The sequence below is a fragment of the Anopheles stephensi genome, chromosome 3 (assembly GCF_013141755.1).
Source record: "Anopheles stephensi strain Indian chromosome 3, UCI_ANSTEP_V1.0, whole genome shotgun sequence".
In the NCBI taxonomy this organism is placed as follows: Eukaryota; Metazoa; Arthropoda; class Insecta; order Diptera; family Culicidae; genus Anopheles; species Anopheles stephensi.
In genome coordinates this window covers 65,564,282-65,636,370 of record NC_050203.1, presented here as the reverse complement: position 1 = coordinate 65,636,370, position 72,089 = coordinate 65,564,282, and the positions used below count along the sequence as shown (strand labels likewise).

General features: G+C 41.8%; 2 protein-coding genes across 2 annotated transcripts; both read right to left on the bottom strand.

Moving 5' to 3' along the window:
* Positions 1-25,743: 25,743 nt before the first annotated feature.
* On the bottom strand, positions 25,744-28,925 carry LOC118510025. The gene is made up of 2 exons (XM_036051412.1): positions 28,567-28,925; positions 25,744-25,825 (listed from the first exon to the last, which is right to left on the bottom strand). The coding sequence occupies exons 1-2, from the start codon at positions 28,923-28,925 to the stop codon at positions 25,744-25,746; spliced, it is 441 nt and encodes a 146-aa protein (XP_035907305.1).
* Positions 28,926-44,977: 16,052 nt separating this feature from the next.
* LOC118510024 (neurotrimin-like) lies at positions 44,978-61,078 on the bottom strand (the record flags this gene model as incomplete). The annotated part of the gene is made up of 7 exons (XM_036051411.1): positions 44,978-45,361; positions 45,454-45,750; positions 45,826-45,954; positions 46,019-46,177; positions 48,353-48,560; positions 48,756-48,853; positions 61,060-61,078. Coding segments are annotated over 7 exons (1,110 nt in total), but the record flags the coding sequence as incomplete, so codon positions are not given.
* Between the last annotated feature and the right edge of the window lie 11,011 nt (positions 61,079-72,089).

The window sequence follows — 72,089 nt, the reverse complement described above, 5'->3', positions numbered from 1 at the left end:
ACAGAAATCATGATTTTTAATGGCATCGTTTGATGGTCACCTTTTTCTCTGTTCGGCATAATATCTGTTCCATGATAACAGTTCACGTAAAGCGCAACAGCAGTTCTTTAAAAAAATCAACCCCGCTGTGCGGTCGAAGGGCTCGTGACACGAAAATGATTCCATTAACCACATTATTATACAGGTGAGAAGCCCGTAACATGTTTAGTGCCGGTGAAAATGTGATCATGAAAATTACGGGCGGGTCGGGTTTTTGGATCCGGTGCGTTGTTGTGCGTTTTGTGAGACACCTGCGTGACGGTTGGCTACTGACCGTGGGTCGTTGGGCTTTAGTAATGTGAGATTTTTCCCATCTAAAACTGAAAAGCTGGATGCTGAGCAATTCAACGACGGAAAAGTGACTATGGGCAGAACGTTTGGATGCTTTTTATTAACATAGACAGGATACATTTAGCTGTGCTTTAAGGTTCTCATGTTAATTTCGGTTTGTGATGGTTGTATGGAATAAGAGGCTTAAAATCTTACAGATATCTCGATTCAAGGTGATGGACTTGAGCCAAACCGGGAGCTTACAATTGTATATATCGTTCCAACGAACTCTGTGAGTGGCAATTTGGGGAGTCACAAATAGAAAAGCACCTCCATCGAGATTTACTCAATAATCTACCGAGAAAAACAATCTTCTTCAGACGGAAGAGTAACAGAACGACTCGTTGGGCATGTTTATGATTTTCCTTTCTCCCTTCAGTTCGCTTCGGCTCCGCTGGAAAAGTGAAAAACTTTCGATTGAATTTTCGCTCCCCCAAAAAATGATTGTTCAGTTCCAACAGGGATGTATCGCCCGGACTTACTAACGGCGGGCTGTGCGGGAGGGCGTGCGCGTCAAATTTTATAATAAACTCGCATCGGATCATTCACGGGGATTATTAGTTTTCCGAGCGGAATTTAATATACCGGATGAAGAGTAATGCCGAATCGGTCAGCGCAAGCCAGCGGGATACGCTTAAGTTCATATTTTTGTTCGAGTAAAAAGTTTCCCAGCTGTGTCCGGAGAGCGAGAGAGAGAGAGAGAGATTTAGATCAGGAGAGAAAATGATTGAAGGATTTGTTTGATATGCTGCTTGCTTTCATATGTTGTTGAATGGCTGTGGTGTATAATTTCGTGAATGATGTTTTCGTTCCTATATTCCAACTATTATTTCATCTTTATAATCACTAGTTTTAATGATAGTCTAAAACAAAACGTACTTTTTGAGATAAATACTTAATTACTCCTCAAAGCAGCAAAAATTGTACAACGAAAATATATACGCATTACTACAACATTTCTGTAGGGAAATTGATTTTTTTTCTTGTGAAGGTTTTGGCGTCAACTAAAATCATCAATCATGCATATTACCGTACACACACACACTCAAGACCGCAACGTGATGATGTCCCAAATAAGACTCCTTTTCTTGAACCGGGTGAAGAGAATCCCCAAAGGAATGCTCATTCCGGCATAGTTGCACATATGTTCGGACAAACTATCTCTCCAGCCTCCCCCCTGCGGCACACTGGTTAATGTTCGTGCGAGGTACTCCAGTCGGTGAAAGAATCGTGCCCAGGAGCATCCTTTGATTTTGGCACTGCACGTGTCCCGGTGGGAAAAGTGCTGTTGTATGTTTTTGGTGACTAAAATCATTCGCTTGGTTTGGAGGTTAAGCGTAACCAGTGCCGGTGTTACTGCCGTACGTGACCCATGTTACCTCACGAAGCCTTACCAACGGTGCGGTGCGTTGGTACGTACGCAGTAGTGCTTATTGAAGCGTTCGTTGCTTTCGGGTTACGCTAGTGCGTCCTTAACGATGACAGTGATTAGAGACGCTTATACACGAAACGTCCGTTATGGTAATGGATGTTTAAATTCTTTACCACTGTTAGACGAAGACTGAACAGTCTACCTTTCTGATTTCTTAGTGTAAAACATGTAAAAGGTTAGCTCGAAATCGATAGTGGCACCACCGCAAGACGCACTATCGATTTGGGTAAGCAGTGAAATCAGCCGCGAAATACTAATCGATTTATAATTTACTTAGCAGATATGCAGATTTGAAGTTCACCGGTTCGGGGAGGGAGCTTATCTTCTGCGTTGGTTGATTAGACGTGAATGGTGATGATTAGATGCTCGTTTGCAGATATTTGGGAAAGGATTGAAGGGATGATCTGATGCTAAATCCTTTCGCGAAAAGCACAAATACTGTCGTGATTAGAAGAATCCCTAGGAGATAAGTAGGATGAAGCTTAGGTTATAGTTTGAAATTTAAATCAAATGAATGTAAAGGTGCTCATGAAAGATTCAGGAGATATGATCAAAGTTGAGGGAAAAATATATCGTATAAGCTCAATGCTTCAAATACTGCACTATGAAGATTCTAGGCGTAACATGGGTCAAAAAAATTAGAAACTTGAGTTCTCAGGCAGCTCTGGGATTTTTTTTAAACTAAACAATGTGTTATGAAATTATTAATCATAACAGATATTTTATACTGTTTTTTTGCTGTGTGCTATAAGAACGTATACCAGATATTCCTCAGTATACTTGAACGTCCTTCTTGTTTTGGTTTGGAGATGTCTTTCCTGCTAAACAATAATCCCGAAGAAGCGAAGCAAAATCAAACCACCAATTGAAGGTGAAAGTTGTTGGATCAAGCTGGATATACCAATCATAGATTTCGCTCTACAACGGCTTAGCCACGGTCGTTGAACATCCGAATCGTACGTTCGTTCGATTGAAAGCCGGACCGAAGCAAGCAAAGCATACCTGGCCCAAATGCTTGACCATCGTATACAACGCTTCCGGATGCGTCGTTTGTCGCAAGATGTCCTAGTTTTGGGAAAACGTGAAGCTCGTCACGTACAAATTGGTGTGCCGGAGCTAAGTAGCGGTACCGATTGATACCAGGGGGAGGGTGGGTGCCCGGCGTGCAAAACTTTGGCAATGTATGATTCCCATGCACTTCCACCGGAGAGTACAGACTTTCGGATGTCTTATCGGTTGTTGTTACCGTCCAAGCGTCTAGCTTAGCTTGGCCAAGCATGACAGATGATTTGGAGTTTTGAGAGTGGCTGCCGGTGTACGTTGACAAACCGATGACATGTCGTAGGTTTTTGCGCTCGAGCGGATTTGTGTTTCAATTGGAATTCGATGGAATTCGAGTGCCAGCCGAAAATGGTCACTCTTGGTCAGCGTTGGCTTTGCAATCAGGTTGTGAGCAAAAATTCGGTAACGAAGTTTTGTTTGAAGAAAAAATGTGAGACTCTAACCAGAAAAAAGGTGATGTTCTACGCCTAGTGTGCAAATGCACTGTTGGTGCAGCCTCAGGTAAGCAGCAGTTTCAAACAATTAAAGTTAATCGTTTCGGTTTTGTGCCAGTGAAAACATGGATGCTTGCAGCCAGTGCTTTTATGATTTCCATGGCACAGTTGAATCTTTACCGGGGTTGCAGAAAACACCGTGTGAACGAGATAGAACGATGATTAAAGTATCCCGTTCAACACCGTTAACAGGGTGCAAATAGTAATTGCTGGTCAGCGTGTCGCAGAGGGGCAATAAATTAAAGGTCGCTACCGGTTTCAGGCCATTAAGATCTTATCGTCGATGGCAGACGGCAACGTTTTGCGTTTAATGCATCTTAAAGCTTTTCCCTACACTGGTACACTGTATTTGCTGCCCCGTGTGTCGAGTAGAGAATGTTCTTCAAGGATAGCATTTTGCGTCCTTTTTCTGTGCACAGGTAACGGGGATAGGAAGGAAATGAATGTGCGCCGGCAAAAGAGCCGAATGAATGGCTTGTTGGGAAGAAAAATAAAGCGTTGAGATCAGTTTGAATGAACAATAGTTGAGTCTTGTTTTAAATTACAGAGTAGTTGATTTTCTCTTTTATTTTTGTAGAATATAAAAAGAATAAAGCGTTGATCGTTTAACGTTGTTTAAGTGCTCCAGTGCTATCAGTACTTTTTTACCAAGTGCACAATAAAAATGTTTTTCCAGGGAAACGAACTGATGTTTCATGCACTGTTTGTGGGGAAATAATGCTTATCAAGAGCTTGGTTGGAAATTTGTGGCCGGAGCACTCCATAGCTTACCATTTAGAGCTTTTTGAGCCAACCTAAAATCACATCATAATTCATGTACTTTCGTTTGCTTTCATGCTTTTGTTTTTATAATTACAAAGCAAAACAAAAAAAGACGAAGAAAATTGTGCTTTATCGAGAGCAAAAACGTTAAATTCACTGCATTCACGTACACTGTAGAACAAAGTCCGAGTCCGGCAAGGATAGCAGCCATACGAAGCGCAGGGTGCTTCTGTGATGCTACCAATTTCCATTCCCCGGCAAGTAGGCCCAACTTTTTCGTTTCCTCCTGCCTTTTTTGTTTGTAGTTGGTTCTACGGCTTCACCCAGCCGGATTCTGTCTTGAAGTAGAAGTGAAACACTGTTATTATAGTTCTGGGTAGCACGAAACTTAACCACAAAAACACATCGCCCACAAAAATGTCGTTGAAATCCTCCGACAGTACACGGATCTTGGGCGGACCTTGATAACTCTCGACCGAGCGTGCCGGCTTGTGTTATCCTCCTGCGGATGAGGTGTTATTCTAAGGGTGCAGAAAGCGAACACGTGCTTTGTTATCCGAAATTGTGACACGTTTACACGTCCTTGTGCTTTGGGTTTCGGTTCCGGTTTGGTGCGGGTAAGGAAGAGGATAGTTTAAATGTCTTCCATTAAGAGTAGAAGTGTTTGGACCTGCCTGTCAGTCTAATGGAAATGGTGGAATAAGTGGCAGAGAATGGGAGCGATAAAAAAAGTAACGTTCCACATGCTGACAAACGGTTCGCTGACAAAACAATGTGCATGATGCATTAGTCTTAAATGTAAATGTACGCTTTACATTGTATAAAATAGGGAGGATTTTAAGGGTGTGCTTTGATTGATAAAAATAAGAATATAAGAAATTAATGATGGATTGAGGTTTTAAGGGGTCCGAAAAGATCTTCACTCGACTAAACATTGAAAACGAGAGAGAGCCTAGTCTAATTCCTCATTTTCTGGGGTGATCTTTTTATAGCAAGTCTCAAACAGTATTTACCGACCGTTGTAACAAACCTTAAAAACGGCCAATCCCTTCGATGGAGCTCATATTTGCATTCGGGCAAAAGAGGCGAGTGGGAAAAGTAAGGACTGAGTAAACACTCGCCTTTGATGTTTGGAGCGTTAAACAACAGACAGTATCCCTTGGTGTCGGTTAATTCATGTACTTTGTGTTTGATTTTGCGCAATAAGTAAAAGTTTATGAACTTAGATTAAAATTTTAAATTTATGTTAAAATCATTGAAGTTATCTGGTAAACGTTGCGCACATCCTTTAAGATTAAAAGTCTTTGGAATCTGATATTACAATTAAGCAGAAGCAATAAAGAAACAGGAAAGAATAGTCATCAAGAGCCATCGACATACATCTTGCTGCGTCAAAGTTCTCAGTAAAACATACTATTGAAGTAAAACTGTTCTCCCTTTTCCCTCGTTGCCAAAAGCGTCTGCCAAGAGTAAAAAACATCAATTTTTAAAAACAACAAAAACTTCAGCAGTATATCATTATCCGGCGATGAGGTTTTCTACCGCTTCACATGAAACGGTCCAATTGTTCCAAATTTTAGACAATCTAACCATACGCCGGTGAGCACCAAAAAGCACATTACGTTTTTGAAAGTTATGCTCCGCTCTATCCACCGCTCCAACGGACGATTACACTGGATGAAGTTTTCCACCGGCTCCGATAATAGTGTAGCAGCAGTACCGGGTTCTCGCTTCCGCCCGCCCTTTCCCTGCACACCGGCCTTAATACGTGTGCTACAATCGAATCTGCTGCCGGCTGACAAATTGATGCTTTTACTCTATGGTTCATTTTTTAGCTCCTTCAGCCGAAGCAAGAGCTGCTTCACGGTCGAGCTAGAGTCAAGGTTTTCACCAGCGCTGTTAGAATTTGGTACGCCACGGGTTTTTCGGTTGTCAAAAGGGGGTGTGTTCGTGATTGGAAATACATTATCCTAGCGCTGGGCAACGAGAGTGTCGGTTTTTCGGAATGCCGAATGGGTAGGAGAAAACTTGGAACGTACATGTAAGTAGTGTGCGAGATAAAACACCGAGTCTTTTGAATGATGAAACTGATGCTGGAAGCCGTTACTAAGAAATCGACATTGCTGTAACACTGTGGAAGAAAGGTTCGTTTTATGGCGCTGTGTGGTATCGCTCGATATGAAACTTTCATGACTCTCTTACGGTATGCTTCTTAATTGCAACAGTGCTATTGGTCGGGGTGGCGCTAAATGGGGGGGGGGGGGGGGCATGGTACGGGAATTGTTTTCTGCAGCGAAATAATCGCGCAGCATCATGCGGTGGTGTGAAATACACCCCATTTGTAGGGATGCAAGCGTTTCGAGGCAACATTAGTGATTGCAATCGGCACCGTATCACCACCACAAACGGTTGCTGATTCGCCGCTAAACAAAGCGATAATGCAGCGTGCGATGACTTTGATCATGATACTAGCGTTTCCGGTGCGCTTGCCGTGCGACCGAGTCAGTCGACTGAGTGAGTGTTCGATGAAGAAACGACAGCACCTGATTGCTAGCAATCATGGCGTATTATCGTTCTGTTCTGTGGGAGCTGTGTTTCTGCGTTGTGATGGCTGCATGCGACGTTGACGTTTGATGCGATCCGATTGCTAGGCAGGACAATATTATGATCTCATTAACGGTTTGGATTTGTTAAAAATGTGCTCAACATTCAAATAAACAAAATCAAATAAACGGCACCGTAGAGAAGGTTCGGTTGAAATACTGCGTTTTTTAGTAGCTTTTCTACGGATTCTGTAGCAAATTCTGCAGAATCACCAGCGATGAACGCCACAAAAAAAGCGTTCGCTTATCCGGAAAAATGACAGCACTTGTTTTGGTGCCTGTACCAGGCGCTTGTTGGCGTTTACCTTCTACACACATTATCCAGCGCAACCCTTTCGAGCGTGTGACAAGCAGACAAGCGCAGACTTCGGCAAGATCGTCATCAGCATGCGGACGCGAAAACGCGTCCCACGTCCCGACAGCTGCCAAGCAGAAATCAAAGTAAAATCAATCAAAAAGTCTTCGAAGGCTGCCCGGGCAAACCCCGTCACGAGGGTTGCATTAGTTTTTGGCAAGCGTCGTGCTCGCGCGCGCATGTATGTGTGTGTGTGTTTGGAATTGGAACACGGACACGGACATTTTCCTTTCGGGGTTTTGACGAAGCTGCTGAAAAAGCGCATATGAAAGTTTTTGTCATCCAAAGGGAATGGATACAATGAAGCGCATGAGAGATATGGGTCCACTTGGGGAATCGACGATAATAACTATCGTTCTGAGATTTAGTTTTGCGTTGCTCTGAGTTATGATATGTTTCATATTTGTCGTTATGCTTTTGAGCTTTAGTTTAGCTTGGGCTTATTGCATTTTAAGGTTAGTAATTTTAAGAGCACTTCTAGCGGATAATGTCCACGGATTTCATTGGCAATCTAAACCCTTTTCGCGTCAATGTTGTAATGGATGATTAAATTTTCTCCAAAACAATAGGTTCAAGATCGCATGCAGTGCGATGACAAACCCCACAACAATACTTGACTTGTTCGTGCCCCTTTTTTGTGTAATGGTGTGCGCGCTTAGACGCTACACACCCTAATTAAATCCTGCAACCGAGACATTTTTGCGGCGTTTCGGAAAAAGCGGTACCGAAAAGTACGATGCCCCGCCGGCAAAATGGAAACTCTCTGGCGTGAGGAGATTTGCCACGATTAAGAAGCAATCTATTTAATTAGATTGTTGTTTGCACTCTCAGACGCGACGCGGCGGATAATTAACGCTTTTGATGGTGCAGTCGTTGTGTTTTCTGGTGTGCGGCGCGGTTCACGTTCACGGGTTTTCGGTTGATATAATTAGACAAGTGAAGGCGCTTGTTGTCGAAGAGATTTGAGCATAGATAGAGCACTGTTGACGCTTTGTGTGGTACGGTTCTACGTTTGATTTGCATTGTTCAATTTTTGTGTTGTCTGTATTGGGATTTTCCCTTTCTTAAAAGGACCCTCAACTTGATGTTTTGCACGTTTGGGTTCTTGTTATTGGTTATCATTCAGTTTATTTCGCTAAAAGTTTATTTCTTATGTTTTTTTTGTCAGTATATTTCGAATCATTTGAATGTGTATTTGGTTACAATATTTTGCTTGTTTTAAAGGGTATCTGGTTCATGAGATTCATTCTTAGCTTCGCGTGCGCAATCGCACCGTTTACCAAGTGAATCTGTCTAGCGTGGAGTTCATCGCCAGAACCAGAAAGGTCCTTGCCTAATTCATTTCTTTACTAGGCGTCACTCTGTTCATGCTTTCTGTATCAAAAATGAACATTGTTGTAGGTCATGATTCGTTATTGAAAACGAAAGTAAAGTATTAAAATGGCTTCGTGTGTAAAATAATAAAATTTAACCTTTTACTCTTAATTTCATCATAATTATTTTAAATCATTCTAAAGCAAGGCTATCGATTATCGCCTCCATTGAAAATTAATTGCTGCTTTGCATTTAACAACGAAGCAAGCGCAAGAGCCGAGAGAGGCAAAACATGTTCTGTTTTGTTATAAATAAAGCAGCGCTAGAATGGCCTGAAGCGCGAGTTAATTTGAATATTCCTAGCATTATAATTCTTCGCTGCACTCTTTGCGTACACACGCGGCTGTGTATGTGTAGTGGTTTGTGCCCTAACCGAGTCGAGTGGCTGAGTCGGTTCGAAAGGCAATGAGTTATATTGCCGCCACCTTCGGTTCGCTTTGGCCAGCCATTCGAGAAGCGCAAGATGGTGATAATGATGCAATTAAAGGGCGCACGGAAGGTCGAACGGGCCGAGCCCGCGAGGCCGCGAAAACCATCAACGGCGCGAAGCTTAATTAGGCCGATGATCAGATGATAAATGGAGTTTTGAGAATGTTAAGTGATATTTTATCTGTAATGAATGCCGAATCGTATTCGCCACCTTGTCCAGCAGGTGATGTAAATTTGAGTGAATAAATTTATGCTTAAAAATAATTGCTTGTGGTTTGTAATATTGATTTGGTTAGTAGGTTTAATGAAGTAAAGTCGAAGTTGGGGAACTCTTTATTGGTGTGATTGTAACGGGTTGTAAAATTTTGTCGAACAAGGCATCAAACCATGCAACTGCAATGTGTACAATGTTGTACCGCACGAACGAAAACGAAAATAATCCACTCGGCATTATACACTGACGCGCACGCGGGGGCTGATTAGTGCACACAAATAAAGTGCTTATTAGGTTGGACCCACGGTTCAGCCACGGGCGAGCAGCCACCTTCCAATTGCGAATGCGTATGCAACGGTACGCCTGCTTGTGCAAACAACAATAAGACGGTGTTGCATCGGCACCGATCCCGATCATCATTAGACCTGGACGCGCCAACGTTCTTGTGCACACGAAGCACGGCAAGTAAGTGTTAATGTACGTTTCAAGCAACGTTTGCGTGGTGCACTGCAAACATTCATTATTATTGAAAGCGTACGCAAACTGGACCGCGCCCGGTCCGGTCTCGACGGACGAAAAGGATCAACGCTGTGGTGTGCTCGCCTGATCAAAGCAATAATCTCGCAACTGATCAATCCAAAATCATCCCCCCGTTCCCAAAAACACAACAACGCCCCGTGGGCCACCTGGGTTGTGGTTTTGTGCTGCAGTATCGGATTCCCACTCCAAACAATGAGCCGGGGGCTTTGAACGGACTTTGAGTTACGCGCGTGTGTCTGAGTGTGTGGGCTAAAAGGCGACCAATGTTGTGCTAAAACCTTTTAGTGATGAGTTTTTTTTTTGTGTTGGGTTTGTCTCTCTCACTTGGACACAATTCTTGGTATCTGGTTGCGTATGGAAGAGAATGCCAAAATTGAATTTTTGCAATCGTTTGACGTCCGAGCAGTAGTACGAGTAGTGGCCACGAAGAGGCCACTCAACCACGGGCCGGGTTTAAAATTACACACATCAATTGGTTCTGAAACACATACTTAGGGGGCATGAAGATCAGTTGAATAGTGTTATAACACCTCGGCTAGCGTTTTTCTATATTGCCTAAAGTATTGAGGGTCTGAGAGGAAAGGGTGAGATAAAACGACACCACGATAAGAATAAACAATATATAATAATCATAAATCGTAGTGTGTGACGTCAGAGTTTTTTGTTTTCGGATCCTTGTAAGCATACTGTTTTGCCAAACACAACCAATGCTCATATGCAAAGTCGTCGTGAAACTCCAACAATAGGATCGAAAACTCGCAAGAAGTACATTTTCCGTTTCGTCCCATCGAATAGCCTCTCTCTCTTCCCCTCCCCCCTCTTCCCCACAAACAATGGGTAAAAGTCGACTGAGAGCATGGCATGCTTTGGAGCTTCTTGCTGCTCGGCTGTTAGGCAGGAATCAATTTGTCATTCTTGTGTCGCTCTTATGAATGAGAATAGTTGTTGTTGTTGCTACTACAGCACCGTACAGCGGCTTCGAAATCACACCACCATGCACGGTACGGCAATTTAGAACACCTCACAGAACGGATCCGAAAGGATGGCTAATTTTCCGGCCCATAGAAATGTTTGTGCTAAATTGGTTCGTTAGGGTGATGGTGTTCTTTGTGCTGGACTTGTTTAAAACATAATGTATGACGCCGGTGGGAAAGCATTCCATTGGTCTTGGGCGACAAAAGGAAACCCCGGTGTGTAATGATGAAATGGCAAGCGGTTTCCTGAGAAAGGTCAAATCCTGGGGACAATTATGCTGGTGGATAAGTTTCGTGATGGTATGGCGATTTAATGGGTACGGTACATCGTTGAAGAAGGTACCTCGCGGATAAAAATCCATACTTTTTAATCGACAAAACGATACCTCTTGAAACGGGGAGTTTCGGTATTGTGGGATGAGTAATGTCTGTGGTTAAAGTGCAGAACAGGCAGCTACAGTTGCTCGTTGCTACCAGTGCAGTCAATTGTACAAAAAAGCCTACATTGCATAGCTGTACACTCGCGTATATGTGAATTATGCTGTTCCTGGAATATTCCGGCTTCAGAAATAGTTTTGCTGCCACGCTGTTGCAGATGTCATTGCGCGTGCCACATTGTGCAGGGAGCTTGGCTGAATATGCTGCAACAGAGAAACAGGAACGTACGTAACTATATGTCGACAAGACTTGTGTTTTTTAGTTTTTGTAACTCTCTTCTATTCATATGACTCAGTGAATGGAAGAATTGCTGCTTCTCTGAACATTCATTCACTTCGCTTAACGTTAGATGTATGACGAAGTGAAGGCAGTGATGCCTTGTCCCAAAACGAAGTGTACGGCATGAAGGTTTGCAGGCTATATGTGCTATACATGTTGAAAATGACAGGACATGCTTTTGCGAATGGCATCACAAATGAAGCTACTTAGACGAAACACTGACGAGGTATGTGTTTTATTAATTATGGCAGTGTGAGCATGGTGTGTTCAAAGCTCAAAAATATGAAACAATATGTAGGAAAACTTATATAATCCGAGTTTTATTTCTACTTTTGGTATGAAATTAGAAAAATACTGCAGAATGATGAACATTTGGCAATCAACTTTGAGCAAAACAACTGAGCATCTTGTACGCTGAGCCATCACGTGAGACCATCCGTTATTTGCCTGTGGTATCCATTTAACGGGTATATCAGATAGGCAGGTGAGGTCTCGCAGCTCATGTCGATAATTGAAGACTTGCCAACGAAGATGAACTGTGCCACCCGGCAGTCAAGCTGTACCGAAAATCATAAAACCAATCGCTCGTGAAGTTTGCGATTACCTGTGCCAAGCCGCAGCCCAACGGTACGATGGCGGACGGACGAACGCCGAAAGGCTTTACGAAATGTCTGTGAGCTTTCGTGAAACGATCGGCACACCCGCCAGACCAGATGCTATCGTTTCGGTATATTAAAACCGGTGGACGTACGGCATCAACGACAGATGGCAAGCTTCCAGACGCTGTTGTGCTCAGGCAAGCTTTCATTACACTTTTCACTCCACTAAGCTCGCCATTAGCTGCTACTCACGATCGGAAAACACCGACGCCGGTCGAATTGGGGAGCGGCAATAAAAGTTATTCCACTCTCAAAAACCTTCCGCTGTGAGTCAAGACTCATGTTAATGTCAGGGCATCGGGGAATGTTTCGTTGCTCCGGTACATGCGCGCACCGAAAACGAATCCACAACTTTGCCTAAATGCACGGCTTGACGAAATGGGAAGAAAAAGAAAGCCGGTGATATTTTTCCTCCGAGTAGCAGCTGTCCGAGAGCGTCAGTGATGGACAGTAAATCAATTATGAAGTCAAGCGCGATCTATGGATATCTCCATTAAGATGAGCTATGATCTCATTTGGTTGCATTAGTATGGGTTGGCTAGCGATGGATGGATGGAGCTTTTATTGTATGTTTTATTTTTATGGCAAAATGCTAGGTAAAAAACAAGACCCAGCTCACCGGGTGGGTGGATGAGGATCGCAGCGTAAGAAAATCGTTTCCGCTTAATATCTCTTCATTTATTGCTACAAATTTCATTTGTTTTTACTGGACGAAGATGGAATGTACAAAGAGGAGCGGACAATATGAAACTTAAGGAAGACTTTGGTGTGTTATTTTTGAAATTCAATATTTCAGTACAATCGTACACTGGGCGTGCAGGTAGTACCTTAAAGCTGCTTCATAGTCGGCTTGTTTGAACGATATTCAAAAGGAATTGAGCGAGCCCCGAACCGGGTTAAAACCCACATCAGACGAATGCAGGATACGCAACCTACCCACCGGTGGCAATGATGGTCCTGTCGCGCGTAATCTGATGTCCTCACCGTTAGCACTCGACTGAGCAAATCCGATTTTATTTTCGCCCTTGTCCCGGGGACCGGTTTTGGGTGTATTTTACGCAATCATCTAGTAGCGTGTTTTTGTCACCGGGAAGCAACCCAGCAAAAACACACACCGTGCTGCTGTACGCGCCAAAGCGGGAGAAACAACATTCTCGCTGAAAATGGCGCCACACACTGCTTAACTAGCAATTTTTACGGTGCCATAATCTCTTCCATTTTAAGCATTTCGTTCAGCGTAGCTTCGTGGAAATGGTTAGCCTCGTAATTGCGCCGGCCATGTTGATGCGATGAGGGAAGTACGCTCTGCGGTGTCCAGCGTGCGTTTTGATTATGGTAGCTTAATTCGGGTGCGGAAAATAAATTTACAAAAGGTTTTTTTTTGGTTGGTTGGGTTGTAGTGCGCTGGCCACAGCATCCAATAAGCGAGCGAATGTAATCGCCAGATTTGATATTAAGAATTAATTGATAAAGGCATTATGATGCAGTGTTTGTGATATTGATTGAAATTTTTGAAGCAGGAAGATGGGAGCACAATGGTTTCGAAATTTTACTATTGAAAAATGAAATGGATTTTTTACAATTTTTTTAGCATATTCTTTAATATGCAAGTTATAGATTTTCATTTAAGCAATAAAAATTGAGGTTGAATATGCCAGGTGAATAAAATAAGCTCACCGGTATATCAATATATGCTTCGAGTGCGTATCGGTAACATAGGTCCCGTAAGCCAGCATCTCCGGGAAGAGCTTTCTAGAGAAAGCTCAACCCATGATCCCGTACACCTTCTTAACCCACTGCGGGTCGTCCAATGCGTCCCCGGGGGAAGTGCGATACAACGTTTGCCCTTTTTCATGGACTTACCCTCATCAATCCTTTACATAGCCGCAAACATACGAACCATAACGGAGACAAATTGCTGACTTCGCGTTGATAGAGGATTATCGTGTGACACTTTCCGTTACGCAGCACCGCAAATTCGAAAGCGGAAAACATTCGGTGTGGGTGTTAAGAGTATTTTTTCCGGGGTTTTTCCCCCCTTTTTCTCAACTTCTTTTAATGCTCCGTGAAAGAGTAAACAGGTTGAAGCTGTCAGTTTTCCTAGGGGAAGGGTTTATTTCTGCTAAGGTGAATTCGAATGATCTATTTGTGCCGGCCCCAAGCATGCAATGGTTTTAAATCATCCGTAATGTATTTTTTTGTTCGGAGCAGCTTAAAGGTTGAGATGTATTTTTGCAGCAGAATAAAATAGAATAAATGAAGCAGGGTATTTAATCGGTAAAGATGGTACTAAATAAGACAAGAAACCATTTTTTGGAGGTCGTTAAAATTACAGGTACCTTCGCTCAAAGACCCGCTTAAAATAAAGTACAGTAAGGCGAGGTCTCTTTCAGTAAACCAACCTATAAGATAGCTAGGATAACCATTTATCGAGTAGTTAGTATAAATAAATGACTTTCAAGGGGAAGATTTGGGTATCAAAAGGTCTGTTAAATTTGGATGCATCTATGCCCAAAAAATAAAGAAGGAATTCTAAACAATCCCAAAAGGTTCAAAAGCTTCAAGGAGTTACAAGTAATGAAACAGTTACAAGCTATGGACGAATCAGAATCTATGATAACAAAGTCTTCTCACAGACCAAGATAATACTAGCTTATTCGTCAGGATAAGCTGCATACTAGCTTATTTGTCAGCTTATTGCAGCATGGTCTTCGACTTATTCGCACTTATTCAAATCTCTTGCCTTTTTGGCGACACCAAAATTGTATCTCAAAGCTGCTGGAAGTACACATAACTTAAACAAAATCTGATTTTTTAAAAGTTTTATTAACGGAATCGATTTGAAATCACACATACAATTAATAACGAGATTAAGTTTGAAAGGTCTTTCTAATAAAAAACAGCTAACTACACGGGACTCACTTCTATTGGATTGGAAAGCTGTTCACTTTAAAGCGTTACCCACTCAGAGTTGTAATGTTTCGCGGAAAGATGATTAGCTTCCTAATCAAAACATAATTATGGCTTACCCGATGACGCACCGCATGCTCCCAGCGGAGGGAGCAAGAACCTTGCGCCAGCGCGAAACAGAAACATGACAACTGTGCTGTCTGCGAAGGAAAATTACAAACTCTAATTTAATTATTTCCAAAGTCGCCGGCACGAGATTTCGAGATTAAATTAGTGGCTGTGCTGCTGCTGCACCAGCTCGGAGCCGAACGCTACCGTGCCGCCGCGAAGGAAGTTGAGTGCCTTCATTTGTACCATACCCTTTTGCTCGGAAACAGCAGCACAATGCTTTTAGCATAATCGAGACATTCGAGACAATTGTTCTCGAAATAAAAGAAATTTGGAGATTTTTTTGTATTAGTATTTGAAACGATTATAATAATGAATGTCACTTTATGATGTAATTGAATCGAAGAGATAGTAAATGACTGTCTCTATTAAATGGATTCTTCCATTCTCGCTCACTGGATCTTATCGCAAGGTGTGCTTGAACAGCCTGAATCTATTGCCTTAATTCAAACTGTCATTGGCTCACAAACTTTGGCAAAGTTTCATGCATACCTGTTGCTCAAAGTTCGAGATGTAAATGAAGCATTTTTCTCCCCAGCATCGTCGTGGAAACTTTTCGCCCGATCTGGCCCGAAGCAGTGCAGATAAAAATTCCTCGCCATTTGCATGGGAAAGAAAATCTGGACTGGAAACCCAAAGAGGAAAACGCTGAAACAAACTGGTCGTAGCAAGTTGTTTGTCTGGGACATAATTTTCAATTATTTATTAACAGACAAAATGTAATTCGATCGGAGCGCAATCGATAGCCGACCCTCGGCTGGTTTATTGGGCAAACATTTCCACCGAATGGCAGCATCCCTTCATTACTGGTTCCGTTCGGCCGACGGAGCTCGTAAGCGTAGAGGCATGTTGTTTACACAGGCTGATTTCATCCACTTCGCGGAAACGGTCGCCAGAATCCGGTCGGTCGTCTGCCGTCGCCGGTTCGGGTTGGTTTCGTGGTGGTGGCTTGCTTTTGCGGTCGGCACCAAGCATCCGGCATCTTTTCCGGGTTACTTTTGAAGATTGGTCGACCGGCGGGTGGGTCCGACCTGTTCGAACTTCTTGACCCCAATTTTCTTTGTTCCTTTGCCCCGATGCTGTGGTATGCTGTGCCTCCAAGATAATGTCATTGGTATTGGAATGGCATTTTAGGGCATGGGCAAAACTGTGCACACCGTTTAGATCGTGGGAATGGTGTTCGATAAGATTTGCGAGATAAGATGGAATGGGGGGGCAGAGCGGCCTTAGTTATGGCAGTGTCTTTTCGGTAGCTACCAGCGCTGTCTGTGGGGCAATTGAAATCTGAAGATGCCTATTTTTCGTGGAATTTATTGATCCGGGTCAGAAAAAAAGGTTCTGGAAAAGGAAGGTAAGCGAAAGGTTTAGGGAAACCGTGTGGATAGGATATCGATGGGAACTGCGAAGTGTTAGATAAATGTTTGTAATGTTTCAAATTCAATAGCTATTTGAGGTATTCATAACTGGATGAAGGTATAACAAGCGGGGGGTTTTACATGTTTCCTACAAGAATTTGATCTCAACAAAAGCTTGAGCTCATCCTTTGCTTGCAGTAGTCGTTCGCTTGAGTTAATGCTCACTTTTCCATAGTACCGGTGTCCTATGAAGCTTCGAATCCAGCCAGTTACAACGTACGTTCGAACTAGTTATGCTACTGGATTCTGAGAAATGTATACGTCCTATCAAATAGTTTAATGTGGCTTTAGGGAGCAATTTATCACTGCAATCTGACAGACGAACGTTTATGGAAGCGAGCGATTTCTTTACCTCGATCGCTCCTGAGTTTTTCGTCCGAGAGGAGAGAAAGTCGGCAAGATTTATTTTTCTTCGATTAAATCCCCTTATTGTGAATTGCAAGATTTGTTTTTATTGTTGTAAAATTACCTGTTTGAAAAAGTTAAAAAGGTGTTTTGGGAATCTCTCTTGCGTTTTCAATTAGTTTTATACATTTCATAACTGATATAAAATATTGAGCAGAAGATAACATATTGAGCATATGTTCAAATGTGGTTCAACTTTGTGTAAATCGCTTTTGTAAGCCACTAACAAAAGTTTGGAGCACACTGAACTGTTACAGAAGCAGGTTTTGGGGTAGATGGAGTGAAAGTTTTCTCATTATGTTAGTAATTTCCCAGGTGAGCTTTAGGAAAATAATCACAAACTGTAACGCGCGCCTGGGAGCGTTAAAGAATTGGATTAATATTTTTTTCCTATCAATCATCTGACGAGACATTTCAAACATGTCAAACGGTTTAGTAAATTTTAAAAATAATCAAAATAAAATTCATCGGTTAAGATAAAAATATCACATTACGTTTCTGTTTGTCTCTTTAGTATGTATTTGCACAGTGTAGCAAAATAAAACAAGCGACGAAAACATCAAAACAAACATGATAATTTCATCCGTACAAACCGTCTTGACTTCGGCTGAACCATATTGAACGTTCTGTTTCGTTGATTTTCTTACCGTGTGGAAGGTAAACTTGCCGATAAACTCTTATTGCCGGCAGACACGAGCTAAGGATAGTCGTTGGACCAAGTAATCGATGCTGCTAGTGTGATGATACACCCGAACTATCCGCCCAATTCCTGTTCCTGCTCGGCTAGTTCCATCCGGAGCAGCTTCAAGCACTGCAAACAAATCGGTCCCCTAGACCACCGTACACGGAAGAGCACAAGCAATGCAAGATGTAGTCTATCAACCCACCCCGGTTTCCACACAGGTATTCAACTGCTTTCAACGCGTTCTCGGTATGCCGTTGGCTTCGGGTGGGATGCGCTCAGGGTACCGTGCACAATCGTATCATGCTTCAGCGGAATTGTATGCAGTGTCAAAACCATTCGCACTCCGACACACTGCAACGGTACCGAAAAGGATAAATCAATCAGTGCACATCAAACCCCTTTCCCGGGAAGCTGTGTAGGCCAAAGGTGAAGGCATGAAAGGAAAATCATTTTCTTTTCGGCTGCATTTCGTTTCCTGTCAATAGGTTTGCTTCGTTTGTTGGATTTTTTTTGTGGGTTCGTGTGTGCGAGATTCTCTTCAAAGCGAAATACATTTGCGGCACTGTGAGTTTTCACAGGTTTGCGTTCAAGCATGTCGTTCCGGCGATGGTGTGTTTGGTTTTCGGAAGAAAATCTTTGCATGTGTCGTTTTGTTGTTGATATTCGTTGGCCGAAAAAAATTATCTCATTGCTCAACGCAAATGACATATAGCATGGAAGGATGGAATATGCCCTCCGGTATGGATGTGTCTGCTGGAACATTAAACGGTCATAACATGTCGGCATGTGTTTTTTTTGGTGAAAATCTTATTTATATATTTTACTTTGCATTATTCGTTCATCTACGTATAGAAATGTTTGGGAGTTTTGTTCGTCAACGAGAAATCTTTTAATTTTTTTTCTGAATGAATCTTGTATTGGTTGAACTGTCCTTATGATGGTTTAGCATACTGAAAAAAAGTAAAAGTTTGTTCCAAAGAAAGAAAACATAGTTTACACAAGCATGATGTTTCAAATGCTTTGCAGTAGTCGGTTTGCTTCAGAAGTTCCGTCATTGTTTTATTCAAGAAAAAGTATTTCCATACACTCGTGATTGGGTACGCTTCATTTGCTGTAATATTGTTCAGCTCGGGGCACAATAACCCGGCTGGTTAGTTGTTGCTTAGAAACAGGTGGTTACTATGGCACTGGCAATAAGAGGAAAAGTTCACTGCAGTTGTAGTGGTTGTACTGGATTAGTACAGTGAGTGGAAATAACTGGTGAAGTTCATGTGGCACCATGTGCACTGTGCCAAGAGTTTTAATTAATTCACTCACACAACAAGGTTCCTGAAACGTAAATTATAGAAGGTGAATGTGAAATCTATGGCCCGACTATATCAACTGTAACTTATTTTTAATTCAGGGCCTTTTTTCAAGAGAGCTCAACTATTATCAAAACGAGAAGGTTGCATTTGAATAGTGTCCACGTAGTGCGTTGTTGCCTTTGAAGCAAATGTCTGTCAATCGTTTATCATTAGCTCAATAGTTAATTTGATAATAGTAAAATTGTTGTTTGTTTGTATGCACTCCCAAGAGAACTCAAGTTTTTATTTTAAATCAACCAAATAAGACCAGCCGTAATACTTTAAAGAAAAATCAATAAATTATTGAACAAATAATTACGTAAAAAAGGAAAGAAAGAAAACCTCATAGCATCAGCAATTTAAAAATAAAATTTCAAAGCCCTAAAATTGCACAGAAAAACTGGCTGTTGCTGTTACTTTAGCGTTTCATTATTGATTACGGTCTGCAAATTAACTTTCTGCAATAAATGGTCTGTTTGCTGCCATTTAATTACAACCATTTGTATCGTCATCCATCGACCGAGCACGGTTTGGAAATTAACCCTTGCGTTGGTCTTAACATGATGCACGGCGAATCAACGTTGTGAACATTGGCAGCTGTAAAAACAAGCCCGGTTGTTACGGGAAAACGGAATGTTCGCCGGTGGTAACTGATATCAAGATATTATCTATCCGTTTCAGTTTGTTATTGCTCTGAGCAGAGCGGAGTCGAATTTACATTGGATGAGTTACGATCAAGATTCATGGAACGATTTGCTGTGGCGGGTTCAATTAATTTTACCCCAAAATTTGGATAACAATTGACAGCAGCAGTGCTGCTAAAGGAATGCGAATGAAAAGATGAAAGAAAAAAAATTTAAAGAATCTCTAAAATTCACGTTAATTTAATGTTCCAACCACCAGTAGTAGCTTGGAAATGTTTGTGTAATGTTATCTTTTGTTTCCTTTCTGGAAGGTTTAATGAAGTTAAATAGAAATTCAATTGTTTTGAATGAAAGTCACTTAGAAGATACTCTTTCAAAGGAAATGTAATTATGTCTCTTCTGGTTTGATGCTTTGGTAACAGCCTTTCATTGATTATTGAATTAATATTTTTACGAAAAAATAAAGAACTGTTCTACACAGCCTGAAGTACAGCATAATTTTATCCGGCTAATGAATGAATGAATCGAATCGCTTTCCGTTGTTTTCTGCCTCCCGGGATGAAAGCATAATTGAAAGTTATGTCATCAACAAACAAACCCCCGGTCACAATTTGCTTCGATAACCGGCTGAACTTTATCTCTCGCACTGCCGGAGCTGGTCGGACCCGAGCGAAAACAACCGGGCGCCTCCATCGTAGGCTTTACCCACAAGGGAATCGCTCCGTCTAATGGTGATTCTATTTGAAAGAGCAGTCAAAGAAAGCGAAACTTTTGTGTATTTAATTGAAAATAGACCATTGACAGAGGCCAAGCTTGGTAGAAACAGCAGCAGCAGCAGCAACAGCGAAACAAAAGAGCGGCTTCGACAAGATGATTAATTAACACCTGGGAAGAATTGTACAACGCATAATCCTGTCCAGCTAAACATAGAACGGTGGGGAGGGATATTATAATTGGTGTTTGCATAAGGATGAGATTGGCTTAAAGCAGTGGAGAACGTTGATAATTGAAACTTTAATCGAGATAGTAGAATGTTCATCCGTATAAAATAGAGCCGCCTTCTGGCTCGGTTTGAAGCGATCCGGTTACATGTACCATCCACCACTTACGCAACGTCTTGTTCCGGCACGTTCAAGCAGCTATTTATTGGTTATCGTTCGATGAAGACCTATTGAATGGATTGCCCGATTGACAACCATCGCTAAAGTGCTTTCGCCATCGACGACGACGCCGACGCTGATGCGGCGGAAGTAAATTCCTTCCCAGCCTCGAGCACCATCTTCTCGCATCTGTGTGCGTGTCAGCGTGTCGAGTGCTGCACTTAATCTCGCGTCATCAAGTGTCGCAAGCTGTTGAACACCAGGCCAGCCAGAGTTGCACAGTGCCGCATCAATCACGAAACAATTTGTGCAAGGTGCGAAACGTGACCAAGCACGAGCACATTAAGCTTTGCGGGGGCTTAATGTTTGGATATCGGGCTTGAGCAAGATGGCCCACAAACGCTAGGACAATGTGTGCAAATGTGTTTATGGTGATGGTGATGAGAATGAAATATTTCGTACGCATTATGATGAGATTATGAGCGTGGTGGATTGAACAAAAAGATATTCATTCTTTCGTTCTGTGTCCGGAATCCTTACGCCAAAGCACAAACCTGCCATTGCACGAGGATGTCGCGTATCAAGCAGCGTGGAAATGTGAAAATTCTGACAAGCTGCAAGCATATGAAGACATTGCTGTCACCGCAGCGGAATACAATTTGCTAGTTGACATTGTACTTTTATCAAACAGAATGACCGAACAGTTGTACCTAAAACGTTCACTCATTTTACGATACATGTTACGTTCGTGTACGAGTCCCTCGGGACGTGGCAGCACTAGCGTTCGCCATACGCGCCAACATCCCTTTGTTGGCACACAATAGACGTGCTAAAATTATCCTCAAACGTCAAGGCACTTGCCTGCTGCACGTATGGTATGCATTCGTGTAATGGAGTTGTGCGCTTTGAAATGGTACGAATTCTTTCTCCCCTTTGATTTCAGTGGAAATGATGCCTTAAGGAAGTGTCATGTCCTCACGATCATGGCGATGGGCGTGGATGGATAGTTTTATACATGGTTACATGCACAATAGTTATCCAAGAAATGGTGTAGGGTTTGGAGGAATATTAATATCTTGTGTCTGAGAACCCCGAAAGGCCTGCATTTGATGGTTTTCTGCGTACGGAGAGCTGTTCAGGATGTGATTTGAACTTCGGTCCTATCGTGTGAAGATCGGCACCGCTATCGCTTATCTTACTAAATATCTAATGTTATGGGTGTGATTACATGCCAGAAGAAGTCGGATTGTAGCTAGTTTGTGAATGATTTTGTTAGTCAATATTGGCATAGATTCCTTCAAGTCTATTAATCCCGTCGATTGATGATTGATCATCAGCACTTGATGTGAATGTGAAGAGAAATCGTTTACTTTGATGTGATCGCAAATGAACAGGAAACCCTTTTGAACGTTTTCTGCTCGCCTGAAGCTGGTTTTACCATAGCTTACCATACATTGACACCACTATTTTGTAGCTCAGGTTGTACTGTCATCGTAACCACCAACATACTGACGTTTCATTTATCATACGTGAGCGCTCCTGAAGGAAAGCGTATATTTTGCCCCCATCGTACACGGAAGCAAATGATGACTTTGAAATTTTCACACGTTATCTCGCACAATTTTTGCACTCGGTGGGCACGTAGTGTGGTATAAACCTTGCAGTTTGTAGTTGCATTTTTTGTTTTCATTCTATGGAAACGGCTAGGTCGTATTGCCTGAAGTTGCAACATCCCCATTGCTTAAATATTCCACAAAATACAGCAACAGAGTATGGGAACACTTTTCGAGCGCAATTTATTATTAAATTTTAATATCATGTTCTTGTGAAGGATGCACAATTTTGCACAAAGCTTCGTCTCGCAGGAGTATTTCATGTGCATTATGTGAGGGTGCCTATTTAAAGTCCAGAATTGCATGGAACAAATTTGCATTTCAGTGCACAGCAAAGTTGTGCACTGTGCAATAAAAAAGGGGGCACAAATTTTGGGCTGGTACAAAATAAAATATAAATTCAATTTTAAAGTGGTGGAGAATGGTTGGTAAGAAAATTGGATGTACAAAGTTTAGGAAATTGAAGTTCTTAATGTTTTACTGACAAGTTTTTCGAATATCCTCAAAAACAAGAGCTTGAAACATTTTCTATTTACACAATCTACCTTCTGTAAAGAACGTACTCTTACCAATACGTTTGCATCAGTACTGATACAGAGTAGTATTTTCACTACAAAAGTCATCATCATGATCACAGCAGCGTCCGGACGATTCCCCTAACCTTCTCCCGAGTACGGAGCGATTGTCGTGTTGTGTTCGAAAAATTACATCTTTCACCTTCGTGTCAGAAGGAATTTGGTGTTTCACGGGGGAGCGAACATTTCCGGACCCTTTTTTCGAGGATTATGATCCTTGCGGCTCAGTACGGAGGACGGAGGGCATTTCCTTTGAAAGTTTATCCTTTTTCTCACATTGTACGCTCGGCAGTAACAGTAGAGGCAGTCAGCCGGCGCGAACTGAAACGAGCTGAAACCATTTCCCAGCGCCCGAAGCATGGGGCTTGCCGGACGGAAAATTGAGCAGCCACCAATCCGTTGCTGCATTTTATTCGACCCTTAAAAACGTAACCAACCGTCAGAGTTACCGGTTGACAAATTGATCCTTTCTATGCTAGTGTGGTAGTTTCCGTGAGGCACACCGAACGGAGCCGGTTCAGGAGAGTGAAAAATCCATAGCCGAACAAGTTCTGATTCCGATTTCGAGCAAGGGAAAGTCTTTTCCTCACCTTCAGCATTCGAAGCGTAAGGAACGTGCTTGTGATTGGAAATTTATCATAATCCCGTGCTGAGTATTTCGAATCGGGAGATAATCGAAATGTTGTGTTCGAAATAGTAATACCGAATGATTTGTGTGAAAGTAAGAGGATCGTAAAATTAGACTCGGTGATTCGGTAGTCTTATGCGTTCCTTTTTTTTCTAGTTAATGCCTATGAGTGATGAATGATGTTTTATTGGGGGAATGATAAAGCTCATAATCCTGAAGAGGTATTTAAATTTTAGCGTCAAATGCTTTAAGATAGTTTTATTGCATTAAAGCAAAATTGAATGTTCAAAGTTTTGTTTGGAAGTTTTTTTTTTGCCTATTGGTTGAGATTTTGTTGGTCCTATTTTCGCCATGCAGGCAGTAAACATGACTATTCATCGTGTAAAAAATTTGTGTCTGTAAACAGAGACGCTTTAGGGTACTGCTACTTCTTGGAAGAGCCATACGAGCACATTCTTCGTTCGCTGGACACTCACATTCCGATAACGATCGTATGGCTTTTTCAAAAACTTTTTAAGACCTACTGTGTGAAAATTCCTACATTGGAAAGCAGGGTTAAGTCTGTCGACAACAAGGATGAAACAATCATTGAATGAGAGATTTTGTCATTTTGTTTTGTAAATTTCTCTGCTTCGTCGATTCTACCCGTGGTTGCATAGTCAGTCCTCCGTACGGGGAGGCGGTCTGGGATGGGATTACATGTATTTATTAAATATTTTCTTATTGACATTTGCAGTATTACAGATAAACTACACATGGGTTTATTTAGAAGCATTTTATTGATTTTTAGTAATATATTTTTTAATGGGTTTACTGTTAGAACGTTTAGGTTTTTATGGAAACAAATTATTTTATCATTTTAATCGGGTTGAGGATTGAAATCTCTTCGTCTAATTTATGAAACACCAGGCGTCTCCATTTAGCATGGAATGGTGATTAAAAATTAATTACTTATTCCTTTTTTTTATTTGTCTCGAGCCTACGAGATTTGATTTGATGTCGTTTGAAGACAGGCTGGGTGTAGTCTGTAGACAACAAAAATGAAACAACAATTGAATATGATATTTTGCCATTTTGTTTTGTATAATTACATGTATTTATTAAAAACCTTCTTATTGAAATTGGCGAAGACTTGAAGAAACACATGTAATGTCTATTTTCTATTACCAAACACCCTTCCACGCCAGTAGAAGATAAGACTCGTGTTAAATACAAACTTTAACAGCCGAATCGGTACACTCGTAGATTGCAATCGCACGCTGTGGTAATAATATTGCCTTCTAAAGCACCCACCAGGAACAAGCGTCGTAGTGGGTACGGTTCGAAGATCGTACCGCAAGAAATTAGTTTAATATGGCTTGATTTATGACCGTCTAGCAGGGCCAAAGTGCCGCTTGGCAATGCTTCCAGTATAATTTATGACAAACCACCGGCAAACTAAAACTACGCACTTTGGTGTGTGTGTCTGTGTGTCGGAGTACACACGGTACTATGCGACGCGACGATCCATTGACGGTAAATTGCCTTTTTGTGCTGGTGCTCTTGACGTTGAGAACACCGTTTGGTTGGGTCGTAGGATTTGCAATAGTGATTTGAGAGGTATAAATCAAATGAATTTCGTACCGAGCGTCGAGCGTCGAAAGGTCATTCAGGAACGAGCAGTGAGTGCTTTTAGCTTAATTAATAATGTTTTTCGGAGTTTTGAAATCATGCCGTTTTGATTGTGTCTCTCTGTGATGATGCTTGGGAAAGATTGTGAATAACAATGGTATTCTCTATTGTGAGAGCTTTCCGCAGACAAAAGGGGTATCGTAACTGATGCTTTTTGGGTCTGATTTGGTGTCCTTAAACTATAAATAGTATGGCAAGGTTGGAGGGGTTGTAGAACAATTCATGAGCTAAGAAGTTTTCTTGACGATAGCATTACGGTACTAATGTTGTTCTGTTTTCGTTTCTATCCAAAAAGCTTATTGCTTTGTTGTGATATATAAAGTTTTACTTTTTATTTATAATTTTCTTGGTTGAGGACCCTGATAACTCGTTGAGCTTTTGTTTTTTTTTTCTAATAACTGTAGAAGTGTTAAGTCATTTACTGAAATTTCATTTAGATAAAGTGATATTCTTCGGATCATGACTCTCCCGGTTATGGTTACTCGAACCATAAATAAGTTCAAAATGGATAGTTATAAATTTGCTTAACCGTACGTCACACAAGCCATATACACACACGCACAAGTTTAATTGCTTTCGCACTCCTCATCGACAATGAGCTAAGTGAAACGTACGTTACGATCAAGACCTTCGCACAGAGCCTCAGCCATCAGTATCGTTAGCACTAGCGATTTCGTGCAGCTGAAAGCAGTTGACAGAAGAGGCGATGCATCCACCAGCTAACCGACCGACCAACCCTTGGCGATAATTCAACCCATGACCGTGAAGATTGACTGCACTCTCCGTACGAAACCGACGGGATCCTTCCCTCGTGCACGGGTCAGCCTGCACCGAAAGTCATAAAACCAATCATCCGTGAAGCATACGATTACCTCTAACGGTCCAGTCTCAGGCTGATGATGATCAGACAGTGAAATGAAAGGCATTCTGCAGAACGTCTGCTGCAAGCTGTATCAAACAGTTGCTGGAGTTTTCTGCACCAGCACCACCAGAGTAACTACAGATGGGGTTTTGCCAGCCAGCCAGCCAACCAACCAGCCATGCACACTGCCGGGTAGCAGGATTTCATTATACTTTTCACTCCACTAAGCTCCACCCATTAGGCGCACCTCTCCCGTGGGAGCTCACACCATTTGCGATGGTAATAAAAGTTATGCCTTTTTCCGAAATAACGCCACACAGGAGGAAGTTTTCCCTGCTGGCAAAAGGGGGTTCCGGCTCGGCTAAAGACACTCATTTGTCCATTGAAACGAGTGAGTTGGTAACATAAAATTCGAAAACTGGCATAAAGTCAGAAATAAAATGAAGACAATCGGCCGAAATGCCAGCTGGCGTAAGAGTTTTCCCACGCCCGCTCTCTCTCTCTCTCTCTCTCTCTGGCGCGGCGTACGAGAAGAAGAGTTTTGCAGCAAATTATGGAGTGAAGTATGCTTCAATTCATTTTTCGATATGGTTCCGTTGTGTGCCGCTCTTGAGATGGAATTGTTCCAGCATGGTTTTATTCGTATTAGTAACGGTGCTCTTCATAACTGGCGGGGGGTTTTCCGTTGATGGAACCAACGCCCATGGAGGTGGTAGTGTGGATATTTGGCGAGGCAAACGTGTTGCTGAAACATCTGACACAAGCGAATACAGTCGGTAGTGGTGCAAAATAGGTAACAAATTGAGGAATCTTTTTCTTCCTTGGCACTACAACCTCGAGAGGTCTCGGCTTGCCATTTCTGGCTTTCTGTGACTTGATTTTACCCGTAGCAAAGTAGTCTGCCTTGAGTACGGGGAGGTGGTCTAGGTGGGTTATGAACCCCGGTCCTTCCGTGTGAAGAAGCGCGCCGTTCAGATGGCCATCAGACTGCCCATTGAGCCCAAATTGGGGAATAGTACAAGAAAAACTAAAACAGCTCACAATTAAGAACACAAAAATAAAACAAAATTAATGTCCTTCTTCGCTAACGAGACCTTCAATTCCTGGAAATAAACCGGCTTGCTGTAACATTTTGCAAGTATCAAGTTTATCAGAAGAATGTGCTCTTGAGCACAAGAACAAACCAACGTCCGTTGCGCAAAGCTCCGTCGAATAAAATTCGCCGAAAACATGTCCCTCGTTGAATGCTGAAGGAACACAATGAATCGATGGTTAGGGAAATCATAATAGAATTAGACGCTTGAAATGCACGTGTCCACGAGTCGGAGCAATTCTAGGGAAACGAAGGAAATCGATCCTAATCGATGGGCGGCAGTAACGAATCAAGATCTTCGGTTCTCATTAGCGGTTTACGCTTTGTTTTGTGTCTGGCGACGGTTCTGGCGATGAAGCGGCGATAAATAACACCGTATCCGGTCACAGATGACGTGTGCCCAAGGTAATGTAATTAAAATGGTCTTCCAAGTATCGACTTTCTGTTTTTGGTGGAAAAATAACAACCTCCACCGAGGGGGATCAGATGAACGAGCAGTAAAAGTGATTTTACGACGCAGTTGTCGAGGTAAAACAATCGACGTGGTTATCATGGGGGTGCAGGTACAGGTGGCAACTAATGAGATTGGGACATAGTGTTTCATATTTGGGGTATGGCTGGAATAAGAAGTTACAGGCCAAATGAAACGGTAACTATGGTTTTGAAATTTGAGTAAGATGAACGTGATATTTTAATGCTGATGAAACCATGATATTATTGGAATCAGCGACAGTTGAAAGTTATATTTAAGGCAACTCCGAAACTCAAGCTTTGAGTTTTCTTAAGGAAATCGCATCTCATCAATATGATAATTTTTGCTAGGCACCTCTCCATAAAACCGGAAATAAATTGAAGAAATTCTTGATCCTATCAAACTCAATTCTTTCCCAGAATTTGTTCAATATTGCAATACTTGTTGAAGAATTCGCGGAGTTTCGGATCGATGTGTGTTGCAATATTTACCAAGCGTCGTGTTCAGATTCCAAATTCGAAGAGAGATATAATTGTGTTTTCTGCCCTATTTATAAACTTTCTGAGTGCCCCCCACGCGAGCGACACTCATCCTTACTCACTGTATACTTGAAATATTTCGTTTATCAAAAACTTGACGAAACTAGCTTTCGTCAAGTATGGTGTGACGTCTAAGCGTAAACAAAACATCTAAACGTAAACATACTCCCCCCCATGACAGAATGTCATAACAAAATAACTAACACGCGGTACTAACAGGACGGTTTCGCAACAGGTAAAACGCAAATTTTCGTAACAGGACGCGTGACTAATCCCTTTGCCGTTTTCAGCTTCACTACACGAGTAAGCTGATCCTCTCCAGGGTGTACATCAATGATGCGCGCCAGTGGCCAGCGGGTGATGGGGAGGGAATCGTCCACAAGGATGACCAGCCTGCCGGGAACGATTTCGCATCGAACCGCAACCTTATTGTCCTTCTGCATTTCCTGCAAATACTCGGTGGTCCAATGCTTCCAGAAACGTTGCACGAGTAATTGCCAGGTTTGTAGTTCATCCAAAGTGTAGGTCTTCAGGCGCGTGTAGTCGGGAACGGGGACGGCGTACATGGAAGTACCGATCAGGAAGTGCGCAGGAGTAAGCGCGGCCAAATCGTTCGGGTCATCCGTCATCGGCAGCAAGGGACGCGAGTTCATCGCCGCTTCTATCTGCTGAAGAACGGTGCTGTACCCTTCGTAAGACAGCCTCGAGCTGCCCAGATGCCGGTAGAGATGTCGTTTGGCTGTCTTCACCGCAGCCTCCCACAATCCACCGAAATGTGGAGCCTTAGGTGGAGTAAAGTGCCAGGTAATCCCCATGTCAGAGCAGTTGGTGGCGATGATGTTTTGCTGTTGCTCACTCTGAAATAACTCGAATAATTCTTTTAGCTCGTGTGACGCACCTTCGAAATTTTTCCCGTTGTCGGAGTGTATATCCGACGGTAGCCCGCGCCGGGCTGTGAAGCGGTGTAAAGCGGCCAAGAACCCTGCAGTGGTGAGATCGCTGACCAGCTCCAGGTGAACCGCCTTGGTTGCAAAACAAACGAAAACACACAAATAACATTTGGCAGCGGCAGCTCTCTTGTACGTCGGCTTAAGATAAAATGGGCCGGCGTAATCCACTCCAGTAATAGAAAACGGCCGGCTCGGAGTGATGCGTTGATACGGAAGTTGGCCGGTTTGTTGTTGCACTAGGGCGGGATCCTGTCGTATGCAACGAAAACAATTACGGACTACTCCTTTCACTAATCTCCGTCCGTCGAGCGGCCAATATTCTTCTCGAATCTGGGAAAGTAATAGTCTTCCCCCGCCATGCATCAGCTTTTCATGAAAGTGGTATGCGATGAGACGAGCAAACGGATGTTTCTTGGGAAGTAGGATAGGGTGTTTGAACTGGTAGGGAAGCTGTGCAAGCTTCAATCGGCCACCCACTCGCATTATTCCTTCCTCATCGAGGAATGGATTCAAGCGCCGTAGAGGTGAGCGCCGCCCTACAGTTTCTCCTTTTTTCAGCAGCCGGATCTCCGATGAAAACTCGTCTTGTTGCGCCAGCTTGCATAATGCGAGTTTAGCTGCTTCCAGGAACTTAGGTGTGATCGCGGATGTAGTAACTGGTGACGATTGTTGTGTGCGTGTCTTGTGTTTGGTATTGTGTATGAATCGTGTGCAATATGCGATTACATGTAACAATTTGGTGTATGACGACCACAAATCGAACCAAGGGTGAGTGGTCTGTACATTTGCGACTACAGCACTCACCTGACGAATTTCAATATCAGCTTCGGCCGCCAGCAATGGATTCGAAATCGGCCAATCAGAAGCAGGTAACCTCAACCACTCGGGACCGCAACTCCATATCGAACTTTTCAGCATGTCCACTGCTGACATCCCACGAGATACCAGGTCGGCGGGATTTGTTGAGCCGGGAATGTGTTTCCACTGACGAGGATGTGAATAGTTCTGGATCTCAGCAACACGATTAGCCACAAAGGTTTTCCAGGTGTTGGGTGGTGACGCAATCCAGTTTAGCATGACCGTGGAATCCGACCAGAAGAACGAATCGGTGACTTCGATTTGCATTGCTTGTCGAACACGATGATGCAGATGAGCTCCTAACACGGCTGCGCACAGTTCCAGTCTTGGCAGCGTGACGCGTTTCAGTGGGGCCACTCGAGATTTTGATGCGAGCAAACTAACTCGAACGTGCCCCTGCTGGTCTTCACAACGTGCGTAAATACAGGCACCATACGCTACCTCTGACGCGTCTGCAAATGTATGGAATTGTATTTTGGAGTTTGGTAAGAGCACATACCTATCACGTTTGAAGTCAGCCAAATCTTTCCAATCATCATTAACAGCCTTCCATTTGTTATAGATGTGAACGGGAACCGGATCGTCCCATCCGATCTTCTGCAGCCACAATTCCTGCATGAGCAGCTTCGCACGTATAATGACCGGAGCGATCAATCCAAGGGGATCGAATATTCGGGCAATATTCGATAATATTGATCTCATGGTGATGGTGGTTGTATCGACTGCAGCTGGTGATTCGAAACACAACACGTCGAGTTCGGGTTTCCATATGATGCCAAGAGCCTTTACCTTCTCGTTTGGCACAAACTGCAGCGAGGATTGTGTACCGATATGCTCCGCTGGTAAACCGGAGAGCACTTCCAAACAATTTGAAGTCCACTTTCGGAGTTCGAACCCGCCCTTGGAGAGCAGATCCGATAGTTGCTGCCGAAGGCTCCGAGCTTCATCCACGCTGTTTGCTCCACCAATGAAGTCGTCAACGTAGAAATTGTGCTTAAGCGCAGGTGTGGCAAGTGGATAAGCTGCACCTTCATCTTCCGCAAGCTGCAACAGAGTACGAGTGGCCAAGAACGATGATGGAGACAAACCGTATGTCACGGTATTCAGCTCGTACAATTCCATAGGCGATTCCGGTGAGAATCGAAAAAAGATGCGAACTAAACGTCGATCATCAGGGTGCAGGATGATTTGCCGATACATTTTTGCTATATCAGCAACAACAGCGATTTTAAATGTGCAAAAACGTAGAACGATGTCTATTAGTTCATCCTGAACTATGGGTCCAACCCGCAACGTTTCATTCAGCGAATAACCAGTCGACGTTTTTGCCGAACCATCGAAAACTACTCTAACCTTTGTAGTGGTGCTTGAAGCTTTGAAAACAGGATGATGCGGTAAATAATAAGCAGCTGTATCATCAGTAGTATCAGTGCTTATAGGAGACATGTGTCCCAGTTCTAAGTACTCCTTCATGAATGCTTGGTATGCTTCTCTAAGTGCTGGATCGCGTTCTAGTCTTCGCTCAAGAAGTTCAAACCGACGGATGGCTTGAGCTCTGGACAGGCCGAGTTTTTCTCCGAAGTCGGGCTGTTTTGGTAGACGGACAATATATCTACCTGTGTCGTCACGTTCAGTGGTTGCTTTATAAAATGATTCGCAATGCCGTTCATCGGGTGAGTATGCATCATTAACCGTTAAATTTTCTAGTTGCCAAAATCGTTGTAGGGATTCTTCCAATGATGCCATGCAGACGATTGAATAGGAAGTGGTAGGATGGGTTTTAGAATGCACATTCTGATCAGCTGTGGTACCGGTCACTACCCAACCGAAAGCACTATTAATCATGACGGGTTGATGAGGTGCGGGACGAAGCTGAGTGGCATTCTCAAAGAATGCATGGTAATGACGAGCGCCGAGAATGATATCAACGGGAGCAGATTTGTAGAACATCGGATCTGCTAAATTGATGCCAGGCGGTATCTTCCAGTTTTTGGTGCAAACATCGCGCGTTGGAAGATTCGCTATCAAATTGTCGACCATCAAAAACTCAGTATTGATCGTAAACGCTGTCACTCGAGAGGCAATCTGGGCGTGTACGGATTCCCGTACTGTCTTCGTAGATTGTCCTGCTCCAACAATGGTAACGTGTACGTTACTCTTCTTCAAATTCAGCCGTTTGGCGAGTCGATCGCTAATTAGATCCGGCTGCGATGCGCTGTCCAACAGCGCGCGCGCAGGATGAGCAATTCCGAAATTATCAATGATATTCACCAAAGCAGTTTGGAGCAATACCTGCTCGGGTGCTTGCTGTAGTGCTGCTGCAAATGTGCGTTGTGTGTTATCGGTGGCCGTGTGATCGTTAGCGGTGTTGTGTGTGGGATGTGGCGGAGCGTTGTAACTAGGGCTATTCGGTGTGAAGTGCAGTTTTGTGTGGTGTGCCAAATTACAATGCCGGCATTTGTAGTGCGACGGACAATCACGAGCCATATGATTCTCGCGTAAGCAATTTATGCATAAACGCGCGGTCATCGCGAAACGATAGCGATCCTTAGGCTCCATTCCTTCAAATCGTGGGCATTTTAGCAATGAATGCGAGGAATTGCATAAAATGCAATTTGGTGTTTCATGTGACGTGGTACCAAAACTAGTTTGACGCGGAAAGGTTATTCGCCGTGAGTGATTGAGTTCATGACCCTGTGACGTATGATGGTTGTTTACTAACAACGTCTCCAATACACGCATACGACGGTGCAGGAATGTAATCAAATTGTCGTAACTAGGATCTGTGTTGCTAGATGCGTGCTCTTCCCAATCGCGCAATGTTATAATTGGCAATTTAGTGCATAGTAGATGCTCAAGTATACTGCCCCAAGAGTCCGTTTCTTCTCCTAAGTGTTGCAATATCTTTTTGTGCCTCTCAAATTCATCCACAAGATGGTGCAGTGTTGTAACGCTCTCCTTTTGAGCAGCCGGAATGGCAAACATTGCTTGCAAATGGCGTTTTTTCAGCAAATACTCATTAGAGTATCGCTCAGCCAAAGTGTTCCAGGCTAACTCATAATTAGCTGCGCTTATGGTGATTGATTCTATCACCTGAGCCGCTTCTTCTTTCACTGCGGCGCGCAAATAATGAAACTTTTGTATCGCTGGTAGATCGGCGTTGTTATGAATCAAGCACTCAAATGTGTCGCGGAAAGTCAACCATTGCATATAGTCGCCTGTGAATTCTGGCAGCGCGATGGTGGGAAGCTTGATGCCCTTAAGTGGGTTCGATCCAGTGCTCGGGTGCGCGGTAGAAGCTAGTTTTGCCTGCAGTTGAGATTGGACGTGAATCAATCTATCCTCGAAATTCTCTCGTAATGCAGCATTCTGCGTTGTTTCTTCCAGCGTGGAAGCGGAATCCTCCAACCCTTGTTGAACACTCTCCAGATCCTTGCATAATATTTCGAATTTCCTTAAACGAACCTCCACCTCTACTTGATCCCGTGCGTGAACGAAATCATCCAAAAACTTCTCGTACCGCGTAAGGGACGCCAACAAAATTGTCCGACGGGACGCCAAAACGACGGGTGGTACGGGCATTGTGCACTCGTGTGTGTGTGTGTGAGTGGGTGACCGGCAGTGTAATGCGTGATGCGGCAAAAACAGCTGTACGGTGCACGAAAATCCAAACGAAATGTGGTACGACACAGAAAACGGTGAACGATGGGTCGATCAAACTCGCGAAAGCACCAGAAATTCGAGCTATATCCTGGTCACGGCACCATGAAGAATTCGCGGAGTTTCGGATCGATGTGTGTTGCAATATTTACCAAGCGTCGTGTTCAGATTCCAAATTCGAAGAGAGATATAATTGTGTTTTCTGCCCTATTTATAAACTTTCTGAGTGCCCCCCACGCGAGCGACACTCATCCTTACTCACTGTATACTTGAAATATTTCGTTTATCAAAAACTTGACGAAACTAGCTTTCGTCAAGTATGGTGTGACGTCTAAGCGTAAACAAAACATCTAAACGTAAACACTTGTAGTTCATTCGGAAAACCCCTAGAAGAACCGATTTCACAATATGAAAAGCAACGTTTCCTCTTGAATTTTATGCAAATTACTCAACCAATATTGGCCGCATTGCGTGAGACAGGTGAAACCAACGATCGCGGAACGGTGTATCAAAGGGTTATAAAATAGCAGAGTGTATGATAGTCTGCGCCGATGCTAGTACGCGTGCACGAAGCTGTGATGGTGACATTCTAGAACTTTATGAGTATTGCTTCGCTCGCGTCGATAGCTGTCTATGGCAGAAGTTTATGATATCCGCTTTTGGTGTCCTATGGTGTCGTTTCGATACTTTCGTATGCGTAATTCAATTTGCCAAACAATCCAATAAAATTGAGTTTAATAAACGTCAAGTCGAAGGCGCCGAGTCTGAATTTCGTTCTTTGTTTTTATACATTAGGGACGGTCTGGCCGTATTGCTTAATTTTGTTTTTTAAGAGAAGATTTAAAAAGCATGGGCTTTTGACAATTGTAATATTTTCTCCAAGATTTTTTTCCAAAAAATTGGTTGTGTTTCTTTATATTGAATTATCTTTAATTGGGACATTTTTATTTAATTTTTTAAACAATTTAATTTGGATTCTATTTGAAAAAAATATTTTTGAGGATGCAGGTGAAATCTTGAGATATTAATGGAAACTGATAAATTTATAAGCTTGAATTGAATAAGGATTGAAATATCGTATGGTGTTTTATAAAACACCAGGCGTCTCCATTTAACGTGGATTGCAAATTAAAATTTATGCTGTTTCGTTCATTTTTTTTTATTTTGAGCCATAGAGATTTTTCACGCTGTCTTTTTCATTAACTGTAAAATCAATAAATAAACCTGTCACCATATGGACGATACAGGTTTGCTACCTACAAATTAATCTGTCGAAACAATGTGGAGAGTATTTGTAACAAAGAGTAGAATTTTTCAAACTTGCGAGGAATCTCTATTATCATATAATCGAATTGTCGAGCCTTTGGTTCAACACCGTTATACAAAAAAAAAAAAAACAACAGCAACATTTTCCACTTTTGTAAAAGTCAACACATGCGGTGTTGACAATACGGCGTCAAGCCGTAATCCTAAAAATATAAATAAATAAATAACATTTTCCACTTGTTAACACTAGAAATCGAATTGTTATTATTAGATGCTCGGAGACAAACAATTGTATGGTGAAACATGTGTAATGTTATTCATACAAGCCTTAAGCCAAATAAATATATTTAAAAGAGAATGAAGCACTCAACTTGATTGTACCGTTTTTGCATAACCTCACGTCGATCAAACCTACTGGCTGTAATTTCTTATTTGTACGTTTCACAGCAGTACGAACGCATTACTTCACCGTGTAACCACCGTACAGTCACAACAAACCATCCTTTCAATCTGTCATAATTGAATTTAAACAAGGGCTGCGGTTTCGACTTTAGGCGTACGTCTAACGAAATTAATTTAGACGCAAATGGTGAACATGTCAAAGCTCAGCGGTGCTCGGAGATAGTTGAGCACAATGTGCGATGGGTTTCATTTAATTAGGTGACTTTCTTCAGTTCGGTACCGTCAGTACGAGGTACGGGCTGCCAGCATCCGATTCTAGCCGCTGCCAGCCATAATGCAGTGAAGCTTTCGGGCGTTGAGAAGGGTCCATCGCTATGGGCAACTATACGTCAAGTGGCTTCCTAGCCGAGTGAGTTCGGTGAGTTGTGACACTTTTCGTGACATTAGCATAGCCATGATGCTCTGCGTTGGAAAATATCGTTCTAAAACCAATCGTAGCCCTACTGCACGGGCAAGTGGGAGTAGTGTTTGATAGTAGAGAGCGCTATGCTGTGTCTTGCGATGCGATGATTTTGTTACGTGACAATCTTTAACTTCCGTGTTTCGGTTTTCGCTATATCTTGTGCAAAAGTAAGCAAAACATTCGGCGGTACAAAAAATAACACCACCACACCTAAGGCAACTCTTTCAATTACCGCAAGATGGAACGATTGCTACCATTTGTGTCGAATCAGCTCAGGCAAACAGCAGCTGGCTGGTTGTTAAAATAAAGCATGCAAAACGGTTGAGGCAAAACATTTTACAACACCGTTCCAACATTTGCTTGGCAGATATGGCAGTTGGGAGGGGGAGTTGATGGGTGATGTAAAACAAGACAGACAGAAAAAGTGGAATAAATACACATGCACAACTTGAGCGCCGAAAAACAAATGCCTTTTTGTTCATTCATTGTTCAAAAGCATTCGCCAGAAAGCTAACAAATCGTGTGCTTCGTTGCTTTCTTGCTAGCTTGGGATGATAATTTGCACAAAAAGGCACCAGCCACCAGTGAAGAATGAAAAGTTTGCGTTTTGAATGAATTAAAAGAAATTAAAAATGATTTGAATATTTGCAGTTGCCCATCATGATCATGTGGAGGAAGCGAAGCTTAACTCTATCCTGTGTTTCTTTAAACTAAAATTGGTTTAAGATAGCACGTAAAGTGTTTTACGGTTTGCCGTTTAAAGGATGTGTAACTGACGTTTTATAAACCAATATTGCTCACAAAACGGGTCTAGGGAAATGTTAAAATTACTGCAAATTCTGCCAAAAGATCTCCAGGTGAGATAAATCTTACAGATAGGAAGAAAATTCATAAACCGGATCTGTTTGCAAAGCATCAGTCATGATTCTGGAAAGGTGATTAAACTACTCCTGGAAGGTGTGTGTACACTTGGCAAGTAGTTTTACGGGAAAGATAAGCAGCAGCCCAAGTAGATTCCCTGTGCTTGTTCTCAGGAACGGAACGGTGTTTGCACCGTTCAATCCTGCAAGTCCGACGTCGTTCGAGCCGTGCTGTTTGATGTGGATGATATTTCTCGACCCAAATAAACCCGCTCCTCTGCATCGAGATTTTCTTTGCCAGATTTATTTATGTCAACCGTTAATTTAAGCCGGGTGGGCCATATTTCCAACCCCCTCGCGATCCCCTCTTGAATGCTCCTGCTTACGGTCCCATGTTGCTTCACGGTGAGAGATGGCAACGGGTAGAATTTATGACGCATAATTTCAAGTCATTAGTACTGTACTTTCGGTGTGCTGAATAAACTGGCCGTACTGGCTTGCGGAGCCCGTATGAATGTTAATGCGCTGGAACATAAGTATCGTGGAGTTTTGATGAATGTTTTAAGGGAGCAGCCGTTCGAAGAATTGTGATCGGTGAGCTTGTAATGGTGGAAAGATTTAAAATAAAGGTGAGGAACATTCACGAAAATGATTCTAATTGAACATAATTTACAAATCCTAATTAATAAAGTCCATAAAGCAAATTTAGTTTCTTTATCATATAAATAAATTGGAATTTCAATTTATCTATTATTTTTACAATTTAGTAACTCATTAATAAATTGATTCTTTTTGAAAGATTGATCTTGCATGAAACAAAACTTAATCTTCGTAGTTACACTATTCTCTGCTTGAACCCACGAATGCAGTCCACCAGTCAAAAATTCATTTCGGAAAGCAAACAGCGCACAGAATTTCACCGATAATGAACACTGCAAACAAATAAAGCCAGCAGTCGGGTGTATCGTGTCGGCAGTGTTTCAAAACATGCGGTACAGATTCTTATCGCAGTATGGTGCAAGTAGCTACATCTACCGACGAGCATGTGACTTTGGGAGAAAATTAATTAAAACTTTAAAATGCACCCTAGCACGCTGGTACGCTGGCTGGCTGGCTGGGTGGTTGATTTTCTGTGCACTATTATCATTAGTATGCTTAATCAGAAGTTGTTCTATTAATTGCGATAACCTCGTGCAAAGGTGTTGCCAGCCCCGCACGCGGTACCGAGTTTAATCAGACATCCATTAAGATGCTGAGTCACAAATTTTAGCAGAAATTATATTGGCGGAAACAATTACAACTTTTCCGGTGCTGCAATATGAAGGTACCGGTTCGTATCTGGCCATTGTGGTTTCCATCTGAGATGGGTGAACAGAAGAAAATTGGGAACCAATTAGAGAGATGATGGCGATAGCGGCGAGCACTATCGTACTGTATGCGTTTCAAGGTTCGTAAGAGGCGGGCAAGTTGCAGCGAGCCAGAAACTTTAGCAAAATCTTGCGGGTATGGGGAGAGTTGGAAGATTGTTTGCAGTCGAACGAAGGTGGCCTTCGTAGCTCAAAGCTCAAATCAATTGATATGTTTTATTTCCAAGAATTTTACTTTTCCACTGCGTGAGAGTTTGGCTGGTGGCAGGGATCTTTAGTGTTCCGTTCAAGAGAAGGATGTTTCGGAATAGGAGGTATTATAGATGTAATATGTTTCAGCTAAGGTACATATCACTTCCAACTTCACAACAATGGCTAGTTTGGTTTAAATTTTCATAAAAAGAGCAGGACAATCACAACTCAGTTTTTTTAAACACTTGAAAAATTCCCTAAATATTAAATACGAAGTCAAAATTAAATACACAGTCGTAGCTAGTTCGGTTTTCCAGGAAATTTTGACATCCAATTGCGGTTGGCCCACATTCGAGCTAAAGGTTCAATAAAGCTCTTAACACGGGAATCATTTTCATTTTCCCACACATCCTTGACGAGGGAAAGCTACCGCAAAAGCTGGCACCGTGTCTGTATGTTTTGGAACCATTCTTCATTCCAATGCCCGGCAGCCATTCGACCCATTTCTCGGTTCACATGGTGCGTGCTAACGAAGCCTGGACGTACACCAGCTGTCTGCGTCTAGTCAACGGACAACGTGTCGGTTCTGGATACGGTCAGATATGGTATTGGATTGGAGGTAAGTTGTAGAAGATAATTTTCATTACCATTCAACACACAAAAGGTTCATTTTTGGTCACATTTAAGCACATGACAGGATCGGTAGCAACAACGGTCGGCACGAGATTGGTGATTGGGATTTTTTCCCTTCAAGGTCAAAAAGTTTATCCTTTGCCCAAACGAAGGGGTAAAGTGATTTTTGTTGAGCTTGAACGGGTTGAGCTAGCTGAGAGAACCGTGTGATGTGGAAGATTTAATGTTTGTCTTCCGTAATTAACTTTCCACGCAAGTGCGCCGTTGAAGGGGTAATGAAAGTGATAAATGATTGAGTTCGGCTGAGACATTTTAAATGCTGTCAGTAGCTTTAAAGTGTAACAAAAGTGAGTTAAACACAATTGAGATTTTATTATTCGCTTTCAGAATCAATCATTGTAATTTCCAATAAATATTATAATATGAAACTCGCGCATGTTGTTTACAAAGCGCTTTCACCCGTCTCATTGTTAACCATGGTGAATTTTAATTAAACCCATAAATTTGATATACAAATTCTGACCGGGCACGTGTGGCAGGGTTTGTTGTAGCGTGGCCCCTTCTGTTCACCATCATCCCTACCGAAATTTTAATGGCCCCGGTTCTCACTCCTCGTAGTTCACAGTGTTGCAATCACGTACCTGTGTGGCAACAGTAACCGTTTCTCTATTTGTTTACGAGCATCAACCTTTTGCAAGACATCACTAGCAACATCATATTTATTTTTATCCACCAAATTGAAACAGGTGTCGCATTACCTGGATGCATTTATTTGCATTAATTGCAACAAGCGCTAACAAATGTGCTTTTCGTGGTTAATGGCATGCGGTTCAATGTGTGGGTGAGGATTGTCTAAATGGATTGATGGAATTAGATTTAGGGATGAAGCTGTCGGTCATTCACCTGAACTTTGAAGTGGTATTTACAAAATGTGAATACTATTGGAAACGATCGTTGAAAGGGATTTGTCTGCCATAACAATTAAGTTTTAATTAGACATGAGCTTTTTCGATTCGATAGTGTCATTCTGTATTGCGTTATTCTTATATTCTTTACTATATTCTTTACGAAGAAATTAAGGAAAATTAAGTTGAATACAATTCCATTTAAGAATATTTTTTGGTGTTTGAGTACCTTTTTTGCAAAATATTTCCAATTTGCTTTGAACGTCAAAACTCACACTTTCTATTTAAAATCTCTATGCACTCACATGAAGCCATGGAAGCATCCCATCGCATAGCAATTAAGAGAAAACCTCGTGGCTTGAGCAATAGAAATTCGAATCAAGACACATCCTTTTTAGTGAAAATCTAAACACGATTTGGAAATACAACGTTAACCGTAAGTTCAACGGCAACGGGGTATTGCCAGGACGCAATTAGCACATTACGAAACTCTCTCTCACACACCGACGTCTATTTTTGAGGCGTCTGATAAGGAAAAGCATCATCAAATCCATTTTCCATGTGCATTCGATTACGATGGTAATGTAATTACGTACGCTCATTGACTCAGCTCCAATTCACCGACTAGCTCGCTGCACCTAGTAACTGATGGCCGGATAGATGGATGGATGGTGGATTTAAACCCATCATGTCGTCATTAGTGCAAAATAGTGCGTTAAATCACGAGCGCAGTCAGTTGCATTAAGCGAAACAATGGTTTAAATTAAGCGCTATCGTTTATTCATCGTATGGACCAATTTGAAGATTAGCAAATTGGACGTCAAATTGAGGACGAGTCAGATGAAAAGCACAAAAAGAGAGTACCCACCAACTGACGACTTCTTTCTTCGGATTACTTTCCAAGCGGCAAGCGGAAATCGTCACGCTCAAGCGTTACTTTATTATTATGGTAAACGGCGTTTGAGTTTGAGTATCAATCGCGGTCAAACCCATCGTTCGAATGGAAATCGAATGCTGAATTGGGTTCGGTTTCGGTTCCGCCAATAAATTTAATGACACATTAAACTTTGATTTATTGTTTTTATGTTCCCATTAAAAACCCTGCTCATGGTTGAAGTTTTCCCAGGGGCAGTAAAACGGAATTCATTTGATAAGCTAAGAAAGGAAACAAAAGAAAGGAAAGAATTTGAGAAACTGGGTCATTTCGGGCAACAATCAGGCAGCTTGGCTTTCGTTTCGTCTGAATGATTATTAACATCGAGTGTTGCATAAGGATGGTTGAGATCATGCGTTGATAAACATATCATTAAAGCTCCAAAAATTATTTTAAATTTTAATGCTCAAAATAAGAAAATCGGTTACATTACCTTCATTATTGGTTTAACTTTAAAAAAAAAAATCTGTACAATATTGTATGAAGCTAATTTGAATGCTCGTATTTCGCGAAACGCCTTTATTCGGCGGATTGGCTGCTGGCGGTAATTGGATGGTGTCAAAACAGGTACACGCCATCTATTTTACATGAGATATGCTAGAAATCATGACAAATAAAACCAATCTACGATGCACGTTTTGTCGAACACCATAGCAGGAAAAACCGCATCGCGCTGGGCTAGCAAGTGGCAAATTTTGGCAGAACACTCCTGGCTCTTGGCTCAGTGCACACGCGTACAAGCGGTTTTTCCGGTCCACAACCGGTTCCGGGATTGCTATTTTTTTGTGTTCCGTTTTTGTTGTGCTCGTTTTTTTCGGGGGTTTTGCTTGTAATGCCCAAAACTCAATTGTTGCCACGCATATCAAGTTCGTCGTATGCATGGAAACGGGCTGGTAATTTTACGCGGTTTGCAATGTGGTCGACGGTATTGTCAAGGCGGTAAACGGTTGGTTAATTGTGTAGCGCACTTGTTACAGATGGGCTCAGTTTTGACACAAATAGCAAATCAGGTGATAATTTAATGTAAGAGAATCATACTCTCCTTACTTAAATTCTATAGATAAGACTTTACATTAATGATTGCTAGAGTGCTTCTGGTAGTATAATGCAGTGGTCGTTTAGGTCGAATTAATACTTTTATGGACTTCCACTATTAAAGTAATTTGAATGAATCCGTTTAACTATTTAATCTAGAGCTAGAGTTCTAGAGAAATAATCTTCTTATTTCTGGTGCAGAAGAACTCTATGGTATCAAGACATTCGATAACGGCGATGAAGCCGTTATCACCGATATAAAATTGCTGGCAACAATAAGAATATAGCACATGGGACCTTATCAGATGATTTCACACTCTATGTAACCAATATTATATGTTTAGGATTCCTAATATATTCTTCTAGCTCTAGTGTACAGTAGTAGCTTCAAATCATACAGTTTCTCACCCTACGATAAATTCTACACGTTCTCCACTTTAAACAACCCTTATCAAAGATCCCTAAAATTTGTTGAAAGTCTCAATGGTTGTTGATGCTTTGCATAAGGCCTTCAATTTGTAACCAAGATCCCGTATCTTGCCACATAAATCCTCACGGGTGTGCTTTGCCCGGTTTGTGTCCTCCGCCAAAGGAATGCCAACACGGTTTAGGTGGAACGGCCTCATTATGACGCCTGGTAAAATTTCCCCGTCCTGATAAGGAACCCGCTACACGCCACATGATGCCCAAAATTTCCATTTAATTAGTTGTTTGCCAAACGGTTCCACTAGCGACACCCGGCTCCAGCCGTCCAAGGACGACAACCTTTCTTCCGCCGTGTGCGCCGTCCCGTGAGCCGGATCGGTATCCCTAATTCCACGTTTTGCAACGATTAGGTCACGTTCCGTGTGGCGAACACTAGCGAACACAAGAAAGGCAAAAAGAAAGAAGCCAGGACGTTGTTTACAGATTAATCAAACCGACTTTTTGGGGAGTGACGACTGTCGACGTGCCGCAGACTTGAAGACTTTTTCAAACAAAACGCTTTTTTTGCGATAGGGTGTCGCAATAGGCGTTTGCCATTTAATAAAGCATAACCGTACGAAAAACCGGTGGTGGTGAAAATTGGATTATGAAGATTTTTCATCGATGATTTCACCGCCGTCGTCTTGGTTCGTGCTAGGTTTCGGGATTGGTCCACTTTTTGGACGAAGCCGGACGCCGGATATGGGCTGATCGGAAGCGTTATAAACTGATCGAAAGCGGATTATAAAAAGGGAGCATCCGGGGAAGTCAGTAGCGGTGGATTCTGTTGCAGAATGCTGCCCGTAGAACAAAAACGGTGGAAAATGAAAAACTCACAATACATTACGTGCTAACTAGAACAGCGGGATCAGTACGAGTGGAAGATTGGAAAGAGCCATACGAATGGATGGACGAAAAATACAGTTTGTTGGTTCAATGTGAAGACGTTGAATGCTAGTGAATGGAAACTTTATATCAATAAGGAATCGTTTGGCATAGCAAATTTGTTTGCCGATTGGAAGTAATATATTTGCTTTTAATTTTTGGTTGTTCTTTTGCCTTCGCATTGTGATAGTGTTGATCGTGTGAAATCGATGGGTCGAAAGGAATTTTTTAATCAATGAGATGAAGGTTTGTCAACAATTTATTGTGTTTTTAAAGGTTTATAATGTATGATCACCCATCATCAAAACTAAAAATGAAGTGAATTTCATTTTGCTACTTGCAATAAAAAATTGAGTTCCTAAAAGTCTCTTTTGAAAGAAATGCCTATGCTCTATGACTTTTGTATGAATGTATCAAATGGTTTTTCGTATATTAAGCTTTAGCTTCAACCAGTGACTGTTCTATCTGATGATCAGTGGCTCAATCTGAATTTTATTGATTTACTGTTACTATTAATTTGATAAGTAACTAAAAGGTGATTGAGAACTCTTTTAAAATATCGACCACTTTGACAATTCTTCATAAGAAAACGTCTAAGCTAAGATTTTAGTATTTAGAACATCTTTCCCTAGTACTAAAATCTAGCACATCCTTGTACAATGTGCTGTACAAGTTGTTGTATGAAATGTTGCATGGAAAAGCTTAACAGGGAAAATTGAGCATGCTCACAGCGCAGTCGCTGCGAGCTGTGAAAAGCTCACCGTGAAAACTCCAGGAAGCTTAAATACAATTATTATAAAGCTAAAGCATTGCGTTTGTTTACCACAGATGATTTTGTTATAACTTTACCACAGCTGAGTACCACAATTACTGTTAACCTGTGAGATTCACGTAATAAAATGGAAAATTCGTTCTGGTGTAGTTGTACCACAAATTAAAATACATTAATGCCTTTTTCGATGTGCCAGATTTAGGCAACATACGTTCTTAAAATTGAAAACGAGAGGCAAATAATGTTCAATCGCTTTATAACTATTTTATAACCAGAAAAAAATACTCTTAAAACCCTTAAGGATATCTTTTTCTTCTTTCTTTGCACTACAACCTCGAGATGCCTCGGCCTGCCATTTCTGGCTTTCTGCGACTTGGATTTACCCGTATTTAAGTAGTCAGGCCTGCGTACGGGTAGGGCGGTCTGGAGGTAATTTGAACCCCGTGTGAAGACCGGCGCCGTTATCGCCTCGGCCACCGGCCGAGGATATGGTGGGTTTAAAATACCTTTAAGATCAATGTTAGCAAAACTATAGGAATAACTGATTGTTTTGCGTCAAAACTGAATTATAAAAATATCAACGCAATCAGTAAATAAATAATGATTTTTTTTTATATATTAAGGTGCTTTACTTAGGTGGACGTTAATTAATCTAACGACTTTTCCCGTCAGTGAAATAAATTCCTTCGCATGCCTCTTGATGTAAATAAGAAGCATGCATTTGGCACTGTCACAGAACAAATAAGCGTTTTCAACCATTTTTTTTTTTGTTTATGAAATACGTCCAGTCCGTTTTGCTCTAATATAACAATTTATAAATTATAAAACTGCTTGAATTGTAAGCTGTTACACTATTGAGGATACAACACCAGGCTACAGTATCAAAATTTTGAAGTAACGGTAAAGAATTCCGTTGAAATCAAGACTGTGCTGAGTGGATGTGTAATGTTAAAAAGAAAAATGGGTGATTTGCATTGAAAAGTACAATATTATACTACAAATTAAATGAATTCGTGGCTACTCACTTTGTTCTGGCATGAATTCTTGTTGCATTTTTATGCATTTTAATACATTTAAATAATCTGCGTAATCTTATTGCTCACTTCTTTGGACGTTAAATTAAAGCTTATGAGTTAGTTAACGAAGAATGATTGTTGATTTCTTTCACTTGTATGAAATTCTTCCCAAACACGATTCTCCTTTTCCTTAAATATGGACGATAGGTTTTACTGCCATTTATTGCTGTTCGTACAACAGGAGAACAATGTACATTTGCCCAGGGGAAACAGTGATACATTCGCTGCTAACATAGTAATACCGCTATATGCACATATGCAATTTGTAATTCGTATAACATTTGTTAATGCTCCCTGCAGTCGGGAGAAGTAGCAATACGGTGCCTTATCATAAAACTCTCACCGCGACAGCAGCGAGAACCATCGCTAGCCAATCACCGGAAATGCTGGCCCCGCTGGAAGAAGCGGCCGATGCGGTTAGCAGAATATCGTTGATTTTATTATCGGTATAGTTCTTGACGTACGTCGTCGACCCGAGATAGTTCGACTGCTGAATGACCTGATTCTCCACCTGTTTGTTCGTTTTGGCTTTGTTGCGATGAAAAGATGGGAAGATATCGAGAGTGTGTTTAGCATCTTGCGTACATTAAGTGTCAAACTCGGGGGTAGATTTTACTCACAGGTCTTGCGGTACACTTTCACCGACTCCTCCGTGGTGCCGAGGGAGTTTTTGGCCACACATTTGTACACACCGAAGTCGGACACCTTCTCGAGCCGAATGGTGATTTTCATCGTCACCTTGAACACGTGATCCTCGAGCGTGGAGTCGTACGTGCCACCCTGGAGGATGATTTCTCCCTTGCCCTTCATCCAGTAGTTGATGGAGTTCGGTTGGGCTTCGCTGTGGCACTCGAGAATGACCCGGCCGCCCAGCTCGGCGTAGTACTGGCGCGTCGGTATTCGTATAATCGGTTGGACTGAAATTGAAAATGGAAGCGAATTACGGCTGGTAAGAGTGAGATTCGTATCTTGGCCGGGTTGCATGTACGCACAGTTGACTGTTACGATAATTCGTTTGCTGACCGTCGGTGGCACGCCGTTTGATGCGATACAGTGATAGGAACCGGCGTTGTGCCGCTCGATTTGGTAGATGTGCAGCATCGCTCCATCGTGGCTCGTTACTATGCACGAATGATGATTAAGTTATTATTAGGAGCTGGGTGGTCGAAAATGAATAATACATACTTCCGGAATTCTCCACGGATGTGACAGATTTCTCCCCTTCTCGCTTCCAGGTGACCGTCGGCTCGGGGACGCCCGTTGCGGCACAGGTAAGCGTTACGTTGGTACCCTCCAGCACCACCATGTCCTGGCTGGTGGGATAGTCCAAAATGTCTGGTGGCACTGCAAGGAGGGAGAGAGAGAGAGAGCGTGAGAGAGACATTATTGGAATCAAAGCAAAGTTGTAAACAACAATTATCGATTCACCATCATCGTTTTATGTGGCGCGTAAAGTGAAAGCGATGTATGTTTTAGTGATAAGTAACTAATTCTTCGCAGGAACAAAATGCTTCCTTCGTCGTTTGCGCTTGAATCACTAAAATCGTTAATCCTTAATCGTAGTCTCGAATACATAAACTGTAGCCTTGTGACATGCTTTGGTAAGGTCTTAGTTGGCCAAACTGTATCACATCTTCCCCGCATGTAGATGGGACGATTAATATTCCCCCCAAAAAATGCTTTAACCTGTTATTACCATAAGAAGTCGAGAGGAAAACTGTCCCTCGATACCTGTAATGCGCTCGGTCGCTCATTGGCATATGAAATCAAATGTGGCACTCCAAACCCTGCGGAATAAAAACAACACTTATGCCGTCGAAAAATCTTTAATCTTATGTTTGCGTGTTTGCAGATAGGATAATAATTTATCGTAAACAGCCTAGCGAAGAACGCACAGCCACTAGGTGTGACTCAATGCACTGGAATGGTCAGCAGCTTGGTTTTGTCTTCGGGAGTGAGGGCGACCGCTCCACTTAGTGCTTACACCCGGGTAAGTACCGAGGCAATGGGAAGCCTCGTTAAGTCAACACTCGCTCAAGAAGGTCATAAAAATCTCCATAAAACTTTTTCCTTCCCCTTTCTATCCCCATACCCCATCCTTTCTAACCCCATACCGTGACTGAGGGGGAGCAGAAGCCTGTGTGTGTGTGTGTGTGTGTGTGTGCGTGTGTGTCGGAGTGTTTCCTTCAGCAGGTGTTTAAATTTTCATCATAACCATTTACGCTCGCCTTGCACTGTTTTCGGTAGGTCTTCCGAAGCGTCCAAACCCGGGTGGTTCAAATGGTGATGAAAGTGAAAGTATTTGCACGCAATTTCATCACTTTTACCATCCACTGTGTCAATGAAAACAGTACGATTCGGGGAAACCTCTGACCCGGGTCACATTGTAGAAGTCGTTAGCCCTGGAGACCCTTCCCCCCCCCCCCCCTGGACGCAGCACGTAAGGATGTGTGGGAAAGCTGGAATTTGTGCGCATTGTCCTACGAGTACGAGTTCACTGCTGCGGCACTATTTCATAGGGCTATATGGCATGAAATCAAGAAGCACCACTATAAGCAAATAAACGATTAATTGTGCGTCCGCAAAGGAGTCTTGGATGGAAGTGAGACAGGGAGTGCGTTTGAAGCCGGATGCGTTTGTCCTGTTTTCACAAAACGTGATTTCCATCACCCGATTTGAAAACTCTCGGTTCGTGGACTCCATTGGGGTGACGGGTCGGGCCTGGGAACGTTGTGGTTGTGGTAGAATAAAAGGGTAACGTTACGTCGCAGACGGTTTTACACATTGAGTCGAACGAAAGTTGAACTTCAAACGACTTGGTGGCGTTTGTAGTGAAACTTGGTGGTTTTCGTGCCTGGTGGCAATAGAAGGTGTTGTTGACTAGTGCGCTGCAGCGCTCGATCAGTCTTGCGCTGGCTGGAGTCACGTTTTAAAGAAGCAGAACAGTTGGGGGACCGGGTTAAAGTGGCTGTCTTTCGGTAGCAAACGAAGCATTTGAAATCAAGAAAAGGGACTGCAAGAAACAAAAACTATCGCTCTCTAATGAATATACTAATTGCTTGGAGGGTTTAATGAGCAGATTATTAGTTTGCTAATTTTGTTTTGTCGTTGCATAAGGAGAGTAGTTTACAATCAAAAGTATAATTAGAGGTCTATTGTCTAGGTTTGAGGTATCATCTAGAAGAATCGTACATGGACCAAAACTGGTGTATCACTTAGTTTTCCATAACTTCGAGTAATGCTCCCAACATATTTACATGAACAGACGACATATTGAAGTGTCAACAATTGATTTGGACCATCGATGATCAAAGCAGTGAAAAATATATACAGTTATGCATTGATATGTTGGAATGTGTACTTTTTTGTAAGGTTCAAATCACCAAATACTCTTCTAATGACCTAGACTTTTCAGGCTATCATATTGTTCTTACCTATTATCTATTCAGATTGTACAAAGTTATGATTGGAGTACAAAAAGGCAATTAATAATTAATTTGTCACACAGTTAACTCTTACCGACTACATTCAAGTACCCCATCTGGCTCTTCATCGGGTCCGTATTGATCTGGCACATGTACCAACCCTTGTCCGACTCGCGTATGTCTTTGATCCTGAGCTGCCAGATCCGTTGCTCCGTGTGCGTGATCGCTATCCTCTCGCTTTTCGTTATCACGAGTGTTTCGATTGTTAAAATCGTCTGCGTATCCACCCGTAACCAGGCGACCTAGTGATGGAAAGTAAGGGGCAAAATGAAAATCGGAAGTAAAGACTCATTATTGCACATTAGCGCACTTTTCGATCTAATGATGCTGGTGACCGTGAAACCCGTTGCTCCATTTACCCATTTGCGCTAATATGTGCCGGAAATGGTACGGTACGAATGGAGCAACGGAAACCGGAAACGTGACCAGCCAATTACCTTGTATTTGTACAAATCATGCACCGTACACGTCATCACTCCTTCGCGTCCCACCGGTACGGTTACGTTCGCTATCGGTGCACTAAATTTCGGATCAACTGCACGGCCGGCATCCAGCGTTTGAAGGGTTGGTGAGTGGGAAAACGAGAAGAGTGATGAAACAGTTAGCGAATGAAAAGTTTTGTGGTCAATTAAGTTATTCTGGAATCGTAATCGATGGTGGAGTGTGCTGAAGCTGTTATTATTACTTTACAATCACATACATCTTGCAGTGAACGAAGACGTTGCCCGAGAAGTTGTTGAACAACAACAACGGTCCGATTGGCTCGGTGGATGCGAGTGCAACCTGATTATGTGACTGTTTACTTAAACCGCCATTACGAGCGGATGAGGTTTTCCGCGGACAAACAGCAGGTTCGATTGTTGGAAGTTTGCTGTGGGGAGTAAAACTTTTCTACAAACTATGCCAAGAAGCACCGGGCTGGGAGGATGGGGGTAGTCGATGGTGATCGCATGTGACGACGAACGCTGCCATAATGCATGTTTGGCTGCGAATGGTGCATTTATCATAAGGCTAGTATTAGTGGCGTTTAACACACACTCACACGATAAAGTGCATATTGCACCGTTGTTTGATGGGAGTTGGGTTTAATCAGGGGATAGAAGTCCAACTACATCGAGCCTCGGTTGTACAGTGTTACAGTCGCAACAACCGGTTGCCTAAGTCGGGGTAAACAAAGTTTCTGTGGCTGTGGATGTAAGCTAAACGTTCTGTTCGCGTCAATAAGATTCTACCGGGGAAACGGAATGGTCGAACCGGGACGCGCTGTTGAGTGGCAAACTTTTGCAAACTTCGTAACCATGTCCGTGTGTCCATATGGATACGGCGCCAGAAATGTGAGTGTTGACAACGTTTCTCGATGGCACTGCTGGTTCGGTTCGGTTTCTGTGGTATTGATTTATGATTGCTGACGTGTGCTTCTTTGGGTCATTGAGGTGTTGTGGAGATAAAGTGTAGATTGAATATGGTCCGTTGGTATAAGCAAAAATTTTACCGGCGGCATTGTGGTTAATTTGCTCATTTGGAAGTGGGATTCAATCAAATTGTTTGAGGGAGTAAATCGTCAATATAATGAGGATGATGTACAAATAAAATGAATACATATGCTACTTCATCTTTATAGAAGACTTGGCCTATCAATTCTGACATTCTTGACTGAAGTTCAACACCATTGCTGACTAGCGTATTGTGCGGTCCTGGTAGCTTTTACAACGATTAGGTTAAATCTATTGGTAGTTTAATAAGGTGTGTGTTGTACATTTCAAATGGAGTTTGATGAAATTTTCAGAGTAAATGTGCTGATTTAATTTATATTCAATGTTCAATTAAATAAGTCAAATAGTTCAGTAGTATTCTGATGTGTTTTTCTTATTTACTACATTCAATATTCTTTTCTTTTCTTATATGTTTTAAGATTGTTTTTGAAAATCCTGTCCTATTTAGCATTAAAGCTGAATCAATTATAACTACTCAAGCAATCAATACTAGCTCAATCATAATGAAAAATACAACCTCTTTTTTATTTTTTGATATATTTCTTTTTTATTTTGAAAATATTTGCGCAAAAAACTGTATTTTTTAAACTAACAAATACATAAAAATTGAATATGTTTAAATTTTTCAGGATTTATGTAGAGAAATTAAAAAATTTCCATCATTTTCTTGGTAAGATTCTCTCCCTAAAGTCAATAAAGTCGAATTTTCTTAAGAATCCTCTTTTCTTACTTTTTGTCGATTGTAAGTCCACATCAAGCCCAGCGAAAGGTTGCGACTACACGAACAATGGTGCAATTGTCATCTCATCGATCCCTCGATCACAATTAAAAATACGCGACCGTGACCGTACCGGTCGCCGCTGCAGATAAGAAACTTTACAGACTAAACCACCAACCGTCGGTGTGAGAAGTATCCTTCTGCTACGCATATCGAACAAGAAAACGCTCCCAGAAGAAAATAAAAAAGTCACCCTAAGTAGTCCACCGGTACGCACTTGGTCTATGAAAAGCATCTAATCCCTTTTGTTTGTTTGCCTGCCTTTTTTTGCTGTCAGCTACGATTCACTGCTCAGAACTTTGCTATCTTTTTGGGTTGCGTGCAATTGCCTATTGTTCTGCCAGTGAGTGCTACTTTTATGCCATCTTTTGCTTAATCCCTAGCGGGAACGGGATAATCATATTTTCTGACGGCAAGCAGTCAGCGGTCAGATGGTGAAAGATGTGGTGAAAATATTTTGATAAACTTACAGCGGGGAGTCTTTATCGTTCGCTTTGCAGGATGAATCCGTTTGAAAACTGTTTGCTGTCATCCTAAGTTAGGCAGCTGCTTGTGATACAGTTGGACTACAAATTGTATTTTATAAAAATATGCCTAAAAAATCATTCTTAAATCTATTCGTTAGTATCGAAGAGCCAAGGCCTATTGTGCCTATCACAATATGTCCTCACCTTACGGCCTCTGACGCGTCAGAAAATGGGAAATTTACTGCCGATATTTCCCATTTCCTCCGGTAGTGTTCTTTTCGGTGTTCTTTCCTTCAAAGAAGCATTTGATGGCAATAGTTTGGAGAACCCCTTCAGCTCGAGGCGCAAACAAGACGAAGTGGGACCGTAGCAAAGCAAACCAAACATTAACCCGGTGAAGCGAAAATGGGTGAAATTAGAATAATAAATTAGTAATGACATAATTTGTATTTGATTTCGCTTTTATTTGTCACCTCGCGATACAGCAGTAAGAGAGAGAGAGAGAGAGAGAGAGAGAGAGAGAGAGCGAGAGAGAGTGAGAAGGAGAACGAGAAATGCGATTGCTTTCGGTCGTTCCATTTCGTTACGTTCTACACGTTTGTTTTTTTAACATTTTTCAAGAGAAAATCAAACCATTCGGTTTGTACGAAAGGAAGGAAAAGCCAAACGGAGACAGCAGTGAAACAACCCGAAAGCAACGAAAGTTCTGTCACAACTCCACTATTCCCGCCCCGAAAGCCCACTTTGGCTTGTGGTGTAAATAATTTTATTGCATGCTAGGGGCAGATTTAACACTCATTTTCTTTTTGGCCATACCGCGTTTCCTTCTCCACTTCTTTCTTGTTTTTCCCTCACGTGGCTTTGTAGTCTTTGGTTGTTTGGGCAGTGCTTAAGCATTGTTGTGACTATTTGTGGTTTGCTAATTGTCAAACACGGAAAATAATGATGGAAAAGGGGATGAGAAAATTACTCATTTCCAGCCATAAGTTTAACTGCAGCCCGCACGAGGTTTGGCGGTTTTTATTCGTTTGTTTATTTGCCGGTTTTCACTTCCCCCGCGGGGCAGCCAGTGAAACTCCACTATCGCCATAGCACGCGGGGGGCGATTCGGCTAACAAATTGCTCAACGGGTGGGAAAATTAGTTAGCCCCGGTGCGCCGGTCGGTAGGTCGAGTTTCCGTTGGCGTTGGTTTGTTTTGTCAGCAGTTAAACATACTTCCGCATATTTTCGCGCACCGCAGATAGCAGACGAATGGAGAGCTGAGCAAGAAGAAATGACCCACAAGGTGGGTTTTTTTGTGCGAAGAATCTCCACCAAAAGCATCACAAGGTTGGCTTTCTTGTTCACTAAAGGTCATAAGTTCGTTTTCCTGTGAGTAAGTTTACTGCAAGCGTGCACTTTTGCTAAGATGCAAAAGTTTGAAGGTTTGATAAAGTTTGCGTTGAAACAGTGCATCCACTATCTGGGAGTTCGAATGCTCAATGTACTCGCCGGTGGAGAAAGTCCACGTCGGAGCAAATTTTCTCCAAGAAGTGTTTATGCAGTGTTTACGTCACATTAGCCCTCATCATCGTCTTCCTGGCGGGTGTTGGGCGGTAAAAAGTCGAACTGCACGCTAAACATAGGGCAGCTTTTCTCCGTTTTGTAACCCTTGATAGTTCAGTGCTGTAATATGGGAGATGTCTTTGACGCTGGATTCCGACTGTTTCAACAATTATCCTCACTGCTGCTGTAATAAGGGTGCAAAGGAACAAAAAGACTGAAGAGCACAGGCGGGATAACGGAAGATTATTTGAAGATTAACTGAAGGCAGAGATGTGTCCTGTTCGACGGTCTCATTAAAACTGCTTTGTGATGCCGGTATACTGCTGAGTTCCTAATACTGTATTCACGTTCGAACGCCACCGTAATTTAATTCACCATTCAGGTTATTATTGAAGACATACTAACCCTATCACTCCATCTCAGTTAGATTAATTAAGAAAACTGTATCGGTCTTATCTGAATTATTTCGAGTAGAATACCTTTAAAAAAAACTTTGTGGGCTGAGTCATCAGGTTCTTATTTTATGGCTAGCCCATCTGAACTCTGACGTGACTTATTCGCTGAAAAATAAAGATGTGATGTTTGCGCTCAGTGGCATTAAAATACTTTTAATGTCCTAAAACTGTTTGGCGTATTTCGGAGTTCATGTATCAGAAGCTAATACTACTAATAATACCTGAGTACAGGTTCTAGAAATATTTTGAATGCTACATACTTTTATTTGTTTCAACACGCTTCGTCTGTATCCTTTTTATTATTTGCTATAGAATGTAGTTATTTTATGAGAAACGACCCGTCCTTATTGCTACGCTATACCTTTAAGGGTTATCCATTTCTTGTGTTTATGTTTCGCTCTCCTATCCTATCATCATCATCGACGTCATTATTAGGTAAACACTCACCAACACAGCGAACCCTACAACAGAAAACGGCCACCGGCCGAAGAATTACCGTCTTGTCTTGTTGAAGCGTTCGCTAACGGTGGCAGTTCCGGTTCGGGTTTGACGCCGGGAGGGCTACAAGACTTCCGCTCGTACTTAACCAAGACACGAACCTTCGGCGGTCCACTACCAACCAGAACGCATACGGAACGCCGTTTGCACCCTTAACACCAGCACCGTAAAAAGCGGTATGCAAAACCGGCATCCAGCTAGCGGCCATTCATGTGTCATGTGGCCGGTATTGACTTTTTGACTCCATACACCGATGCCACGACACGTAGCTCGTAAGAGTCGTCGCTGGAAAATCAATTGCAAATTCCCATAATCACGTCTAATTTGGGAATAATAATACCTTCCCGCCGTTAATCATTGCGCCTAGACGGCGGTCATTTGAACCGTTTTTGAGCGGCAAGGGTCACATCGAACCGAGTCGGTCAAGGGTTTGCTTCAAAGCCGTACAAGACCTGGTTGAAAGATTGACACCGTCACATTTCGTGTCGAAGCTTCCGGGAGGCGAACTGGTCAAGTGAAAGTTTTACGCTTGAAACTGTTTTCTTGAAGCAAAATTTGTTTGAGTTTAGAGAGTTTGACGATGAAAGAACTGCGAGAACAGGGACTAAGTAGGAGCTGAAGAAATATTTGAATTTTGAGTGATGTTTAAGTGATATTGCAATGTTAGTTTTGACTTACGAGATCAAAGTTATTATTTAAACCAGGTACTCGAAGGCTATTTGGTGGTAAACTTTACTCTGTAAGTTACTGAACGTTTATGAAAGTTTCTGAAATCTTTGATCTTCATTAGAACTACAGCCTCGAGCAGTCTCGGACTGTCATTTCTCGCTTTCTGTGACTTGATTTTCCCCCGGTCGTCAAGTAATCAGCTCTGCGTGCGGGGAGACGTTCTTGATGGTATTTGAACCCCGGTCCCGCTGTGTGAAAAGCCGCTGTCGCCTCGGCCACCGGAGCTTCCCACTAAAATCTTTAAGCAATAATAAAAGCAAACATGTCGTCAAAGAAACATCTTTCAATCAATCCCCAAATATTTGAACTCAATCCTTTGGCATGGTTTGTAATCTGATTCAAACAACACAACCGCTAAGGATGTAGCTTGAAGATGGGCTTCCTAATGATATTGAATCTGTGCCTTTGGCTACGATACTCCATGAAAGAGGCAATAACCCAAGTTGAGTATATGAAAAGGGCAGCGCAACCGCGAGCAATCTGTCAAACAAAGAGCCTCAAGAAATCGTGAAGAGTCTTCCGTTTGTAATAACTTCGCATAGCTATTTCTCTTTCGCTTAGATGTTGCATATTGCGGCATATGTAACTGGCTTCCTGTGCTGTGATTTATTAGCCGAGAGTTCTAGTACTAGAAACAAGATTGTTCATGTTGAATACGTTGTTGGCTGATCTTCTTGGCCTAGATACATAGTTTATCGTAATTATATTAAATGATCGACTGAATGTGCTGGCCCTATTGTCGTTAAAAAATGGAGAAAATTGTCTTTAATAAATTGTGCACGAACCACATTCTATCGTGAGCCTCCTGAGCAACTACTACTCGCCTGTCCATTTCGACACCAATGGCTAACCTGCGAGCTAACCTTTAGAGTCGGTGGATTATCAGTCCTGCTGACTTCGATTTTCAAGGCGAAGTTTCCAAACCAAACCGTTCTGACCATGTTCGTTTAGACAGAGAAGCAGCGGAAGGATTATGCCGGCGAAAAGGAATCCATACCGGGTGGAAGAAAATTGAGCTATAAACTGCTTCCGGATTATTAGCGTTAATTGAAGTTGTAAATTTTCATTTTTTGTTGTTGTGCCTGCTGCTTGTGTGTGTGTGTGCATGCGCGTGTTTCGTTATTATGTTTTATGTTTTCCCTTTTGCGTATTGCGGCAGCATAGTTTCACCAATCAGCTCAGTGGCTCAGTGTGGGCATAGGCAGAATACATCAGATTCCTAACAGCCAAACCGTTGCCATGTGCTTGAGTTACGACGATTTCGAGCCGTCGAGTGTTCGGAATTCGGATGGCTCGGAACGGTTGACTGGTGCCTGGTCCACCACCATGCGCTCACCGTGTTCGCCAGAAAGCATACACCCTGCGCGAACCAATTACAGTTAATCGCTAAATCGATACCCTCGGAATGGGTAGGTTGGGCTCACGAAAAGGCTCACGAACCGTGTGCTTTTTGCCGTTTGCGTCGGTATTTGCCAATGAGTTTGGTGATTTTCTAATTAAATGGTTTATTGACGCAACCGGCGGCTTTTAATTGAGTTAAAAATCGAGCTGTTTGCTGTTGGCTTTGATCTAATCATCACATCAACACCGAAGACTTGGCCGTCGCTAATGGGCCGGGTAGAAAAAAAGGGGTAAAATACCGATTCGGGGTAGAATTTCTCATGCGCAACCGAAGAAATGTGAAACCAGATGGAAAATGCCAAATGATAACATTTACTACGTAGCGAATGGTGTTGTAAGTGTGTAACGGGCGTGGGAATGACGTGGTAAGAACTACTGCAATATAGGGGCAGATTATCTTCTATAGTGTGGATTAAGGCACATAAAAAGGTAAGTGGTAAGGTTGACATTTACACCGAAGTAATAAAACGTTAAAGTGGGGTATCTGTTCGTGTTTGTGGAAAATAGGCCAGTTTTGTTACAAGAAAAACGATGGATATTCGCGTTTTAACTGTTGGAACACGCTTAAAACACGAGCTGAGGCGCACTTTGCTCAGAATTTTCGATCGTTGACTATCGATTTGAATGTTTCTAGGTAAACTCTGATACAGCTATTTCTTATTTTTTCCCTTTTAGCTTCCTCCATTACTATTTTTTTTGCCTCTTTTATACGTTTAACCTCGCCGAAGTAAAGCTTTAATCGCGTAGGATCTGAAATGACATTAGGAAAATGTAGCTCCCTGCGAAGAAGAAGGTCCATCCCCCCCATTAAACTGGGTATCATTGTCTCAGATATTTTAAACCTATTCATCGCCCCCATACCCTCATACCCACGTCGGTGTAGATGGTGAGGGCTACGATCCATTTGTCGCCGCTTAACATGACACGAATTTACATTTCTGTGTGTATTTTGTATTCCGTTTGCCCGTTCAGCCAGGTTGATGGCTTTAATTGCTGGGTGTTTTAAGCGTCACCTTCTCGGGGTAGCTTTGAATTGTTTCGTTTTTAAAAGGATTTTTCTTTTTCGTTTTTGTGTAGCTTTTTTTTCGTAGCGTGTTTTCTTTCCTGTGCTATTTATGAGCTGTGGTAGCTTCACTTTTCGGTGACAGGTCAAACATCCGCTGGTTTTATGATAATCAAATGAATTTCAGGGAAGGTTTTACAGCGTAGGCTTGTACTGTGTGGGATTGGAAAGCTCAAGAGGTGTGGTAAGATGTGCTGAATCAGGTTAGTGATGGACAACATTTTTATATTTTCAAGTTCATTTCAGTAAGAATTTCGTAAAAATATGGCCTATTTGATCTAAACTAGCTAAAGAAACTTATCAAAGCAGTTTAAAACAACTTTGAAGAACTATTGGAAGCTTTATTACAGGGATTACACCGCAAATCAGTCATCGTAAAGCGCAGGAATGTTTTCACCAAATTTTACACTTTTACATCAAACCAGTACTTGGGTATCATGCATATTAAAATAGCATAGCCAAGATTCATATGGTCAATTTGTACCATATTCTTATCTTTTACCAAATTATAATTTATAAGCACTGTTAAAAATGATAAAAAAATACAACCATGAATTTTGTTATAATTAAAATTTATATAAACCGAGCTAATAATTTAATTGGAGTATTTAAGAGTAAGGGGAGCTTGCCAAAAACAGCATTTTTTTATTTTCAATATTTAAACCGTTTTTTTAAACCTATTGAGGAGATGTATTCGCTCAAACAGTATTACAGAGCAAATTTTTCACTTTGCTATATTAAATTATCAGTTTCGTTCATAAGTTTCTTTCTTTGTTGATTGTTTTTTGATTATTATTGCAATAAGGATGGATTGTTCCTGTCAAGATACAGCTGACTTAGTTTACGAAATAGAAAACAAATAGACATAATTTGTTTAATATTAGATTTAAAATAAAAAAATGATCTTATTTTATTATCCATCACGATGTGTTCCACTCCATTCCTAAACAATGTTTTTTATCACTGGTTTTACTTTTTATAATTTCACCAAACTTAGTTAATTTTTCAAATATTCACAAAGTGTGTTTTCTTTTGTGTTTTATTAAATGTAACTTTTTTTGTGACCAAAATGAAAAAAAAAACATTAAAAATTAGATAGAAAATTATTTTTCTAAAATACTTTCGAGCTTAAGCTATTCAATCCTTTATAAAACGAGTAGCATTTATGATTTTTTCTACAGAAAAATAAACAGAACTTTCAAAAGTTCTGTTTTAAACTTGCTTGGTTTGTCTGTTTCATTCGTATACGCGTTTGAAAAAAAGCCAAAAATAAACAATCAATATTTTATAACTCAATCTTCTTGAAATTCCAAAGCGGTAGGCCTGGCAAAATTATGTGTTTATTTAGAGCTACGTAAATATGATAACAGAGGAAAGCGAAGAAAAAGGCTAAAAACGATTGTTTTCAATCGTTGCATCGACTTATGCATGACGCGTTATGTTCGCTACGGCATGCCCAAAACCCTTTCGAGCCCCGAAGGCAAACAAATCGGCAACATGCGTTACATTTCTATCGAGGGTTTTCTTGCTAGCAGAAGAATACCTTCCTTTAAAAAAAACAGGGGATTTGCTTAGGTTTGTTTTCGGCAGCAAAATTCACAATGTCACGCATGTTTACATGCTTTTTTGTCGAATGCGAAACAAATAATAAGGAATATTGCTAACGCCAACAGCCAACCTTTTCGGCAAACGAGTCATAATATTGATTCGTCCTGGAAATAATGTGAAGCAGCTTGAAAGTGGCGCACAATTTACTCAACTATTGTCAGCTGGCACTTCCTGGAGCTTGAAATAGCTTAGTTTGATGCATTACACGCTGCAGCGCCGTTTTTGTTTCAATTTCCACCGGGACATCCCGGCGTAAGAAAGCAGATGCAGCGAATAATCAATCGATGGGCTGGTGTGCGGTCTTCCTCCCGTACCACCGTGCCATAACGCTTGTAGTTTTAATTAAACACAGGGAATAAAACTAATTATGTAATTACACAACTAATTCCGTAGAAAGCTTCCCGTGGCAGAAGGCAGTGGAGCGGTGGTTTCGGGGGCGCTATGGGCGCTGCTAGTATCATCTGCCTTTTGTTATGCCGTCGGAGCTTTCGGGCGGTTTCGGTGGTTTCGTTGCATCCTGCGGCTACGTTTGGGCTAACCGTCAAGAAGGTGATTCCTGGCATTCCTTTTGTCTGCCTCTAACGCCCGTTGCATGACCGGGCTGCGTTCGGGTACGGGATGGGCTACAGGTGGTTCTCGAGATTAGTTACAACACGACGCTCAGCCGGGCTGCAACTGCTACATTCTTCCCATTCAATGGAAAACCTCACCGGCTCGCTGTAAAGTGGCACTCGAGTTGGATGGGGTAAAGATTGGATCGCTAAGAGGCAACGGCAAGAGTCAAGATGTTTAACACGCATAATGTTGTGGGCTGCTTGATTCAATAACAAGTACACACACAACCCGTACTGCACTCGCACATGACCCTCGGACGACTCCGTGTGGTGTTGCCGTTTGCCGACACAAAATCGCTTCCGGCGTTGGCGGTAGGTGTGCTCACTCGTTATCTTCTCACAAAAGAGCACCACACCAATGTGACGCTGCCGGGACAGGGCAGCTCACACAGCGTACTCGTTTGAAACGGTGGCATTAAGTGAATCATGTTGCGCTAGGATAGTTTCGCTTCCGATACACACACACACATACACATACGTTAGAGTATAAAAGTGCCGTTGGCGATGCGTGTACGATATTAAGCAGATTGCTTTCGGAAAAGTTTATGAAATTAGTTGGATCGTCCTGCATGTGGGCGTTTTTATTGTAGCTAAAAAGGAGTGAATTACATCGGTATTTAATATGTTTCACTGGGTCACATCGGTGCTCTGGCAGAAGAGATTTGTAATTGAAGATGTAAGGGATGGGACAATGTCTAATGGTTAGAGAAGTTTTGACAATCGAATATAATGATTAACAAAGCGATGTTTTTTTATGGTAGAAAAATGAATTAACTGAATGAACTATACCGCATGGAATTTAAACGCAACAGTTTTTAGGTATTGAATGAAATCAATAATACGAAAGGTTTTTTTTAAATGAACTTTGAGCAGTTGTGATTGTTTTAAAAAACAAGTTGTAATGCAAGTTTGCAAGAAATTTTCAGAAAGCACACTGTTATAAATATTTTTTTTAAATTAATTTTTCTGACTCAGTTTTGGTTTACATTTGATATTCTTGCATAGGCGATAGGCGTGCCGGTCATCGTACGACACGGCTGGGGTTCCCATACAAATTGCTTTCTTATACCCAGGACTGACTTCCTTGCTACGGTTTAAAATTAAGCAACAGAAAGCCAGAAAAGGCAGGTCTTGAACTATTAAATTTGTTGTTAATTCGCACACGCATAAATTTAATGAAATTCAATCATATAGCAATCAATGATTAAATAATACAGTAATAACAGTTCCATTTACATAAATTCTTTTTGATAGTCGTTGAGCTGCTGCTTTCGAAATGCCGTCGTACATGGGTATTTAAATAAGTGAAATATTTATATGCTTGGTGTAAGGGCTTGACATGGTATTGTCAACATCGCATATGCTGAAGTATTTAAAGTTCACAAAAATTTGCAAAACCTAACAAGGCATTTACTCTCTATTATTTGACTTATCCCTGCGATTATCGGTCATTAAATGTTGATTAAACTTATAAGCTTATTTTAATCAAAGTTATTCACCCCAAATATGCAAATTTTACAGTTATAAAATTGAAGCATAACTTAACGATATCATAGTTCATTTCTTCATTGTGGCCCTTAATGTTAAAAATATAGTTTTTTCATTTATATTATTTACAATAACATTTTTTTTAAAAAACGGCGTCAAGCTGTCTAACTAGAAATATAAATAAATTAAACTTTTTTTTTTAAAATGACTCTTGCGCAGTGAGATGTTGAGTTGTTGAATTATAATACTATCTAATTCTTTTTAGTTCTCCACACACCGACAACCGAGCATGCCCGGGATAAGGCAGAATAACAGGGAGGAAATGCCTTGTTAATATTTGTGAATATGTAATCGTCAACACATGCGGTGTTGACAATACGGCGTCATGCCGTAATACTGGAATTATAAATAAATAAATAAAATAATTCTTTTTAGTAAAATTTCTTTTTGATATTTGTCTTCATGGCATGAGAACAAAGTGAATGATCTGTTTCAAATTATTTCAGCCATAGAAAAATTACTTTCATTAAAAAACAATTCCTTTTATTATACCAAAATTATGACAAATGCATATTATCTGATCTCATTAACTTTCACTTACTTCCTGAAACATCCAGCAAAGCATAACAGCTTGTTATTCCAATTAGCACCACCAGCGTTGCTGTGTAACATTTATCCATCGTAGTTGCATAAAACGTCGCCATCGAAGTGTTTATCATATCACCGAATACCGTTTATTAGACTTCAGAATGCAATTCACTTCACTTGAATAAGAATCATTATCACTTTGAGAATTTTCAACAAAACTTGCAGGCTTGTTGATAGATTTAGTGTTGTATCATTAATTTTATTTTCACTTTCTGCTTTTCGATTTCTTTCTTTCGATCTTTAGCTTGTATTATTTTACTTTTGTTGCTACAATAAAAAGTTTGTGATTTAAAAGTTTACCTATCCAAATCACTTCACTCCGCGTCTTCAGGAGAAGGCGAACCGCGCGACCAAACCGAACTGCAGCGAGCGTAAACATAAACTGCTTAAGAAAGTAACCGTCCATCCAGTTTTCGGTATCCCTTTCGTTTGGGTTGCTCAAGCACCATTTGCTCGGCCGGTAGCGCTTTGCCCGAACTTGCCTTCGCCACCTGCTTGAGATGTTTCTGGAGCGCAAGGCCAGCCAAGGAATGGGAACTGAAACACACACCGGTTTTGCTTCGTTGCTAGGTCGCGAATCGAAGTCACTGTTTGTTGCGTTCGTTTGCACGCTGCCACTCGGGTGCCGGTTCGTGTCGTGTTCGGACTTCACGCAGCAATTTTCTCCCTCCCATCGACGCGTGTTGGTTTGGTCGCGTGCTAAGGAAAATTGTCCACACTTTACGTACGCGTTGGTGCCGCCGATAGTGCCATCGATGACGAAACGTAAAGCGGGAAAATCAAACCATAATCACCGCTTTTGACACTCGGCCGGAAACGGCGGTGACGACGGTAACCGTGTAACCACCACGAACTTATCGACAGCTGGCTGGAACAAGCGAGAAGAAAAAAAACACGTTCGATGGCTAAGTATATTCGTTCGTTCTCTCTTACACAAGCTTACGCTCGTCGATTCATCTGTCTTGCTCTAGTCGTAATTTCTTGGCTACTGACAGAACTCTCTCACTCTCTCCTCAACGATTTTCTTATGCATTGTTCTTGTGAGCTATTACAGCGCGTTTTCCCTGCCACAAGAATAACTGTTGAGACAAGGAAAAACAAGGAAGGTAAGGTGGTAAAGTCGGAAGGAAAGCGACGTTTGTGCTGTTTACGATTTTTCGCATGTTTACACAACAAACGAGATTCCTGGAGTGAGTGAACGACCAAAAGGGTGACTTATAATGGTGAATTCAAATAACTGAATCCGTGCGATGCAGTGTGGAGTTGCAAGGAGGTTTGAAACGGAAGGAAAAACTTGCAAAAAAAGACAAATGCATGCAGAAACATAATACCTTGCAGAAGAAACTGGTTGATGGTTACAATTACAAACCGTTGTTTTGCGACAGAAATAAAAACCGTGATAGAAACGAGGTGGTTTTGTTTTTTCGTTGATAAAAAGACTCCTAGAAGCATGGGTGGTTTACCGTCTGGGACTGTGGGTTGGTAAGAACGCTTAACAAGAATGCGCTGGCATTGGGATTTTTGTTTTATTTTGATTCTACCCAACCGACGGTGTTGTGGTTATGGCAAGTGATAGAGATACAAACATTTTGAAACGAATACTTACTCCAAGCTTTAAGTGTTTGTTAATCAGAACCATTTTTTTGAAAGTTGATAGAAGTTTATTTGGGAAATTATAAAGTCATTTAGAAATTAATGATCTAATTAAGAAAAAAATCTCAATTATTTCTGTATATTATTTGTTTGCTCGCGCAACTGAATGATTTTTTATTAGAAAACATTTTATTTTTAAATAAAATAGGCTCTTTTACTAATTTTCACCACATTAAAATACTTTGATTCATATGCTTCGAACGGTTGCTTGTGATTTTGTCTTACGACCCTCCGCAAAAAAGTACCACTTAAGCAAATTAGACAGGCTTAACGAAGGAAAAACAGGGAGAGAAAAAAGAACTTAAAGCAAGCACATTTCCCTTTCAAACTCAAATCGTCATGACGCGACGCGCTCCATTCTCATTTTAATAGCGCTGTCTATTTTCACCTCATCTGGGCGAAAGCAAACCCATCGGCAGGACCGGCACTGTTTGTTCATTCTTCCCATCCTCCCTTCGAAGCTGGTCGTTTGTTTAGATTTCTGCTGATTTTTACTTCTTCATCTGCTCTGCATCAGGAGGAAAGAGAGAGAGAGAGAGAGAGAGAGAGAGAGAGAGAAAAAACCTAACGAAAAACGAAACGGGCAGAAGATTGAGGCCAGTCGAAAAGTTGACCGGTAAACGATTTGGCAACAATTATCACCTAATTAACGAGTGAAGCGAATCGGAAAGTTCTGCGGAAGTATATCAGCGGTTCGCTATTAGAGTGATTTTTTACCTGCCGTGAGAGGGAGGGTTTGCATAAAATCTGCTGACCGAAGGTGGTTTTGATTTGTGGCGTTCACAGTCCAGAAGAGAAGAGGCGAGAATTGGTAAAGGTGTGGTAATAACATAGATGGACAGTTGATAGCAAAGTAGAACCAGAGAAACGGTAATGGAAATGTTTCGTAACTTTTCTACTCGTTTTTAACATTTTAAATATTTTTGAATCACAAAAATTTTACTAAACGGTAAAAACTCGTATAAAAGAATAATAATTAAATAAACAGAGAAATACAATTTCAATATTATTCACAATCTAAAACTCAAACCTAACGCGTAAAGAAGCTTAAAGTTTTATGAGCTTTTCGTGAAAGCTTTCCACAAAAGGATGAAAGGATGCAATGCACTCGTAGCTTACAAAAGCTCGCCAAAACTTTTGGAGGGATATTTCTTGCTTCATCTACTATCCACCAGGCGGCTTCCTTTCGTTGCTTCTACCAACCACCAGGCGTCTCCATTACTTTTATGCGCAGATAAAATGTTCAAGATATGTTTTTTAAAAGAATCTTTACACATTTGAAAAAAAATGAAATAAGAGACAATAAAATTTCTGTGGCTTTAACAACTTAATGAGACAATAAAATTTCTATGGCTTTACCAACCTTTCTAGACAAATATAGTTCCCTCTACTATCCACCAGGTGGTTGGAGAAAAAGAAAAATATTCATTTGTTAAAATACCTGTCAAGACACGTAACAATGCAGCTGACGGACGCAACACCAAAGTACTTAAATCCTCGTTTATTTTTTCTAAACATTTCTGGGCATTTCACGTTCATGAAAAAATGTATGTATTGTACTTATTTTGTACATTGTTATGCTGTGAAATCTGTTCATCATGCAGCTTAGACAAGCAATTTACATTCAACATTGTTACATTGTTAATATCATTTTGTTGTATGAAAAGAGGAATAATGATTTTTTTAATTCATCTTAAGTTTTGAATGCAAAGCTTGTTTTTAATTGTAAACTATGTATTTTTAACTTAGGGTGGTTTGGTGGTAGAGGCGACAGCGGCACCTGTGTTCACTCGGCAGGACCGTGATTCAAATCCTTTCCAGGCCGCCTCTCCGTACGCAAGCTGGCTGGTTTACGGTAAAACGGGGCTGGCTACGGTAACGGGGTTAAACAAGTCACAGAAAGCCGTAAATGGCCGGTCGACACCTTTGAAGGTTGTTGTGCCAAGGAAGAAGAAGTATTCCTTGAAAGACGTGTGTGTGACACTGTTTTGAACAAATAAGTGATAGTCCTTTAATGAAGCGGACTTATTTTTAAATATCCTATTGATGTGCATTGACACCAAGTGAAAAATAAATCAATTACGATTCATTACATGATTGAATTTAAAGAGTATTTCATAACAAAATTGCTCGCATCAAACGTAGTATGTTATATGCTTTCAAACAAATATAAATTAAACGATGAACTGTTCGTGGTAGAGACGATAATTTCATTGCTTAATTCGAGTAACTCGTATTCACCAGACAGTTTAAAAACAAACTCGAATCCAAAACAAATAATAATAGTATCCTCAAAAACATCGTAGTCTACTTACAAACATATTCCACAGCACTAGCAAACGGTTTAAATCCTCTCGAGACTATGCCAGTAAGCTAGATAATTAGGAAACGTACGAAACCGTCGCTAGATATTGTCCACCGTTCCAGCTATGTGTGGGCCGGTTTGGGACTTTCCAATCAAAAACATATCTCCCCATCTGGTACAATAACACCGTATCAGCCGCATTACCGATCGGTTGCATATTGTCATCTGCTTGCCGACGAGACAAAGTGCATTCTCCGGGAACGATGACGAGCCGAGGGTGACTTTTCGGCACGATTTTGACGCATCTCGAATGAATGCCGGTCCCAGTGGAAATTACAACGGGAAGCGAGAAGGGTTTGTACAGAGAAATATCGCATCAACAGCAGTAGCAGTTGTCATAGATATGCGGAGCACAGAACGCCAAATGATATGCCCATCAGGCTTACGATGTGGTGCAGCTGTGGTCCAGGGTACGCAGGTCCGCTGGCTGAGTAGACCGATGACATCGATGGACTTATTAATTTCGGCTCCGCAGAACCGCACTGTGCTGCATTTCGACTGAAATGAAACAACGGCAGATGCAGTTAACAAACATTCTTCACACTAGCACGTTTGGGTTAAAGGGGAAAAAGTGATAAAAAAGGGTTGTGCGACAAAGAGACAAAAAGAAGAAATATGATAGAGTTGATGGTCTCGAGCAACGAACTTTGACACAGGAATTTAAGCGCTTGGTTCCAGCTTGTTAGACTTTAACAGAAGGTGGATCGTTGAAATTGACACTCGAGCTATGAGGCTAGTGGATTTTCCGCCAGATTCATTGTGTGCAGGTAATGAAGAGCGTACTTTAATGAAGTTAAAATTGTTATTGAAATGAAGTAAACATAATAGTACTAATTATCTAGATCACTAGTTCCTCTAGAGGCCTAAAACAGAAGATTTTAGAAAATCCCTCGTCAATATTGACGTTTTGTATCTCATCGAGGCTGTTTCCGGCTTTTTTTTTGGAATTTGTGGAATTCTGGAATTTCTTGGAATAGCATAAGAAAAGAGGTGGCAATTTACAAATAAGTACTCTGCTTGTTGAGCCACACATTGGGAACTTATGAAGAAAGGTACACACCACCTGACACTAACGTGTCCACGACAACCATCCGTTACTACCAGCTGCACAGAAATGCGTCGTGTTGCATTGCCTGTACTAAATAAACATGGAATACTACATTCTAACCCTTGTTCACCCTTGGCCATTTCCACCGTCCTGTCCGTCCCTTTAATCTACCGACCGGTTTGGCTTTACAGAACGATATCCCGCTTACAGTGATGTCCTTCAAGTACCAAGTGGAGAACCACCGTTCTTAACGCCCAGTTCGCCTTTCAGCAGGAGATCAACGCAGGGGGTCTCTCACACACACACACACCCTTTCTCTCTCTCTCCCACTCTCCTTCTCGCCACTGCCATTTGAACGTCTGACATTTGAATGTGTTGCACCAGCGTGCAGGGTTGCATCGGTTGCACGAATGTAGCAGGACCAGCGTTGAGATAGCGTTATCTATCACCGGGCACTCGACTGTGCGACTGTATGAATCGCCCGATTGGAGTGGGCATCCCTACCTTCTGCTGCATTCTAAAAAGCACTCCCGTGCACCCTTTTACATGTGGCCCAAAACGGGACTCTTGATGTGTCTTTTGCGTTTCGAAACAGGACCGCATTTCCGTCAGCTGCGGCGATCGTATGGTTGAGATATGGCAAAGCAAATTGCATCGAATATCTATAAATTTGCATTTAATTATGAAAACAGTTTGCTAGAGGGGGTTGCCGAGAAGAAGTCGAGGAGAGATAGAGAGCATCGGAAAGACACAGTCGAGCCGGATGAGTAAGTCTCGCACATGTGTGACATTTGTGGTATAAAATAAAAGGGAATTGAGAATTGTTAAACATGTTGTAGAGTTATCAAACCATTTACTTCGATAGTAAATAAGTTCTTACTCCAGTAATTACAATCAGGCGGATTAATTTGAACATCAGAAAGATCGGTAAAATGAACGATGCCAACACCTCATTTCGAACAACAACCCAATCGAATGGCACTTTCCATGGCCAGGTCCTTTAAAACCGTGTTCGTCCTCAGGCCGAGGTAATGCTCCAATCATTCCAGCCTGAAGGGTCAAGCCTTCGGCCAGTGGAGCAGGATTTTCGGACACGCTCGATAATGGTCGAACATTGCCGTAAAGGGTGCCGTTAGCGAACCGGGGGTAAGCAGCACTCGACGCAACCGACGGCAGCCTCCTAATGAACGCGATGTGCTGCTAAGGACGAAATTTATGTCGCCCCGTGTCAGTCGCTGCGCGTTCGTGCCGTGTTTTGGCGTTGTTTTTGGCAAACTCGCAACCACTTCTGGCGCACGCCAGCATGTTCATTTCAAAGCCGTTGCTCCTTTCCGGCTTTTTCCCGGAAAGTCTGGGCAGGGGCGCTGGGCGTGAAGATGAAACAACATCGTACCAGACTGCAGCACGAAAAGCGAATGCCATGAGTGACTTACGCTGAGGATCTGTAAATGATGGCAACATATGCTGTCGTGTGCGTTCGCGTACCCGTGGTGCCGGGTGCAAGACTAAGCGGGTGTGCTACGGTGCCTCCGTGGGATGAGATTTTAATGAAATTCTGCAACATAAAACACACCATCCACTAGCTGGCGGTGGCCAACGGTTGCCAGTGAGTGTGTTACCCCTTCGCTACGGGTAATGGTGAGTGAAATGAAGCCAATTGCATTCGGAGCGACCCCCGGAACGGGTTGGAACTGGGTTGCGTGAATTATAGATATTAGTGGGCAATTTTCACGCATAAGCGGGCAGGGTGTCTCGGGCGAAAGGTCCCGGACCTGGACGCTCACCAGATCCGGATTTGTTTGGTTCGCGAAGCGTTTAGGGTGGATTTGAAAATAGCAGTAAAATTATGACCACTTTAGAAACTAAATGATCTGTTCTTTATGTTACGCGTGTTTACGGCTTATTAGCGTGCGAGTCGTGGTGCGCGATTAACAGTGGCGATCCAGTGTTGCGTAGCTAATTATTAAATGAAAAGTTGTCAAATATTTTCTATTATTCTCACTAAACAGTCATTAAAGGAACACAATATTTTTTGCAGTAGTATTAAAATTTGAAAAAATTAAATAGCAATCAATTGAAGTTTATCGATTTTTTGAACAATTTATTAAAAAGATATATATATATATATATTTTAAATTTTATTGGAACGTAAAATTGCATTAAGTGAATAAAGCCAGGACTGCACTCTGAAATTACAATTGCAGTGATATATGCTATGAATATGTTGTTCTTTGACCAATCCAAGACTCACCTCAAGATGTACAAAAACAATTCCAATACTATGTTTGTAGAATTGTGTTTAGTTTATATTGTCCAATTCTGTAAAAGGCAAATATTTTCTAGCACTTCTGGACTGAATTATTGTTTAATAGTAGGCTGAAAAAAATTAAAGTAATGAAAAGATATTTCAGTCCGAGATTGGATGAGAAGATTCTACTTCAACTAGTAAAGAGTCGAGAAATGGCCACTTATTGTAGTTATCACTTTAAATGTACTAACTTATGATGGGCAGAAATGGGTTGTTTCTTGCTAGTTCTTCCCAAAACAAACAGTAAACAATCGTCTCAGACTCCTGCAGATATTCCCTGATAGTATTTGAGTGGAGTATCTATTTCAAACTTTAATCAAAACAAACGTTTGGTAAAGCACGTTTGACTAAAATGACAAATGTTTTCTGTGCTTAGGCAATTCATTTTGTTATTATGTTTTTCGTTTTGCAGTTCTTTGGAATGATGTATAGCTATTGATGACATTCTGGATTTCTGGTCCGAATTCTAGTGTCATTCCCAAATTTGGAAAAGACATCGAAATTAGAATGAATCAATTATACAACACTTTCGATCTTCAGCTGCGTCTTTGAATGAACAGCTTCAAGAGGTCTGATCATACGTTACTGACATTATTTACTTTGTGTGGCCAGCCGTTACAAAATCAATCCAAAAAAATGATAGCTGCCCTGCTGATATTTTCTATCGATGTTTCTACAATAAAGCAGGCGGGAAACCATAAACTTTATCGAGCGATACAGCAATAAATGATACAAAATCCCTTGTGTTATATTTTCCTTACTTACTCTCTTATCAGGCGCTACAACGGAACCAACTAAGCAACTATTTAAACAAGACTCAACATGAACACTTTTTTGCATTTATTTTCGTCTGATAGCAGTCCGATGAAACTATCAAAAGTGTGCTCACCCTTTTTTGCAACAGAATCAGCTCCATCATATTGGCCCGGGGTAAAAGCTGTCCAAGCCGGTCCTAGTTATGTCTCCATATGCAGAACGGTAAGCCAGCATAACAAATTGAATTTATTACTCGATCTTACACTTTGCTTTTTGCCGATTGTGTTGCTCCTTCCCCTGCACGCCGTGTCTAGATGATGGAGTTTTAAAGCTTATGAAATATGTAAATAGCCGCTGACATGGTTAAGCGATCCGTGGCATCGTCGGCAGGTCGGCAAACCACAAACTCCCAGACCCCCGTTCGCTGTTGGCGGACTGCTGCTGGTAGGTGTTTTCAAAATCCATGGCAAAGTTTGACGGAAATCCGGCGATTGACCTGCCCTGATGAGGTGCTCGATAGCGAAGAAGGGGGTCGCAAGGGCGGTGGTACAGTCTAGCGGGTGGAACGAGACGATATTGGTACCACCCGCTGACAGGATCCACTCAACATGAGATTTAAATTGAATGAAGCAGGGCGTCAAGCCAAACGCGGACGAGCAGCGGGAGCCCGATGGTAGCATTCTATCCGAGCCGAAGTAAATCGTCTGCAGTTTGGGATGGGTGGCAAAGGTATTTTGCTGGCCGTTCTTTCCATCCCGACACTTCACTCACCGTATACCAACTTTTTCCCACCGCAAAGATGGAAAGGAAGAAAACAGAGAGCGAGAGAGAAAGAGCTTTTTTGTCGACCAGGTATGGTGCAAAAGTATAAAACCCTTTTTCTCTCGGCCTGGCACACGGTGGCACACGGTGACGGTGCTGGTGGTGAAGCACCGTTTTCTAACGAGCTTAAATAAAGATATAAATTATGCAAATGGTAAGAGTGCATTTTTACGGTCGAAATCGTTCGCCGAAGTGGCGATGAAAATGATTACGGCACACGAGTTTTTCACGTGTGGCTTCACCGTACCATATGCTTCATGGGTATTTTTTTGCTGCAATAGGTTTTTTGTTTCGCTTTGCACATTCTATTGCTGCAGTGATGGTTGGTGAAACTATTGTTTCGTAAAAAAGTATTGGGTGTAGAGGGCGCATTTCTTAGAAGCGCAACCTCTCTAAAACATAAAAGGAATTTAAAAGTAATTGAGAGTAACGATGATAAATCAAGAACTTTATCAAATAATATCGCGTTTAGTTGTAGCATATGGTTACAATAATAGATCAAGATACAGTTTATTAGCATTAAAATTAATCTTTATTCAGATTTCTCATAGATGGGTTTTTAATCAGTAGCTTATTAGATTTAAGTGGTTCATTGGTAAAATAAACTTTATTCTGCGTGATGACTTGACGTTTGTTTACTGGTCAACTTTTAAGAAGCACCACCCTACAGTGTTCTGTCCTAGACAGTGTTGGCTTGATCGTTCGATAATACATCGAACCCAAACAGAACCATTCTTCACTAGGGTGCCAGTCTTTTCCAAAGATTATTAACAAACATTCAGCACTCACCCGTCAACTCACTGCGAACATGACCCATCTGCTCCGAGAAGCACCAATATCGTTCAGTCACAATTTCCTACTGCCCAGCTGCACCCAGTCAGGAATGTTGTTAGCTCGAGCTTCTTCAAACAAATGCACAGATTTTCCAGCCCGGTAATCATATTAATGCATTTCTCATGTAACACACCGATGGGTGCCAACGTTCGTCGTAAGCTTTCTTCAATATTTCCTTTGGTCGCAAGATTCTTCCACGCTGCTCTGCATCTCGCACCGTGACGCTTACGACTTCAACCCTGGTGTAGTGTGTTCTCTCGGCTGCTCGAGTCAAATGCTAAATTTGATTTCTTGGAATTGAGATTAAATTCTGTCAACTGACCTGGATGCTCGGACCGTTCTAGTGAAGGTGGTGATGGTGCGTGCTAGTAATTGCGGTCAGTTTTGTGGGGAAATTTTATTGACTTCACAAAAGGCTAGTTGCACCCACGTTGCCGCTGCATATTCCACTCTAACGCCAGGCCCAGCGTTTGCCGGAACAGCATGACTCTCTTTGAGTGTGTCTGTGTCTTCTTTCGTCTTCGTTCCCTCGTTAGATTTCCCATCAGCGCCAGATGACAGGCAAACTGACAGACGAGAATGTGTTTCTCAGTTTGAAAAGGAACCTGCTCGACGTTGGACGTCTGGGAGGATGCAGGCGTGAACGATGCAGTCGTTTTGCATGATTTCCTGCACGGTAGTATTTGCTGTTGCATGAAAAATGTAAGTAACAACATTCAATTGCATTACTTACCAATTTCTTGTATTACGGCTCTTCAAGTACAAACAGCGACTAGCCGGATGTGGGATATGGCCAGAAACACAAACCCTACCCCAACGTTCAACATTCTCTGGCACGCTGCAAAAACTGTAACAACTTCCGGCGTGCCGAATGAATTTGGTATGCATTCATGTCCAACAGCTTTCCGAAGAGCTGTTGCTGGATGGATTTTGCCTTGCCGTACCAACACAGTACAGCACACAAACCATTCGTCCGCCGGACCTCGTTAGGCTTGGAGTTGTACTATTCTTCGGGAGTTTTTTGTTGCCCTTAGTGCCTTTCCTGTTCAATCTGATGAGACAGAAATAGAAGCTTTTGGTTGTGAAGTTGCCGAGATGGACATTTATGCTGCAAGATTTGCCAAAGTGTTCAACTCTAATGGGGATTATATGAGGATTCCCTGACATGACTTCACTGCGATTGCTCTATCGAATACA

Coding starts and splice junctions, on each gene's coding strand:
- LOC118510025 (XM_036051412.1), bottom strand. CDS start 28,925: ATGGGGATTACCTGGCACTTTACTCCACCTAAGGCTCCACATTTCGGT. Junction 25,826..28,566: donor TGGAAGCATTGGACCACCGA/GTATTTGCAGGA, acceptor AACTGCTTTCAG/CTGCACGAAATCGCTAGTGC.